General features: G+C 45.1%; 2 protein-coding genes across 3 annotated transcripts; both read right to left on the bottom strand.

Annotated features, from left to right (window-relative positions):
* Positions 1 to 2,683: 2,683 nt before the first annotated feature.
* Positions 2,684 to 20,606, bottom strand: LOC119463438 (uncharacterized). The gene is made up of 4 exons (XM_037724283.2): positions 19,966 to 20,606; positions 12,459 to 12,474; positions 11,043 to 11,342; positions 2,684 to 5,273 (listed from the first exon to the last, which is right to left on the bottom strand). The coding sequence occupies exons 1-4, from the start codon at positions 20,239 to 20,241 to the stop codon at positions 5,104 to 5,106; spliced, it is 762 nt and encodes a 253-aa protein (XP_037580211.1). The 5' UTR covers positions 20,242 to 20,606; the 3' UTR covers positions 2,684 to 5,103.
* Positions 20,607 to 25,154: 4,548 nt separating this feature from the next.
* Positions 25,155 to 68,920, bottom strand: LOC119463437 (uncharacterized). Of its 2 annotated transcripts, none has more exons than XM_049656537.1 (6): positions 68,259 to 68,920; positions 44,533 to 44,548; positions 37,166 to 37,495; positions 32,211 to 32,522; positions 27,891 to 28,181; positions 25,155 to 26,501 (listed from the first exon to the last, which is right to left on the bottom strand). In XM_049656537.1, the coding sequence occupies exons 1-6, from the start codon at positions 68,277 to 68,279 to the stop codon at positions 26,341 to 26,343; spliced, it is 1,131 nt and encodes a 376-aa protein (XP_049512494.1). In that variant the 5' UTR covers positions 68,280 to 68,920; the 3' UTR covers positions 25,155 to 26,340. The 2 variants fall into 2 exon arrangements, with proteins under 2 accessions (XP_049512494.1, XP_037580210.1); XM_037724282.2 differs by lacking the exon at positions 68,259 to 68,920 and adding an exon at positions 58,466 to 59,336.
* Positions 68,921 to 72,089: the final 3,169 nt, after the last annotated feature.

The raw sequence follows: 72,089 nt of genomic DNA, 5'->3' as shown, positions 1-72,089 counted from the left end.
TACGCGGAATGCCAAAATAATTGGAGTGTCTACAAGCGACTGGAAACAACATTACCTCGGTTCTGTCCAGCTACGTGGCATTTGCATATTTCTAAGAAATGATAGTTTAAAATTATGTTTAATGAAATGTTTGCTTTGTTAAGTGCACACACGCACACAAACATATATATACATAGAAAGAGAGGGCGAGGTCAAACTTTCTGCGGATACCCCCCGCCTTTCCAGAAATAGTGGGTGCATCACTGGCGACAGTGAGGCGGCGGTGTGGATTAAATAGCCATGGCCGCTGGATAAAAAAAAGGTCCTTTTTTATCCAGCGGCCGTGAAATAGCAAACGGGCGCAGCCGATATTCTGGTTGACCATAAGTTGAAGGCAAAAATGGAGCTGGTTTGTCCTTGTAGAACCGGCACCCTTTACAGTTACAAAGTTCGCGTCGGGGTACTCCGACAAGCACACCAATTCAAAACACTACCTAAGCCCGTCTTCAGTTTGGTATCTTTGCATACGTTTGGAAATTGTGAAAGTACGTATTCTTCACCTGAAAAAGAATGAGCCCGGCGAGAAGTCCTTTTACTAAAATAAGTTGCTTCCTGAGCTTCCCCAGCAAAACCGCTGAAAAAGAGCAGGACTGTACCACACGCCGAAGCCAGTGCCTGCTGTGAACCATTCGTGACGGAAACACATGTAATGTGTCTTCTGCGCTTCCACGGATGGCACCGCGCTCGGAACATCCTTTGGTGCACCACAAACCAACAAAAACTCGTGACACATACGGAATATCAAATTCAGTATACGCCATTTACTTTCTAGGACAATAATTCAGAAGTTAACTTCTTCAACGCCCTGCGCGCCCATATTGCACAATTCGCATTGTTTTTGACATCTAAGAAGCGGGGATTCGAGAAACCGTTTTTCATTCTGCTTTAGAACTCATACAGTCGTTCTCCCGAGTGTCACGGCAAGAGAGCGAGAAGTTTCGACGTGCAGCAGGATGATCCTTATGCGTGGATTGGCAGAACAGCAATGCCAGCTGCGGTTTCGTTTTGGTCGGATCAAGTAGCAGAGATCAGATCGGGCCTCTGTTGGCTATGTGAAATCAAAATGATGAAGCAGTTGTAGGACTTATCCAATCGTCTGCGTGAACGTGTTACGCCACAAACGATATCCTGCAGCTATAGTACGCATTACATGTACGTATTCACTACCGTTAGCGTATTGTTCATACGCCAACAACGTGGATTTCTGTAGCTGCCTTGAGGATGCTTCGGAGACGTCACGACTATGCCTTCGCTATCGTGAGGGAGTAGTTGAAACATTTATTACAATTCGTGCAAGAAGTTTCCATCCTCAGGAAGTCGATCCATCAAGGCGCGGTAAAGGAAGAAAGAGGAAGCCAGTTCACCACTTTTGCTTCGCTTAAAGAAAGGATTAATCACTGGAATACAAAGCACCTTCTCTCAGATTGACCCGAGGGAGGCGCTAGGAGTCCGAGTCCCAAGGCCTCGGCGTGGGAGGGAGAGTGGAAATTACCTAGAGTACGTAGATCGTGAGTGTTTTGTTGGATTTTTCTTGTTATTGTGCTTGTTAGCCCAACACCTTAATCACATTGTTGACCATCTGTAAAAGCCGCCGTGGTGGCTCAGTCAGCTAAGCGCTGCGCTGCTGAGCACGAGGTCGCGGGATCGAATCGCGACCACGGCGGCCGTATTTCGATGGAGGCGAATTACAAAGAAAAAACGCCCGTGTGCTTGCGTTGTAGTGCACGTTAAAGAACCCCAGGTGGTCAAAATTATCTGGAGCCCTCCACTACGGCGTGCCTCATAATCAGAACTGGTATTGGCACGTAAAACCCCAGGAAGAAAAAGACCACCTGTAAAATCACTCACATCTTTTTTTATTACTTCGTCACCCCGCAAAAAAAAACCTTTCTTCTTGGGCCATAGTGACACACCTACAGTACTGCGTAAATAAACGAATAAAAACAAATAAAAAATTGCCCTTCTCTGGTGTTTAACGAGTACTGAGCCGTCCCAGGATATGTGCTGCGGATCGAGCAGCTGGCTTGGAAGACAGCAGTGGCAGCGAGTTGATTTTCAGGTATGAATGCGCATCCTCGCTAGGCAGGCCGGTGTAAATTCTGTGCCCACTGCATTGCTACACGTTGTATGCGCTTGCGTTCAAGAAGAGCTGACCTGCCCGAGTTTTCTGGGGAAAATCGCCGGAGCGTGGCCCTTTGAAAGAAAATGTAATACACCAGAGTTCACCAAGCAGCACTTAACTGGCATAGACCGAGATATGAGATTACAACTTTTACCTGGTTTTACTTGACGAGAAGAAATGTTACTGTGCCACCTGCGACTAGTAGTTTCTTTCCCGAATGCCTAGTCATTCCTAACTGGAATGATATACAGTGCCTATTACAGCACATGTGGTGTTGAAGAAACCATCAAACATCTCCTTTGTGACTGCCCAATATACGAAGAAGAAAGGATGGCTCTCCTGACAGCTTAGGACACTTAGATGACAGGGCTTTCACAGAATAGAAGATATTGGGAACATGGCCTCGTGCGTCTTCTATGTAAAAACCCACACAATCGCTACTGTGTTTCTTGAAATGTACCAGCCTAACTTATTTATTTGTACACACTGCAGCTCCAGGTGTGCAATTGTAAGAGTGGGTTAATACAGCGGTGAACAAATAATGAAGTGGTATGAACAATGGCTATTATAACATTGGCAGCACTAAATATTGGTACAAAATCCAGAGCCCTGGACAATTGTTTTATTCAATACTAAAAGCGGCGAAAGAGTGAAATACATACAGAAAAGCATAAACCGAACAATATTTAAGCAGTTATGCACACTGGTTTTTAATAAGAGGACATTCAAATTTGCTTATCTGGAGTGAACGAAGGCAGCCAGGTAAGGGATTCCATACTTCTATAATGAGGATAAAGACGATGTACTTGAAAGTATGTGTACGGGTATAAAAGGGGATACGATTTAACACGTGGAAGTTAAGCGTGGCAGAAGGCTTGGCGAAAAATGAGCAAGCTGTCTGGGAAGCATGATGGGACATGTTAATTATATTATGCAAAACTTTTCATGATTCCATGTCATGACGTACGCAAAGTGTTGTTAGGTTCAGCGTAGGGAAGGAAGAAAAGGGAGGGGGCAGGATAGCGGTCATGCCACTGAAAAATGAACCGGATGGCTTCGTTTTGAACTGCTTGTGGTTTGATTATGTTAGTTCGGTTATGGGGTGACGACACAGTGGCCGCACAATCGATAATGAGGCGAACAAGAGTTACATACGTTAAGAGTTTCGTAGTCATTGGAGCCTTCTGTATAGTACGACGTAGGTGTCTAAGTTATTTTAAGGCCTTAGAGCACAATTGGCCAATCTGTGCAGATCATGAGAGATTGTAAGTGAATGTTGCTTCAAAGCATTTATATTGTCGAACTCGGGTTAAATATGATTCATTGAAGGAATATATCGCAATTACTGGGGCCGATCTTTTTGTGAAGCACAAAACAACCGGTATTTTTTATTAGTGTTCATTTTCCATGTCTCACACCGAGCACGGAAAGAGGCAAGAGAATTGTTCGTTTGCTTATGACAAGTCACAGAATCAGCCGGGTCGCATAAGACGCAATCGTGCGCATAAAGACGAATGCTGGAAGAAAAAAATTTTTGGAAGGTCATTCACATAAATTAAAGACAATAAAGGACCCTGAACTGATACTTCGGGAACCCCAGAAACTACTTGGTGACATTGCGCAACTGAACTCGGCGTATTGGGACCGGTTAGAAAAAAAAAACTAGCAATCCAATCCATTAAATATGTGCGACCGTTTTTGACTGACTCAGCGATGAACGCTTGATTGTGTGTATGTAAAATTGGAAACTTCTCTCTTCCTTCTCATCTTTCGATCCTCATTCTCTTTTCACCAGTGCATGGTAGCCTACCGAACTCAGCAGGGCTAACTTCCCTGCTTTTCCCTTATGATTTATCTCTGTTTCTCATCGCATTGCGTATGTGATAATGAATGTGCCCATTTGTGGTCCTTCCACCAGAACGTATCAGCCAAAGGGACACGAGAGGTATGTAGTCTTGAATATAGTAAGTGATAACGCCCCATCCGAAACTGACACTTCCGCGTCGAACACGCCCGCTTGATTTATTGTCATTAGAACAAAGCTGCAGCAAGGGAAAAAAGTGATAGTGGAGTTGGCTACGGAGTTTCAATTGGGGTGCAGTTATTACAACATTATATGCTGTGTCTTGCTATAATTTGTCATGGCGGTTGGCATAGAGATCGTCAATACATGGGTCTGATGATGTGGCCATAAGATTTCGCGATTTACGGAGGAGATACGGATATGGCACGGGTATAAAATTATCAAAATAATCATCCTAGTATATAAGAAATAACCAGTCACAAATTACACATCATAAGATTACTCATTGCGTTACCGTCGCCAAAGCTTAGCGAAGAATGGTGGCGCTGCTAATTCAGTCACAATTTAGCTTGGAACCCCAAGCAAGATGATTAGATGCATTCATGTGCATTCGCGAGGAAATGGGCAAACTGAAGAATGAAAACCATTCACCTATGCGCTCAGGAATTCGCGGCAACTGTACACACTGGTTGCGGGATACCGACCGTCCGTCCTCTGTTTCATTTCTGTGTTTGTTCTAGTTTTTGGCAGTGCATGTTTCACATATGTTTAGCAATGAGTCCGTTGACAAGTTCTTTTAGTCAAGCAAGTTGCTTGCTTGGCTTGCTACGCACAACCCATGAAAAGAAGGTGGAAGCGCTACACACTTATTCGTGTACCTGCTGAGATCCATAAATGAAGCATCGAAACACGTGAAATGTGTTTTCTGTGCTTCCACTTCAGGCGGATCATCTTTGGGCACCGCACAACTAAACACTCCGAACAAGTACTGAGTGTACGATACATTGTAGGCCACTTCTTTTTTAACACAATGAACCTTCTTGTTACCTAATTGCCTTCTTGAAGGTCTTGCACATCCAGAGTGTGCTGTTTGCTTATTTTTCAACCTATGATGGGTGTGAATTTCAGAAACCACTTTTTAATCTGATCCTCGAATTATACAATAGTTGTTTAAGTGTCGCTGTCCCAGAGCGAGAAGTGTTGACACGCAGAAAATGATCCCTATAGGAGTCGGTAAAGAAACCATGGCCGCAGCGGCTTCAGTTGGGTTGGGCCCAGTGGTGGCGCTCGGATCCGGTTCCGTTGGTTCTGGAAAAAGAAAACGTCTAAAGTATTGTTTTCAAACATCAGAAGTAAACATCGAAAGTGAGTAAGTAACGCTCCTATCCTGGAAATCGCCAGCTGATACAGCAGGTGATCACCAGGATAGGAGCAGCAAGTGGCCGATTCCCAGTTATGAAGGCAAATCCTGGCGCGGCAGGCTGGTGTAAGTGAGCGTGACGACGAGTCGCTTGCGCGGGGCTTCGGCACGGGTGAACGCGCCTCTAGAGGTGCAGGATTCTCTGGGATCCAGCTTGATTGATTGGACTGACGCTTATCACATATTATATTTTGTATCAACACTACTTGTCCTCCTCTACATTCCCGTTCCTCCCCTTCCCATTTGTACCAGTGTGAAACAGCAGGCAAGAAATACGCGCCTGCGGCCAAGCTCTCCGTTTTTCATTTCATTAATTATTATTTTCTCTCCCTCTCTCTCTCTCGAGGAGATGGTTCCGGAGCGTTGCCTGTTGAGTTACTTTCGCTTCCACCAGGACAGTGTCCGGGTCGACGGGGTCGTCGACCCGGATAGCGAAATAGGCAAACTAGCAATAAATGATAGAAACGTTAATAAAATAAAGATACAAATTCACCATTAGTCACAACGGGTACATGAAAAAAAAGTTACCATTTAGTTCTGCTCAGATGTGCGTTCACGTATTGGAAATAGTTCAACACACGAGTACCGTACTTCACCGGACGGATGATGGAAGCTAAATTTTTGATAAAGTAGAGCTCAAGCAATTTCCATTTAGGACGCAAAATTTCATTCATGTATTTTATTAGTCTTTCTAATAATGCGACCGAAATTAAGCAATATTTAGAAGTCTGGTTCTACTTTTGCCCATTTTTGCGGGAAGGTACTAAAGCTACGAAGCTGCGGTTTAAAACTAATAAAAGTACATGAATGAAATTTTGCGTCCTAAATGGAAATTCCTTGAACTCTAATTTTTCCAAAATTGATCTCTCTTGAGCGTGTAGTTGCCGGGCTGTTTACAACAGAAGATTGCAATATTTGGCAATCTTCAAAAGCAAATTCTCCAAAAAGTAAAATTCAACAATATTTTGCTGCGTCTAGGAAATAGATAAATATGTGCTAAAGCTGCAGAGCAAGGCACAATGCAGTAAATGCAGTAGTTTCTTCTAAATTTGGTCACAACTGAGACACAGTTCGCAAAAACCATGTATCTCATGCTTGTTCTTGAACATTTATTTCTAAATGACAATAATAATTTTTTTATATTATATATAGTTGAAATCTACAAGAATTAGGCTTTGTTATGGCAACTTTGTCTCCTAAGTAGAAGAGCCGCCACGGTTGCTCCAAAAGTACGGCGGTCCCACTCCGGCGCTCATGGCGCCGGAGTGGGACCACCAGCTTAAGCGCCGGAGTGGGACCGCCAGCTTAAGCACGTCGTATTCGACGAACGTTTCCTTTGTGTCTTGATCGCCTTCAGAATCGGTTATTGCGCACTCTCGACTATGCTGACTGAAAAATTCCGTAAAGGTGCAGCATTCGCTTGCATACTCTCACAGTGTTTCAGAGATTATGGTGTATATTTCATACATCATAACAATATGCCGAGCTGCCAGAATGAGCTGGAAATATTGCTCGTGCGTACCGATCACCATTGCTGAGCTCAATTTGCTATGTGATTTAGTACGGGACAAGTTCTCCGGCGCAGTCTGGCCTCGTTATCCCCAAGCGCCTCGGATTTTAAGAAAAATATCAGGTGTAGTCCAAACCCCCATTGATAGTCCACAAACCACCAAATATCTCTCAAACATGTATAGTCCACGGACTATAGTCCAGAAAATACGGTACACGTTTGCGCGGGCTTTATGCGCAAGTCGGTGGAAATGCAGTACGGGAGCCCGACCAGACAAGCTGTACGAGCTGATAGTGCACGCCAGTAAACAGCTTTTATTCGCCCTGTCGCTTTGCGACGGTGTGCTGATATGTCGGTATCATTTGCTTCGCATGGATAACGTCTTTCGCCACGGTCATGGCACGCCAAGCAGAAGCAGTTAGGCACGCTTTGCCTTGAAGCATATCGCATGCGTTATTCTTTTACAACCAATTTAAGGGTATTGACACAATTTTCAGGCACTGTACACGATATCCATGGTAATGATTGCATTTGAACTCTACAATTAAATCACATATCGTATGTTTCTAAAAAAAGGGTGAATAAAAAAGTATACATTTTATTAGTTAGTCATTTCCTTGTTACAATGATAGTGCTTATTATTGTGCACAAACAATATACCAGCTGATCATTTTAGATTCTCAGGAATTTTTAAAAATTGCTGGTGGCAGCTTATTTCTCGTCCCTTAGCTGGATTATTAAAGCGAAGATTTCTATGTCTCATTTATTCTTCCGTGAGCGCCCAAAACGCACTGCAGGAAAGCCAAATTACACAATGGAGCTATCTGCGTATCTGCGCACAGAATAGAACAACAGTGCACGACATACGTATCGTAGAATATTACATTTACATTCGCAGCTGTACCGATAGGAACAATGCAAACTGCAACGCCACGCCACCCAGACGAACTGTATATATCTGCATTGCATTACGCGCGTCACGCAATGCATTCCCAGCCATTAGCCATGAGTGGGCCGCGGGTGCAGCGCACGGCAGAAAAGTCTGCCGTACGCGAACGTAAGTGCGAGCGCAATCTTGCCCATAAGGCCGATCCCGTGTATCGGCAATGACAGAGCCTTTGACCGTCTACCACAGCGATCACAAGGCAATACTGTGCAAGTCTAGAGTCGTCCGTGAAAGTGTAAGTGTGTGCGTGTAATCAACGGCTACATGATCTAAAATAAAGGCTATGCAACTTAACGAAATCTGTCTTCATTCAACTTCAACGTTCCAAAAATACAATCCTAAACAAGCAATCAAATCACATATGCATCGCATCGGGTCGCTAGGCATTTTTTGGGTTCGGTGCGTGGTCGTTGGCTTTGGACTTCGACTGGAAATCAGTTTGCATGGGAGAAAGCTTCGTGTTCAACCATCGTTTTTTTTAAGAAAGGGGCTTTGATTTTCTTGAATAGGTGGACCTTACTAAAGCGAGAAATCGTGACACATATTCAATGAATTACCAAAGATTCACTAATTGACTTCCTAATTACTAACTTTACGGCCCATATTTTAGGCGATGAGAGTTTGCAACACGTATCCACTTGAATTCAATCTCGAGGATGACACCAGTTTTGAGATATTATTTCCCAAAGTGTCACACAAAATATATGGGCGTTCAAGTTACATTTGTACTTCAACCGAGAAAAGAGCCTTTTGGTAAAAAATAAAGTTGTACAACAGTGAACTTTTACGGCGAGTTTGATGGCGCATATCTCTAAACTGATGCTATTGTGGAAAATAATTCAAAGTGGATGTGCCGTGCAAGTTCACCAGTTACAATTCGTAAATTGCAATATGTGCGGTAATGTAAACAATTGGGAAGGTAATTAGTGGCTGTGTTATATTACTTGAATATGTGTTCCGATTTCTCGTGGAAGTAATCTGCACCTCTCTGGATAATCAAGCTCAAGGACTAGAATAATGTTATCTGCAATAGGCGATTTTCAAAATTCCCGCGAACCTTAAATAGGACCACCCCGTATAGAGCCTCGGTGCGGACGTGTAATCCATGTAACAATCAAGAAATAAGAATATAAAATCTAACTTCCAACGAAGAGAGCACCACTAATAGAGCCGCTTAGAGTGATAGCACAATATTTCAGTGCAATTTCATTTTGACGTCTAGGTACAGCCGCAGCGGAAAATGATTAGCACAACTGGCGGATGACCGGAGGAGGGATATTGCGGTACGCGGTGTTCTTGTTCCCGTCCACACTGGTAGTTGCTTGGCACTCTCGTTTTCGGCATGCTTCGGAACAACAGCGTCGCGCGCCGCAATTTATCTGCTCGGGTGATCGGTCACTTGTGCTAATCCTTTTCCGCTGCTGTTGTACTTCAATAGTTACCTTGTCTAGCTTGTTGATGTATACGCTGTGCAGCAATATGTAAGAGAAGACATTTAGCACTCAACGCAGATTCCTGTGAAATTAAAACTACGCACGTTAATTATTTCTAGGTCGCTATAATGTAAGAGCTCCTTTTCCTAGATGCAATTCACTTCGCATCATCCACGGTTGACGGCAGGCCGACGTGGACGCAGCGCCATTCGTACCACTGATAGAAGGCCGAAAAGTAATGTAAGAGAATCGTTGGAGTAGCCGGCCCATGTTTCCTATTTGAAACGCGTGTTATAGCATGCCCATGATTGAAGGATTTTATGTAAATTTCAAAGCAGATTTAGAAGAACGGGAGCCGAGGGACCCGATTATTATTAATCATACCATAAGAAGCCAACAAACCAGGACACCAAGGAAAATATAGGGGAAATTACTTGTACTTACTAAGCGAATTAAAGAAATGGTAGATTATTGGAAATGAAAGTGAACGAAAAAACAAACAAATTGCCACAGGTGGGGAACGATCCCATGTCTTCGCATTACGCGTGCGACGCTCTTACCAGTTGTGCTACCGCGGCGCCACTTTCCTTTCGACTTCCTCGGGTATTTATGTTTTACTACTTGAACTAGCCCTGGGAGTGTTAGCCAGTGTCATTACTCCCAAAACTTGGCGGCGGATGGGGAACATCTTTTCTGGCGCAGGCTTCACGCGAGTACGTGATCTTTATGGGTGAAGGCAACTGGTCAATAAACCCAGAACATACTTAGGTTAGGATGAATTATGTACTTCAAAAGCAAATTTTGCTCCACGCATTATGCTGCGCCTATTTTCAATTCGAAATTTTAAAGAAATAACAAAGCTCGCAAACATTACTCGAATCACCGCTGTACACAATAATTATCTGCCTAGACGGACATAATTTGCAAGAAACGCCAATGATATACATTCATTATTGCAGTGTTTACAATATTTACCTTCTCAGTTGCAAACTTTACGACAGACGTTTATATTGGAAAGTTGAAGGGAATCGTCATGAAAGTCTTGTTCCCCGTTTCTACGTTTTAAAGCAGCATTGCAAACCAAAATAATTACCCTCAAATTATTCGTTCAATTTACCTAACTATGCACGCAGAATTGCGAAGCCCGGCTCGCGGCGTAACCCCCTGTGACGTAGTAAAACGGCGTAAAGCGAAGCAGCTTGACCATGTGGCGCGGCACAAGGTCCATCTCGTCCCTGTTGCTGAGCTGACTATGCGTTCAAGCTGGAGTCGCGCAAAGTGCCGATCGTAGTGAGACCGCGGAAAAGGGTAAATGCGACTGCAACTTAATTGTACACGTAGCTTTTACGCCAAATCAGGGTTGCACAAACAGCCGCGTTTCGTGGTGCCGAGTGCGCAATCAGGCAAATTGAGCGAATCATTCGACGCCAGTTATTTCAGTCGACATACACATTTCGAAATGTAGAAACACGGAAGTAGACTTTAATTGTGAATACCATCAACTTTCCAGTATAATCAAGTGCAAAAGGTAATTGCAAAGTGCAAAGTGGGTAATTCGGAAGTTATACAATGCAATTAGTTTACTCGGTAATTAGATTACTTTGGATTTTCTTGCAAAGCATGGGCAGATAATTCACAGGCTGTGAAATTTCGCGTAACATCTGCAGGCTACTTTAAAGAACGTTTGGGAAAGTAAAACAAAACCTACTGCATAATTGAACCGGATACATGCTCCAGGAATAAGGGAATCTGCCAGCAGCACACTCACCAGCCTGCGTCGTTATCAAGATAGACCTTGTTGTGGCCGCTTCGTCACAGTCACAGTCGTCCAGCAGGTTGGCGAATGTGACGGTGCAGTTGTACTCCGTCTCCGGCTGCAGTCCTTTCAAGGTGATCGTGGATGACTTCCCTCCGTGGTCATCGCAACTGAAGTGGCGTTCTTCGTCTGGACCCGACAGTGTGCCGTAGCACAAGTCCAGCGGCCCATTCTTCTTCTCTGGTACAAAGACCACGACTTCGACTGACTTAGCACCCGTAGCGGTGCCCCAGAGCTCGAAATCTCCAGGTGCTGCGTCCCAGACAACAATTACAACAAAATATGGTCAAAGGCAATGCATGAAGCCACGTATGCCAGTTATAGTCATGCCGTGTTTAACGTTATACAAACAGCGCTGAAGACAGGACAAGGCCGAGTGATGTAGACGGCAGGTGCGGGGTGAGGTGTCGTGCTTTTGTCCAGTCTTCCGCGTTCCTTATTAAAATGTTAGACGTAGAGAACTTGTAATAAATCCCAATCGGCTTGGCTTTTCTATCTTAAAAGAGCTGTTTAGGGAGAAAAGCGTAAGGACGTGTCTCGATGGCGGGTCTATCAACAACTCGCACGAGTACAAAGCCGAATTGGATCTTTAACCGTTGCTGCTAAACATGTACACTGAGCCGCCAATGTTTATGGACTGTGGGATCCCAGGAAAGTTGAATAGTTCAGCAGCCTGGTAACGGAGCTTCGTATTCGGTGGCCGTATTCACAAAAACATTTAACGCCAGAATTGTTCATTGGAGTGAATACCATGAAATTTTGATGCGGGTCATTTTATTAGTGAATGCAACCAGGCAAACGCCAACATCACTTACGAAAGAAAATGTTGGTGAATTCCGCCTCAAATTTTGAGCCTGTACCAGTATACGCTAGGAACATTGCATTAGGCGGATCTACTACCTGTCGTAACAAACTGCTGAGCAATTTTACGTTTCCTGCGCTCCACCGTGTGTACCCCGTTTCGGACGACTCCATTTGAATAAGGTAGCCTAAGCGGAAACCACTGTCAGCTGTAAAATTTACTCGCAAGCGCTATTGAATGACGTTTCGCAAAAGAACGGCGGGTCATTGTAGCAGGTTGGTAATATTGCACTCTCTGCACATTTTATTCAGACGCTTTTCATTTTAACGTGTAACATGTACCGCACATGTCAGAAAAACTTTTAGCTTGGGTAAAAAATCAAATAAAATAAATGTTTATGCATCACCAAAGATGATGGGAGCACAGAGAAAAAAAAATTGAATAGGTTGATGCGGCCTTAAGCCCATTGTATTGTGGAAGAAGCATGCTCCAATGTTTAAAATGCATCTTCTGTGCTATGAAATACTAAGGTAAATACGCCATTAAGCCAAGAAAAAATTACTTACCAGCCTGAGCCTGGATCTGAAAGAAAAGAACACAATGATTTCATCAAGAATCCTGAAGGTTAACCACTGCGTATGCAACTGAACAAACTCTCCGTGTATAACTTAATTGTGCGGGGTATTCTTGGCACGACAGTTGCCAGTTTTTTTTTAAATCGCCTGTTTCAGATAGCATTGTAGTCGGCGAGTTTGATTACGCGAAGAGGGGTCATTAATTATTTGAGAAATCAAAATGAATGTTGAGCCATTTAATAAAAAATACATTAAAAAATAATAAGTTTTCAACTATTTACTTTACGGTACTATATTGCAAGTTACTAAAAGTAGCTAGTGAGTTGAAGGCCTATCTACTACGAACAAACTTCCAAAATTGACTCCACTTTCAAAATATTCCTACTAGAGTGTGTTACGTAGTAAATTGGGCGTTCCTGCTATATTTGTTCTTCAGAGTGGAAAATGGCATTTTGTTAAGAATGTATTTTCACAATTTATTTCTTCTTCTTCTTCTTTTTGGGGCTTTACGCGCCAAAACAAGTCCTGATTATGACGCACGCCGTAGTGGAGGGCTTCGGCATTAATTTTGACCACCTGACACAATGTATTTTACGGCACATAACTCGAAGTAAAGTGCGCCTCATCAGTAATCCAGATAAATATTTAGAGGTGTGCTATCGACCACAGGCGATCTCAAAAACAAAAGCTGGCAGTCTTTCAAGAATGTCCGATATATTTCTCCGATCAATGCTTAGTGAGACGCTGTTTTCCAATGAGGAGACAAAAATAGTTTCCAATCGGCACACATCACCAAAGAACAAGACTCTCTCTATTCAGATCATAACCGCCGTATATGAAGTTCTGCAGCTCTGATTACAGTTTATTGCACTCAAAAGCACAAATGAATTGGCTCTAAGGCCTCATTCACACAGCCGTCAAACGCTCCCTCACGTCACCGTCACGTCAAAAACACGCACAGCAGGCGCGACGGAGCAGTGTACGAATAGGCGAGTTTCGCAATGCCGAGTGGTTTTCTGCTGCTGTTCTTGATTTGCAAGCGGAGACCGCAACAAGGGCGCAAAGCTCAGCGACGAACGAGTACGTGGGGGCGAAAAATGTGCAGGAATCGCAAGTTCGGCCATCGGCGTGGTCCATGTCGCACATTTGAGCACCCCCGAAACGCACAGCTGAGTTTTCGACGTGCCGCACGTGGAACCAATGCTGGCACGCATGTAAACAAACCAGCCGCCGCTGCTGTTGCCAGCTTCAGCTTTGTAATATGGCTCTATTTAGCGTCGGCTTCTTAATTTCTGATTGGTCGATATTTGAGGGGCGGGGATCCGTCACCGTGCTGGCGACGGAAACGTAGAGCACCGCTCTGCGTCGCCGGCGAGCCGTTTTTGAGGGGAAAACGACTCGGAAACCCTCTCCCCTGACGAAAACGGATGCCGTGACGGTGACGTGACGGAGCGTTTGACGGCTGTGTGAATGAGGCCTAATATATATTTGAGGCAGAGTTACCGTGCGGGACCGTGCCATAAAGCGTCAGTTAAAATTAGATTAAACGAAGAGAGAGAGAGCGAGACAGAATACATTTATTGGACCATCGAGGTCGTTGCTCTTGAGGTCGCGTGGGTGGTGTCCTCATTCCAGGACTCCACTCGCCATGGCTGCTCGACGAACTTGCTGGACGAGAGCATCTTGTCCTGCCAGGGTATCACCGGTCAGCTGTACCTCCCACCGCTCAAATGACGTGCTAGGCACGTCATTTGAGGTTGAGGTTTGCCCCCCACCCCCTCGAGATGTGGAAGAGTGTAGGGCGTGTGTCGCCGCACCAGGGCAGATGCCTCGATATGTTTGTGGGTGCATTTGCTGTATCTGTGTAGGCTTGGGAAAGTGTTAGTCTGGATAAGTCTGAGAGCTACTGCCTCTTTAGTGCTGAGCGTTTTGTGAGGGGGAAGGATAAATCTGGCGGTTGAGCCGCTGGATCTCGAGGCGGTCGCAGTAATTGGATGGCAGGGGCACGAAGGTGATTGCCATTGATGGGACAGTCGCCCATTGATGGTACGATTGGTTTTGCCCCGCTCGGTTGATTAGCGCTCGAGCTAACGCGTTCGCCCTTTCGTTCCCCTCCAATCCCGAGTGGGCCGGTGTCCACCTGATTTGATGGGATTCTTGCAGCCTCGGGCCCAGAATATGAGGTCTGTCGACGAGAAGATTATGTCCGAGGGAGCGTCACATGCTCGACACAAATACATGCAAAGCTTTTTTAACACGAAACTGTTTTATCCCGGCTTTCACGACTGATTTCCGGTAACGGAGGTAGCGGATGTGATAGTCGCCATCTAGGAGCGGTGAAGCGAAGCACTGCATTGTGACACCAAAGAGCGCCGACAGAGAGTGCTTCGATAGTCACAGCACAGCCGAGGGTCCAATGCGGTGTAGCCATAGAATAGACAACCAAGTATAACCTCGTGCACAGTTTCATGCAATTATACAATAAATAATCATACAATAAAAACATTAATAATATTGTCTGACCGCAGGAGTCGAACACAGGAACTCTGGAAAAGAAGCCCCGACACGCGACATAAAACGCCCTTACGAATTTATCGTGGGCAAGCCAGTGCGTTAAGGCGCATGGCGCGTTTTGATTTGGCTGCCTCGACAAGCTGAGCCGTTGTAATTAGTAGCGATTGAGATTATTCGCCGTGTCTACTCCACTTCGAAAAGCATAGATTCCTCTGAAATTTACGGACAATGAAGGCATATAAAGTGCAATAAACAAAGCCACGTGAACGTCTCAATCCACAAGCACGGAGATCAGAGAAATTCATGTACTTTTGTGGCCTCGTGTAGGCAGTTAGCTTCGGATTAGCCTGTGGCGCCTCTTCGCCTATGGATTGTGGCTTCTACGTGCATCAGCAGTGCATCGCCTACTGTTTCGCTTCCTATGGCACCAACTACGACAACTGCTGCGCTAAAAGGCGCAGAAAGGCAAAGACGTCTCCGGGCCAATCTCGCTTTGCTTCGGCGAGAGACACGCCAGCGTGAAGCAGAATGCCTTCGCGCGTTCGCGGCGCACGGTGCGAACTCTGGCATTCCTGCAGCTGGTGCGCGTCACAGCTCGACTGGCTGCCGTAGCCTCGACGGAGCCGGATCAGAATGCTCACACCTTCGCCGAAGCCACTCGATAGCAGGACGGCGCGCGCCAACAAACCTGCAACGTGGTCGCCGGCCCGCAAATCGTGCGTCTTTCGCTGCAGCGGACCGTGATTTCACGAAGCAAACATGTAACAGCTTCTGTGAAGACACGTTCCACTTTCGTGTTCTACTGATCCCTATGAAAGAGGGATCAACCATAATTTTTTAACTGTAATGACATGCGCTTAAGAGGCATGCATCACATATGCTTTGAAAGCATGTTTCGTTACCTGTCCGGTCCCTATATAGGCATGCAATACGTATACTCGTATAAACGTTTCACATTGAGTAGTTTGCGCCCCGCGCTCCAGGGGGCGCCACAGGCACGCCGCCATTAAACGCTTTCTGAATCGCGAGCAAGCATGGAGTCAGCCGTCACCATCCACGCCATGTAACGTTCCGCCGAGAGGCCGGGAATTGTGTATTATTATGTAATTGTTTATTTATAAATGTAAAAGAGCCGAAGGAAGACGTGCTCTGACGTGAACTGCAAAAACTGCGACAGAGACTAGAAGGCGTGGGATGAGACTGTGCGTCAGCTTTATCCACACGTCTCAACTGAACAAGGAGTGCCCGTGTTTAAGACCGTACGTATATAAGGCACACTTTCTGCAACACGAGCTGAACAAGCTACACCGCCAGCGCCAAGTAGCCAATGGTCAGCAATGAGCGGTGGCCGTTGCCGGCAATGATATCAGATATCAATGCTAACACCACCAGCAGCAACAACACAGTCTTACTGCCACCGCGCCCGGCGCAGCATATTGGGTATGTTGAACTTCGATAAGCATGCAATTCAGCGGTATACGGGCTCCCCATACAAGCGCGACTTATTTACTCAAGTAACTTCACTTTCCATAACAGCTAATTCAAACTTAAAAGAAAAGACGCAAACCGTGAATTTTCTATGTGCGCCATGAATCAAACAGCAGGCCAGAGATCACTGCGCCACTTGCGACATTCTTGTAGACGCGTTCACGAATACATTTTAATATGTCCTGTAAATAATCAGATAACTTTTCCCAATTTAAGTTGTCTGACCAACGCTCGCAAAACGAATGACGCGGTTGGTGCCAACCAACGTGGTCAGTGTAGGTCTCGAAGAAGCGTTTTCTGCGCGCACACGTGGGTGGGTCTATTCCCGAACGAAGTTGTCGCACAGTTATTGACGACAACAGGTGCACGAACGTAACAGCCTTACAAATCTACCGCTGTAAATACTAGAATACGAAGGGCAAAAATAAACAACATCAGACTGCTGCATTTGTTGCCTGCAGCCGCTTAGCTTGCCAACCGTAAGGTGCAATGCTGACGGAACCGATACGCAAAGGCACACTTACACTGCCTCTGCAGCTTTACCCAAAATTTCGTGTCGTCACTGATTTTCACCCACTCCCTTATCATCGTGACGGTCGTAATAGCGGCTGTCCGAGTCGCCCGAGCCGTGCCTGTGGACGCCGTTCCCATTGTAAACATGCGAGCAAACGCCGATGCGAAGGCGCTCAATGGTGGGCACTGGCACGTGACCAAATATGGCGGTGCCAATGAATATGGTGCTCTAAAAGGTCTTCACTTTCGCAAAGACATGGGTGCATCACATGCGAAACTAATGAACACATTAAATGCCAGCTCCTACATGCAGTCTATTACGAACCATGAGTAACGGTGTTGCGACCGGGGGTCCGAACATTTGTGGTATAAATTCCGCGTGGAGGAGTAAGGGTACGTAGGGCTGGGCTCGATGTGCAAGACGTTTAAAAACACATGTTTATATTACATTATGTAGAAGAGTCTTGCAAGAAGTACAGAAGATAATAAGTTATGATCAAGTTCCAGTTGCCGATCTCACTCATCCAGCGTCCGTATCCTCATTTTAACACCTCTGTCGTCATTGTCCAGCCTGACACCGTCTTCCCGCAATCCGGTGTCAGGAGACGGATTACATCATGTCCCACCAATCCGAAGGGTGATAACCATTTTCCTCCGAAGAGAGCTATATTCCAAACACACGTACATCACAGGGACGAACAGGGGAGGAGGGAAGCACAGTGACCCCGCCTCCGGCGCGCACATGGCAGTTTGGGTGGTTGACAGGTGACATGAAGGAATGTCCCCATCAGCAGAGTTCAAATGCTTGTGATGAGTCGTCAGGTTTGGCGTTGGATCGGACGGGGTCGTCGGTTCGTTATCTGTGAGAGATTGTTTTCGCAGGGAAAACGGTTGATCACAACAACGGTTCGAAGAGAGGTCACTACCGGAATATTGATAAAAAGAAACTCGGCGCTACAGCGAGCAAATTGTTTATTTGAAATAGTTCACAAATGTAATACAAATGTTTGTGCACGCTGTATTGATCCATAGCCACTGGCTATAGTAGTGAGTCTGCTCACAAAAAATGCAATTCGCAGCAAGGTAACTGATAAACAAATAGTGGGTATAGATGCTCAATTAGGAACAAAGCAACACTCATGCATAAAATACAGTAAAAAGTTATAACAATCATTGACAGTTAATTCTCAAAGTAAAGCTTGCTTTCAATTCTACCTGGAGTATAAAGAATAAGAACGCATACCGGGTGTTCCGGCGAACACTTAAAAAAATGTCGCAGTTTCACTCGAAAGGCGAAGCATCAATTGCGATAGCAAATTAGTAGGGAGCTATACGTCGAAAGTCTTTACCACCTTCTCGCCTCGCAACGTTTTTATATAATTACGCATTTGGTGCCGCAACTAAACATCGCCTGCCTCCCTCCCTCCCGTCTCCCCACGGCCTTTCGCGCGACGGAAGAAGTCGCGTTTGCTCTCTCTCTCTCTCTATATATATATATATATACATATATATTATATATATATGGTGATTGTAAAGGAGGAAAGAGACGCTTAATTGTGCCGCTCTTCAGGGAGCACGGCGCAGAACGCGCGTTTGCTCTCCGTTGTGCGTTCACTCCCCGTGAAATCGCGCGAGGGCTTTCACTCGCACATACACCATACGGCGCGCGGGGATTTCATCGCCGTTGACGTCATACGGAACCTCATGGCGACGGCGACGGTGAAAACGACGCCGACGGTAGAAATCCGCTTTGAGTGTCCGTATAATTGCTATCGAATAAAAAAAATTAAAGGTTGCCTGCGGCAGATAGCTCGGTCTACTCGTAGAGGCGGCGTAATTAAGCTACCATATGGCCCCGACCGTGCGTTTTGGCGGTACCCTCCCGCAGTCGATACCAAGGCGAGTTGCATGTAACATCGCGACACACTCCGAGGGCTTTCACATCGCACAATGAAATCACGCGCAAGAGGCCTGCCGGAGGACTCGCTGGGGTTTCACACGCCTTCACGTTGACGCGGACTCGGTCCTACAAAATTTCATCGCCAGGTTGACGACGGCGGAGCGGACATGCAGGACGCCGACGGTAGAAAAAGGGCGCGCTCTGAGTGCATCCGTATAATTCGCTATCCGCGAATAGTGACGTCCGGAAGCAAATTGCCTAGGAATACAAGCTTGCCATGCGTAGACAGAGCAGCTATTTGCATGAGTCATACTGCGAGAGTGGCCCGAGAGCATTACTTGCAGAAGAAGGATATGACAACTTGCATATACATGAGCCTAATGTAACCCTAACCACATTAAGTGCATTACCATTAACTGCTGTTTTAGCTATTACCATATGGCCCATATTGCGATTTACAAATTCTGGAAGTGGATTTTGCAAGGCGGATCCACTTGGAATGAATTTTCAGGATGACACCAGTTTCGAGATATCAATTCCCGAACTTTTTTGAGAAATGCATTGGCGTTCCAGTTAAGTTTGTGCTTCAATGCATAAAACGACGTTTTGTTAGGAAAGCCATAAAACACTAACTGCGGAGCAATAAAACGTCTTAGCAAGTTCTGTGTGTCGTTTTTAGCTCCTCGATGTAGATACCAATAATTCGCATTGCAGTATCATCGGTATGCATCAGCCGGCTAAGAAAGTGAAAAATGCCAGGGGCCAAGTACGATTCCTTGCGCTGGTCCTGTGCGCACACAATGAGGGAATCGTTTGCGAAACCCGCAACTGCCTGACCGTAGGTAGAACATTATGATGACAATAATCGCGGTTCACTAATATAAAAGTACCTTTGTTTGTGGATGCGGCTTACGTACGCTAATTTCCCGTTGCTCGAGTTGAACAATGATTCGCCACAATGTGCCTCCTGCTCTAGTTTAGCTTTGCTTGATGTATTGAGGGAGAAAACATATGACTGACGGGCTCAGTTATTTCTGTTTAACTATTACCACTATAAGCTAAATAAGCGGAGTAGAAACTTACTTGTGAAATAGCAGAAAACGCCGCCAATGCAGTCACAATGACCCTCCGCGCAGTCCATCGGCACTTAGGTGTGTCTCGCTGGAAAGCTGCCATGGCCAAGCAAGACATCCGTACAGAGAGAAATGCGATAGCTGTGCTGCTTCCTTGTCGCAAATAGAGAGCTTGGGTCGTTGAAACGACCAATCTTGTGGCGATGAATAGCGTGCGCACACGCCGGTTGCTTGTATATTTCTGCCGACAACCGTCCCACGCGCGTGTGACGAGGGCCTTGCTCATGTCTTGCGCAGCGTGCGTCCCGGAAAATACAGCCGCCGCCAACTTTTACTGCTGCTTTTCGTTTTGACATATCTAATCGCCGCGCGAACGGAAAAGGAACTCTCCGCAGTTTTTAAGTAGTGGCGCTGCGGTTGCTATTTCTATTCGATGGATCGTATTGTATAATTACCCGGGCTTTGTACGTGCATACAGCGCTCTCCTATCATTTTGAGCACTACACTTTGTAATTAGTGTTCCCGCTCAAGCACTTATCTGTTTCAAAGCTGGAGCTTGGGCTTCTTTTGAGTATTGCCATCCAACTTGTAATACGTTGGAGCTATTGTGTCAAGGACAGTGCTTCACGGCTATACATTTGCCAGACATTTCGATTGTCATATGATGCGCTCATACTTTTTTCTGTGACCAACCACTTTAAATGACTTTAAATAAAGTGCTTTTTTCGTTCTTTGTTTCGATACAGGCAGACATCGATATAACGCGGCTGAGTGATACAAAGGGAGATCCACTCGCTAAACATTCTGTAACGCTAGCGCCAACGCAATGACTCAGTGGAAGTTGCGACCTGAATCGCAAGCTATGTGTGGTGATAGTCCTGTCGAATTCGCAAGGTCTTTAGCTTTGTCATACAGGCCCAAGGAGATGTGTCAGCATAGAAAAGGCGCACTGAGTGATGTAATATGCTGAGTCGGTTTAGGAAATGTTACACAACAGGCACCTGATAGTGCCGCGTCCACTCATACGTTCTTTAGGTTTGCGATACTGGCACTGTGCAAATTGGCTGCACCCTTGTCTCAATATCATTCGTTTCCAACTTACGTAAGACACAGTACATACGCGTACGTTCAGCGAAATATAAAAATATAGCCTGATGAAATATTTCCCCTGTGTAGACTTGTCAGCTGCGAAGACGTCGTGCGTTCTTATTTGGAGCATGAACGCCTTTGTAGCGAACAATTACGTATGATATAAATGAGCCGACTCTGTTATTACTTCTTGATGTAAATATTTCATCAGTACTAAAGCGTACGATCTAAAAGGTATTTCGTAAAATGTGGTCGTTCGTTCTCACATTAAGACGTCAAGATCGCCACTGAGATATAAAGGGCGAACACTAAAGCGATTCTGATCATGCAGAAGCTTCTCCTTGGAACAACTTGCAAGTTTCCGAAGTATTCAAAATGGAGCTAACTTGCTTTGTTGGCGACCAGAAAATCAATAAATGACAAATCACGCGACGCACCAGTATGAAAGGCAGGATCTGTAATCGTTGAGAGTGTAGGAGGACGATACGGCGGCCGTGCGAGCCGTGCCGTCGTCCCTACTTTACAGAAGGGCAAAGGCGGCGAGCGGCGGCTGCGACGACCAGCGTGACTAAGCTTGTAGAACGACATTGCGCGTGTCGAGCTTGCGCCTCGAGCACGCGCTGCGCTTCTTCGTTTTATTGCGATAGCAATTATATGGACACTTCAGCCGGATTTCTGCCGTCGCCGTCGTCGTCGCCGTGAGGTTCTGTATAGATAAAATCTTCGCCGCGCGCCGTATGCCCGAGCGGAAGCGTGCGGGGGACGCGCGCTGTCACGGAGAGCGGACGCCGCAAGGGTATGGGAGGGAGGGAGGGAGGGAGGGAGGCGGGGCGACGCTGCGCTCCGGCACCAAAGGCCTATCTTGCAACCGGGCGCAAGGGGAACTTCCCACTCAATCTTCCACGTGCAAACAAGGAAGCGGGAAGGCAACGCCGGAGGTAGCGGGGGGGGGGGGGGGGGCACTTCTACTTTGCCAACAACCGCGCTCTTCGCTTGCCCGCACCGTCTCTTATCTCCACACGGCTCTTACCTTTGTATGCGCTGTCCATTCGCCGCTCAGTTTCCGTCGAAGCGATAGACCGCACGTACCTCGGCCCGCTACGGCGTATGCGCTTGCGGCCAGCGTTTTGACAGTCGTTGTCTGCCGTCATTCAGTGTGGTCTATTCATGTTTGCTTGTGCGCGCTGACACCATGCTCGTTCATTCAGTTAGTAATAGTCGGGTCACATTTTCCAACGCACGCTGCACATGCAATGCTGCCCGGATCGGCAGTGCAGCGCTACAGGTGTGTCCCTTCGCACGCGCTGCCCACGGGAAGCCCTTCTCATCAACACCACCGTTTCACACGCGCCTTCTCGTGGTCATCGAGTAACGGTCTACTTACGCCGCAGCACACCTGCTTACTTAATCAGCTCATGTTTACTACAACTCATATTGCTACCAAAGGCGCTCACCTTACTTCGTATGACATTGCTGTGTTGCTATCGCATTCATTGCTTCGCCCTTAGGGTGAAACAGTGACATTTCTTTTTCTATTTCTTTACAGCCGGCACCAAGGCGCCGGCTGAGGGCGCCGAACAAAGCGCCCTGCGTTGTGGCGTCGGCGGGCGCTACAAGAAGACGAGAATTTTTTATTGGTCTGGATTCCAAATTTACTTACCTTGCATTGCGGGACGCTGCAGATTAGCATGCGCACATATCTTACATCGCGTAGTCTAGTGTCACAATAGGCCACAGTAGACTTACGCTGAGAGAAAGAAAACAGCGTGAATTTTAAAACTTTATCTGCACCAATTATACTAGGTGGAGTCATGCGGTTGCACGGTTCCTCCTTACTAAACTCTTTCTCGAAATTGTCCAGCGCCACTGTAGTTCAGAGCGTAGTTGTTCAGAATACGTTTAGTTGATGCAAAGGCATACGCAGACACGTTTAGCAAGAGTGGAATCTTTCTTATTCAAACACTGCGCAAGATATCCATGGCCAGGTGAATTTATTTTCAAAAGCAGCTCTTTTGAGAACTCAACGTTTCACCCAAAACGGTCTCGCTATTTGGCATAGATCTCTACCGCTACATTTCATGGTGCATTTCCGTGGTCTAACAGGGGCGCTAAAAACATTTCATAAGGGATCTGTTGAAGACTGGCGCCATCTAGTGGACGAACCGTATAGTATGAATGCTTCCATCTAAGTACAGAACAGTTCTTTCGTGGCGCCTGGGCACTCGGCAGCATTTCGCACTGCTTTCGCATAAAAAATCGCAGCCTAATGTCACGTGACTGCAATACGCCACCTACTCCTTATTTGTTAACACTTTAGTCTAGTTCGGATGTGGACACCATGGTGGCAATAAAGTGCAATCAATTTGTATTAATGTAGAGACGAGTGAGGCTTGTGACAACTCTGATCACGTCAATAGGAGTAGCCTATATCTTTGGCAATCTAGAATGTTCCCCCGTCCGCTCAACAAGTGGTTGACAACGCCGCCCTTCAAGCGAAGGATTGACTGCGCATCCGTGGTATGCTGCGACGATCGATGAGTGAAAATGTAACGATCAGTTACCCTGATCTACACCAGCGCATTAGAATAAATATGCGTTACGCAATTAATTACCCATCGAAGGAATCACAGTGTACCATTATTGCAACGTGGTGGGTTCAGCACTATTTGGTACCGCTAACAAAGAATTTTGAGTTGATGCCCATTTGAGACCCAGAGTAGATCTTGCTTGCTATAGGCACCCTGTGCTAAAGCTTTGCAGAGTAGACGGCAGCGCCAGAACACACAGCCTAGCGAGTGGCCAAAGCAAAACTGGAGAGAGGCTGTATACAGTAGCCGTGACACTTGCGATTGCTTATCACGAGTCAAGGCGGTCCGAGTAGTGAAAACGGCGAAAGCGCGCATGCGCAGCGCATAACACTTAGACTAGCGACAAAAAGTGATCGCTATCGTTTGGAATGGCCTATCATTTTGATCACCTCTCTACGGCCGGTGTCGGCGACGATGGGGTGAAAAATGTAAACGCCGTAGCGCCCTCTGAACAGTGCAAGGTGCCCATAAAGAGCACGGGCAAGCCACCCATCGCGTATGCATCTGATGGTCCACAAGAATGCACCATAAGCTCACCACCGCACTGCAGGTGCATTACACAGCGCGTATGATGCCCCCGGCATTCTACCGGTGCTAACATATTGGGCAGAAACTAGGAGGTTAACAAAGAAGCTTGAGAACAAGTTAAGGACCACACAAAGAGCGATGGAACGAAAAATGTTAGGCCTAACGTTAAGAGACAGGAAGAGAATCGTGTGGACCAGAGAGCAAACGGGGATTGCCGATATTCTAGTTAACATTAAGAGCGGAAAATGGGCTGGGCAGGACATTTAATGCATAGGATGGATAACCGGTAGACCATTAGAGTTACAGAATGGATACCAAGAGAAGGGAAGCACAGTCTACGGACGGCAGAAAACTAGGTGGGGTGACGAAAGTGAGAAACCTTGCAGGCGTAGGTTGAACTCAGCTAGCGCAATACAGGGGTAAATGGCGATCGCATGGAGAAGCGTTCGTGCTGCAGTGGACATAAATATAGGCTGATATTGACGATGTCACCGCAGGGCTGAGTCATCAGCTCCGGCCAAGATTATAATGGCTAGCAGCTTCTGCAACCGCCTGGCAGCACCTTCTTGAAGTGTTCACTTTCGCGGTCACTAATGCATTGTAGTTATGTCATTGCGTTAAAGAGGAGCGAGAAGAATTAGCTTCAAATCAATGACTGGCTTTTGGTGGGTGTCATCGCTCAAATTATTGCCATCATTAAGCGACACCACACACAAAGCTTCAGCAAGATAGAACCGCATATGGTGTTTTTTGGACATGTATTTTTTTGCACTGATTCAAAGACAGTGCTTAGTATCCTCATTTAATAACCACACACTTCTTTACAGAGAAAAGCGTAAGTACACCCTGAAAAACACGGTTCGTTCTACATCATTCAGCTCTATACACTTTACGCAAGGGCAAACTTGAGGATGCAAGCCTCTTTGACATAGTTGGCACATCTGATTTTTGCAATGCGTGCCATTTCTACAACAAACGGAGCAGCGCTTTAGAGAAAAAAATCATTTTTATTAAACATTCACAACACACTCTCCCATCAGTCATTGGTGAAATAGAAAAGAAGGTAGATTGGACCCTAACAAAAGTGCCCTCGGTTAATATGACGTCATTGACGCAATTTTTGCCATGTTTATTCAGCGCCTAGAAAGTATGTGTCCAAAAAGCACAATTCCTTGAAGTTAGAGGCACCAATTGTTCCTATCGCACTTCAATGAATGTGGAAAGGGATAAGTACACAAATTTTGGGAATATATATTTGTCATTCACCACAATAAGTTTCACATAATAGAAGTTGTACATCTGGGCAGCGCCTAGAGGCGTACAGAAAAAAAAATTGGTTGTCACAGTAGAAAGACCTAAACCAAATATGACTCCAAAAGTGACACTCCTATGTGTTATCTGTCAACATCGGCTATGGATGTATCACTTAACATGCTCTGTAGCCAATTAATAGTGACAGATACATTGTGCAAGGTCAATTCATTCTTCTCAGGAGGAAACCTCAAGAAAAGTCATACAGTACAGCCCCGCCGAAATTACCAGCAGAGAGTCGGCGAGCTGCAGAGATTTAATACTCTTTCAGAATGAACACACCCTTAAACGAAATAGAAATGGGCTCCAACAAAAGAAATATAAAAGTTGTGACGCTATTTGTCTTTCCTTTTGAATTTTGAAACCTGCTTCGACGGAAGATTGCAGAAGGCTGTGCAATCTTCAGTTACTTCCATGTATGAAAACCGAAGGGTGTCGTGTGAACAAGAAATGAGAGCCGTCAAAGTAGTTATAAAGTCGGAAGAAAAATCAACATATCGAAGAAAACAAACGAGAACGTAAGGAGATCACGCCAGTGACCCGACACCCCTGAACAAGGTCGAGGTTTTCTGGGTTTCTTGATCCTCCCATTGTTGCGGCATCGCGTCACTGATGTCGATTATATTTTTGTCTTTGGCAGCGTATTATATCACCATTGTACTTGTCCACAATAAGAAGTGGTGCCTGCTCCTATTTACAATGAAATCGCTAACGCAGTGGTGCCACATTCTTTCACAAGATACCTTCGTCACCCTAAGCTTTGTAGCTAGCATCACTTTTAAGACATCCTGCGCACTCAGCGATGCGTAGCCTGAATGACAATGTATTCTCGTCATGTACGCGTCAGCCTATTATGTTCGGATGCGCGTTCAGTGGCGCTGTAACTGTAGCTCCCACAGCGGTAGAAAAGCTGCTACACAGGCAAAGAGCACTGCAGGCACCGGGAGTAAAGCCACGCCGGCGGCCATGTAGGGTCGATCATGCGACAGCGGCTCCAAAGTGTCTTGGTTCCAGTCGCGCTCTACCGGTTCTGTGAACAAAAAAGGGTAAAAAAAGAATGGGATAAGTTACTTGAAATGAGCTATAACTGCTCCATCATTTTGCAGCATGCCGGTAAGACGTGCATCCAGACACACACAGAATATCAAGGCATTCAGAGTGCCCACACTGTTGTCATGCCGTATTCTCTGCATAGAGTCTGCAACTTGCACAGAAACATTAAACTAAAATGTTCACACTTGCTATTATTTTCCTACATGGGAGCGCTTGCAATAATGGTGAGATAATGGATTTCGTGCGAAACGGCGCGTCTCTAACAACGATGTCGAAGAGGAATACTAGTGGGACAGGCGATAAGAACTAATAGAGAGAGACTGTGCTGCAATACGGACAGTTATGTGCAGCTGTGGCCACAGTATCGCTGGCAACATTGCAGTCATTTAAAGGAGTGTTTAAGGGCACACTTTACCAAAGGATGGATTCTTAGAACCGAAATATCGACCAGCACTTTCAATAACTGCTTTGAAATTGAAGTGCTCGACGAGCTGGTGCATTATCAAGCAATAGCAAAAAAAAAATAATTTAGAGCGCCGGAGGTAGATGCATAAACGTGGCTCTAGCTTGTTATTCCGTTAACTTGTATTTTTCTTTAAATATGTCAACTCATCCATTCTGAGGGACACGCCAAAGACAGGATGTTGCCAGTTAAAGAATTAACACGCTGATAATACTTTTTCCTACACTTCCTTTATTCCTAACTTCCGCTTGCTAATGAATGACATATTTAATCCTCAATGTTCTTTCGAGTTCCTTCTTCGGGATGACCAATTGATTTCTTTATAATGTTAACCAAATCAGAATTCAAGTTCACCACTACTTTTTCACTGCTGCATGCGGACGCTGACCATTGAGTTTCTCGGTACAGTTTGTTAAGAGTTATTCTCAGTCTGGTGCGGTCGTCCGACGTTAATGAAAAAAATTGCTTTTCTGTAAAACCTGACACCCGAAAAAGGAACTTTTATGCAATAGCTCGGCCCTTTATGATCGACAGCAACTGCCTTTGTACTAGTTCATTACTTTCTTGTCCAGGCAAGCAAGTATCCAAAGCATAAATAAAGAAGTTTGTGCACAGATATTGCGGTCTCGTCATTTGGTGGATTCAACATGCTTCACGATTGCTAGTGCTTACATACGGCTTTTTTTCTCTGCTATGGGACGGTAGAGAAATGCACGGCGCCATATGTGCCGCATTACGAAGCAGACCTCGCCATGCAGTCACCGCATTATATTTTACCTCCGGGATTCTGATCGCATATGAGCTGATCTTAGTTTTTCGTTAGTCAGGAAAAGTACGCCTGCTAGCCCACAATACTGGGTGTACAGCAGAATATTCTCTCGCGCTCACATCTCATACACTCACCGTAGGGAGTTCTGACAGAGATCGATTTTCGTGTGGCCATCTCCCGGCCGTCGTAGATGTTTGCAAAGGTGACGGTGCAGTTGTACTCAGTTCCGGGTACCAGTCCATAAAGAGTAATCGTGGAAGATTTGTCGCCGTATTCGTTGCAAATAAAGTTTCTTTCACTTCCTGGGCCGCGCATCGTGCCATAACATTTGTCCAAGGCGCCGTTCTTGACTTCAGGCGCAAGCACCTCGATTTCCACAGTCGTGGGTCCGGTGGCAGTGGCAGAGATCATGAAGTCTCCTGGTGCTGTGAAGAAGAGCGAAAATCGGAAGGCAAATTGGGGTACCCTCCAAGTTTGCGTGAGCTCTCTTCATATGCATATTTGCGAAATACTTAGCTGCACCTAAAAATCTAGTAGCACTAGTATGAATCTCAAATGCTGCTCATTCTCAGTTCGCATTATGAAGCTTTTTTTGTCAGGCAATGAGGCTTCCACATTTTTAGCATGTTAAAAGCATGTTCATAACTTTCAATTGACCAACGATGCAGACAAAGAAAGACTGTATCCACACGAGCGCTGTCTTTAAAAAAATGTCCTTAATTTTCCTTCCGAGTGTGTTTTCTGCGCTGTTAATTAGCAAAGTTTTCAAACGAGCCAATCTTGTTAAAAAGTATGAAGCTAAGCAAACTGTGTAATGCATACCTGTGATACTACAATTCTGCACCGAAAAATAATATTCGAAAGCTGGAGTGCAAATAAAACAGAACAAACCACGGGCGATAATATTTTTTACTGGAGACAATTATTTTTGCTGCGTGACTTCCCGCTCTAAAATAGTAGCGATCATGCTCGCCTTGAAAACTATGGAAGGTATATGCGATTTGTGTTTGGAACAAATTTTCGTAGTCCGACATTCATGCCACGTATCTGTACAGTTAGAGTCACCGCCACTGACAGCGCTTTTTGTGAGGGTAATTATGAATATGCTTCGTCAATGCGGTTATCTGAACCAACAAAGGTACGACCTCACCCATCTGATAATTGGTATGCTATATCGGCAGCGGCTAACCTCCACGAGCTTAGTTGTACCTAGATAAATTATAATCATATCATCAGCTGCATCAATGAGTTGACTGTGCCTTAGCAGAAAACGTAAGCCTGAAATACTTTTGTAGATTTTGTTCGCATTGCAAGCGATAACATCCTTAGATCGTACTCAATGACTTCATAATCGAAATCAGGTAGGTTTTCACATTTTCGTGTCAGAGGTAATAGGTGAATGTAACCTGCATAGACCTGGGCAGCGTAATTGAGGTGTACAGTGGTCATACTAGGTATACGTTTATTCGAACTCAATAATGGTGGAAGGAGCATGCAATTTCAAGTCATCTACAAGGGGAGTTTAAGGAGTTATCTACCTGACCACGAAAGAATTTAGTCACAAAGATGAGACATGTCTAAATATATTGCGAATTGTGTTAAGGCTACACATCCAAAGTATCACCTCGTTGCACACATCTAGCTTCGAAGATACGGAATTTCGGGTGAACCCTTGCGCACAGCAAATAAGCATATGCTCAATCTGGAGCCGTAATAATATTTCTGACACAAAAAGGCAGAAGTGAGAAAGCAACCTATGCACGAATGACTGCAGTTTATGGTGAGTCTTCCCCGGCTGCCAAAACTGTACCGAAATAATTGTACAAGCCTGGATAAAACTGGACATTAACTGCATTTGTTTAGTCTAGGGTATACAGCTATGCATGAAATTCTTCTCTTCACTGGCGCGCCGTCGCTTAAGGGCTGTTGCCAGGGGCTCAGTGTCCGGGATTCTTCCTCGCCGTTGCCCTCCTCCTCGCCGGTATTCGAGCTGCGTGCCGGGTCAAAGTGCATGGCGGGGCGCGAGGCACGGACGTTGTGTATGTCTACTCTCTTGCGCACTTTCTTTTTTCTTTCCTTCGCTTGTGTTTAGACATCACAGTTTAATTGAACACAGTATCTTCCACCTTGAAGCAAAACACGGACGTGTTTTAAAGTCTAAATCTCTACGGAGGCTTTCAAATTTATGCTGATCGGCGGATCTCGACTAGCGGAGACGCCACTGATGTATACATTTCGGGGCTTGCGTTCCGCAGTAGCTTTCCTCTTGCGGTGCGATCGCTTCCAGAAGAGGCCCGCTATATTGCTTTTTTTGCATGACTGTTGTTGTTTTATTAAATTTCTGTTCACGAACTTTGCTTCTTCGGTTCTTGATTCTTGTTGCTTAGACTGCTGTCAGCCCGCAGCTGTTCTATGTGGAGTTTCCCCATGCTACCGCCTTGCCCCCAGACGTACCTCATAGGATCTTTTCCCAAGTGATTACTCATAGCGCCTTTTGTTTATTTTTTGTTGCTTCTGTTGCCCGAGGTGGCGGCATCGAATCCCGGCGACGGCGTCCGCACTTCAGTGAGGGCGAAATGCGAAAACACCCTTGTATTTATTTAGGTGCACGTTAAAGAACCTCAGGTGGTCCAAATTATTGCACAGTCCCCCACTACGGCGTGCTTCATAATCAGATCGTGCTTTTGGCACATAAAAGCCCTGATTTTTTTTAAATGCTGTCTTCAAATTGAATAGTCACTAATGGTAAATACCAGTATTTTTGAAATCCTTTTCGAATATTTCAAAACGTCAACTGTGCCCAAACAAACATAAGGTTGGAGCAAAAGCACGCTAATTTTTCACCCCCGCGGGCATATTATAGACATAAAACATAAGCATTTGCGTAGTGGAGCAGGCTAACGTCAGTTAGGTAGCCACACTTTACAGACTGCAAAGCGATCATTCACACTCTCTGAGAAGCTCTGGCGATGGGAACAAACTACTTGTTTGCTTCTAATGGTCCATTTGTGACTTTAATAAAGAACGCTTCATAACGTACTATGTAATGACAGAAACTTGCCAACTTTACCAATACTGGGATGTGAACATCGTTTTATGTTTATTTTGAAAATGGCTGTTCGTTATTCAAAAACTATTCAAAAGTATTCGATACTCGATTAGATGCGATTCGCTTAAGGCACTATCTGATTATTATTGGATTGTGTCTCAAAAATACCTATTCGCACACCCCTATGAATGTTCCGTGGCCTGGTCCCGCGAAATCAGCATGAAGGCGTTGCCCTCTCTTTTTAGGATATTCGCAAGGAGGAATTGTCACTTAGCAGCTTCAGTTTTCTGCTCTTGTCATGTGCCAAAAGCTTTAACCTAATTTCCGATAAACGGGTATTTATCCGCCTTCAATGCATGGTTGAGGATTGCTGAATAGACAGGCATATCCGCAGGTGCACTTCCAGAAATTATTCGCGCCAGAGGTATTCGCGCTACTGTCCAAATTTAATGCAAGATAGGTCACGCGAATTTTCACACCATCCCAGAAGGCCCCTATGCTTAACTTCTGTCAGGAGAACCTGGAGCTGCTTCTCAATGAGCCAGTGATCTTTTTATTCATTGCTTCGTAACTGGCGACGAGACGTGGGTTGATCACAAGGACATTGAGTTCAAAACAGCGACAACAAAGTGATATCCCAAGCCTTTGCCCACACCCCAAAAATTCAAGACAAAGAAATCTGCAGACGCAGTCATGCTAACTATATTCTTTAAACCAGAAGGCTTGTTGCTTCAAGAATTTATGTTCCATAAGATAAACATAACATTCCGTAAGATAAACATGAAGTTATGATTATCATGGAAACAGCGCGAGAAAGGAGGACTTCGACAGTTGCCATACGAGCGCTGACACAGGCACCACAGCACACGAGCGCTCGTGTGTTGTTGGCCTCAGTCCCCACTTTCCACGCGTAGATGCATAAACTACCCAATGTAGAATCCTTTGGTAATTATGCAACCCGGTCGCACGCTCTTATGACGACTAGACAAAATTGTTCCGTAGCTCATGCTTCCTAAATATTGCGCGCTCGATCTCCTTACTTAGACGTCTTTCAAGGTGCCTTACGTGCGTTAACTTAGTTTTTTTCCTCGAAAAGTATCACGCGATGGTGGCAAGGATACTAGAACATTATATCACTGTGTCCGCCCACCACTTGCGCCTGAAAAGGCGATAACGTAATTCGACTTACATGCGTCGCTAGCTTCATGGTTTCAGTGGAGCTTGTTCAGCATCTGCCTTAGAATCAGTGATCTTTAATTCAATCCACACACGTGCACGAGATAAAATCCACTTGGTGGCTTCGCTTGCGACATAAACGCCGGTGCACAGGAAGTGTGTTCCGAAACACAGTTTAAACAACACACCATAAATCTCGGAAGATGAAATAGACAAAGCATAGACTCACCGAAAGACGGCGTGCGAATTTCGGCAGCCTCTGGCGAACTTCTCAGGGTGTCGCTGCCGCAGCGGGTGGTAGTCGTGACAAGGACGCAGTAGGGCGTGTCCACGGTGCTCTCGAAGTGTAGGGAAGTATCAGCTGTGTTAAACTCCCGGCAGGTGGAGACATCGGCTCCAACGTCGCAGGAATCGAACGTGTAGCACACTTTCACTGCGTATTTGTCGAGCACGCCCGTGTAAGTAGTTGGCGGATCCCACGAAATGCGGCTCTGTGAAGGCGATTCAGGAGCCACGGTGATGTTCTTCGGCGGATCCGGATCTACAGGAAGTAGAAACGCGACATGGCTGTGTCTGTTAGGCGTCATTCTTTTTTTGCTGCATACCTTTGCTATCGGGTGCAACTAGTGTAGTATTTTGTGCACCCGTTAAAAAAAGCGTAAGTTCGATGCGTGTACAGTAGCGCTCACTCTTAAATGAAACACCAAATAAGTATTCCTTCATCGATTACAGATTAGATATAGCACGAAAATCCGCATATAATTTTTTGAATACTTGCATAGCACATCACATTAGTCACTTTTGCCTGATGTCTTTGACGAAATGACACAATGGCGTTCATGAATAACCACTTTTGTGTTTCGTTTAAGAGTTCACCATAGCGTATATTTGTTAAGAAAAATAGGCATCAACTTAGTATGGCTCCTTGCACGCAATGTGATTTTTGACATTAGTACAGTAAATTTCTTTAGAATAGGTGAGTAGTTGATTGGTTCTGTATAGCATTTTACTTTTGGTGATTCATTGGGATGCCATCAACGAAATCAGGAAATAATAAATGTAAGAGCCTATGTGGAACCTCACTATGAGCTCTATATGGTATAATGAAAAGGGGCAGTTAGAACTAAAACTGTTCGACATGTGGGAAAGATAGCACATCACATAAGTTAATAAAAGAATATTTATTGTAATCAGAAACAGACATTGTTATATGCGACTTTCTGAAGTAATTATGAATGATTGCGCTGCCACACCGAGATTGTTACAAAACTGAATCCACGGGAAGTATTTTTTCCATTTGACGTCCAATCGCCTGGCACACACTGAGAAGTTTCACAGCATGATGTTCCCGTATTATATTCGTTACTATAGAACCACAACGGCGCAGTGTCTTGTATATAGTCTTCGATATTTGCAAATAAATGTTTGAAAGTATCTGTAAGGGGTGAAATATTATCACTATCTATGTACATGGAGATAAAACCCTAAATAAATACAACAGTTTAAGTTCCTAATGCACAAGAAACTAACAAATAGTTTAGATGCTGTACGCAGAGCTGCGATATTAAGGAAGGTCACTTCACATCAACAGTTGCCCTCTCATTCTCAATGAACTGAGTCACACTAAAGTGCTAACATTGTCGCTATATCATAGCCGCACAAAAGCATGCAGTACTAGTTTGGTCCTATAATTACTTGGCATAGAAAGAAGCGCTAAACATCCGTTTAATATTGTCGTTCAATAGAAGGTGAGGGAGAACTTTAATAAACGCCAGAGAGTTTCGTTTGAAGTTAACTGCTCTAGATTGCTACTCTGCACCTGCAAAAAGGAAAGGGGAGAGAAAGAGTGTTCTCTATAGACTCACGGGAAGCAAGACAAGTGAAACGCTGTCAGAAAACAGAAATACGAAATGGAAGATGGCAAGCAATGGTCAGAATGAAGCGGCGAGGGATGCGCAAAGTTCCAAGTCTGCGCATGTATGTGTGGCTGCGCCCTCTCTATCTGTTTCTCAGGCACAATCATTAAATCGAACATACCCCCTTCTGCATAAGCGTGTGGTGTTTTACCAATCAAGTAACCGTGGAGACCATCCTGCAGTTTAATTTCTTGTTTAATTACATATATGTAACATATTAGCCCTTAGTGTGCTAGCTAGCGCAACTAACGGCCAAAGCGGCGGATATTTAACCGCAGACGTCACGTAATTAGTAAGCCCGGAAGGAGGCAACTTGAAAACAAACGCTGATTTGATATCTCATGACAACAAAGTGGTAAAATTCAATCCCTTGCCTATGTAATGATAGAGAAGATAACAAGATCCGTGGAGCTAGATTTTTTTTGTGAGTCACAACTGTAAGAAGAAACAGATAACAAACCCAGAGAAAGCAATAGGAAAACTAATTGTAATGTTTAACTGTAACGTAGGGCTAATATGTTAAAGGGAAGTAAGAGCAGTTCACAAGATAACTTGCCGTAGGTGGGAGATCTCACCTGCGACAAGAAATATTTTCGTTCATTAATTTCATTTTCCTTTCCCCGATGTAAGTCGTCTTTCTAAGTATAAACTGTGCGGCTTTCCTGGGAAAATAATTTAGCTCTTCTGAATTAGGAATCATTCCTACTCTATAAAGTTTTTCAATCAATCAATTAATAACGATCTACGTATCGCACGAAAAAGCCAGGGAGTTTCTGTGATTGCTTGATTTCAACGGAGAAATAGCTATTCTGGAGACAGTGAAATACAGCCTTGTTTCAGTTTTAAGCCAATCAGACAGGACGTAGCCAAGATGTGAGCAGTCAGAACTGACAAATTGCCCTATCGGACAGTAAAGTGGAAAGACACAGCAGGTAGAACTAATTCAAACTGTTGCTATTTGAAAGACCGGCAATCCAGGGATCACATGATGTAAATATTCTATACCATTTCCGTTTCTTCTCCTGCATACTGTTCCTGTCATGTGATATTTGTGTCCTAAGAAGAAATTATCACCAGGATCGACCTGTCGTGAGCCGTGGTTGATAAGAAAGGAACACAAAAGAGCGAAAATAATTGCTACGTTATACCGGTCCACCTCGCCTTCGAGGCCCCACTGCGATATCGGTCGGCCTTGCGTTATATTTCGCTTAGTCGTGCGCTTTCAGCTCACGCATGACTGACTCACACATTCATTTCCACATCAGTTACGCTGTTTCAGTGACCTTAAAAAGAAAAAAAGGAACGTGTTACCACACGCAAGCCCCTGCTGGCACGCAGGAGGTGTACAGTGGTATGGACACAGACACCTGCTTCGTTCCAATCGCGCCTCTTTTAAAACCAAGCTTTCGTCGCGAACTCTCTCGATTTTGCTCACTGAAACTGCTGCCTTGTCGAATAGCTGGAGACAGCACTCACACAACGAACCGGCTTTATGTCAAGCCTAATCAGCACTACCGCACATATGTGTCTATGACCGCATCAGTTCTCTACGTAATCAAGTATTCAAAGAACAAAGGGTACCTAAATATCCTCACTGCAACAAATAACGCATCTTCAAGAGCCAGAGTGCTCCTACTAAAGCGAACCAATCTATGCCTAATTTCCTGGGATTTGGTGCTTCTTCGCGGTCGGTATCTGGCCGACTAAATTGGGCCGATCCTGTAAATAGGGCATCGGTACAGTGGGCCGACCCTAGAGACAGTGCCATTGCAAAGTCGGCTGACCCCGAAGACATGGTAATATGTGGTCACGTGAGGCGCGTGGTCCCACGTCTTCGCGGTCTCGCCGAGCAGACGCGTAACCGCTATGCTAAACACGGTGTAAGCAGTTTTATCATGCTAAGCAAGAGCTCGCGGGATCAAATCCTGGCCTCGGCGACCGCATTTATATGGATGGCAAATGCAAAAACACCCATCTACCGTGCATTGGGTGCACGGAGTCACCTAATGCGGCGTGCCTCATAATCAGATTGTGATTTCGGCACGTAAAGCCCCATATTGTTTTTTAGGTTTTATCATCTGATCCCAGGATCAGTTTTAGAACACTGAACTAACCTGTGCACGAAAACTTCACGTGTATTCTAAGATGCCCGTTGGATCTGTACATTTTCTTTTTCTTGACACCAACTGATTGGGGTAATACGCCGACGATCGAGGCCACCACATCGAGTTCCCGTTTTTTTTTTTTTTTTACTCGGAAACCCACTGCAGTGACATCGAGCACTCGCTGAGTGCGCCTTCTCTAGTTCAAAGTTGGGACGGCTCTCGTTACATATTCAACCAGTCTGGAGTTTTTTATCGTACAGTCGCGCTCTTCACGATCTTGTCGCCGAGATATGCTTAACGCAATACGCGATATGCTTAACCGAAATGTGCGCTCAAGCTTCCCTAAAGCAAATGTCTAGAACTGACTGACACATGTGCTTCAGCGCTTGCTCTATCTGACTTGGACTTTGTTTTTATTTGTTAGAAGGCGAAGGAAACATGAGTTAATTGCCAAAACGCTCAGATACACAGCATTCTTGAAGGTGCTACACACTGTTCTCCACGCGAAGCGTGAAGAAAATTCTGTAGAGGCCAGAATTATCTGCAGAGCTGTGACACATGGTAAAGTCCATAGTAGTGCTCACCCTGCCACAATTATACCGCTCTGTCTGGCACTGTTTTTCGTCTAACGCCTAGAAAGCAGCCTGTACGAGACAATTAATCGAGAGCCTAACTTCTCACGGTATACGCGTACACAAATGCGTTTTATCCTTCGGAAATTCTAATTGTGCTGTGCATTAGCTGATATCCACAATCCTTTTATAAAGAATAAATTTCTCGGTGGGATATGTGGGTATCCTCGGTGATGGCGGCGAGTCCGTCCCACTTAGGCCGTACAATACATAGCAAATATCGACCGGTTCGCACAGACGAGCCAAGGAAACACACACCGGAATAACATCTTTATTGTAGCCACTCTGGAATATGCGAGAGTCATCCGATATATCAGTTGCACGCAATAAACTTCGCATCCGGTGTTGCTAACTGCATTTGAAATTAATAGCTGAGACCCACTAGTAACCTAAATTAGTTAATATAACTAACTCTACCTTAACCAATTGCATGTATATGAAGGTAGTAAAGAGTGAGGCAACTAAGTAGTAATTACCACGACCTTATCTTTTTTTAGGCGTGTAATACTGACTTGGAACAATCACACTCGCCTTTTCCTGGGATGAAGATGCCCTGCAGGACGACCGCTGGTGAAGTGCGTTCCGGTGGACCAGTGACGTGAGTACGCACGTTCAGGCTCACGTTGGAGCAGGCATCGATGTGTCCACATGTGACCTGCGTCTGGTCCGGATGTATGATGGTGCCGTTGCTGCACGATCCGACACGGTGTGGTGTTGCGACCCCACCAGCAGCTGCACCGCTACCATCGTCGATCACCTCGACCCAGTAGTAGTCGAAGCGGCCCACTGGTCGCTCCCACGTCGCGGTGAACGAGTCACCCGCCACTGCTACCAGGCTCAGGTTGGCCACTACAGGAGGCACTGCAATCACGCACGCGAAGGTTCAACTGAAGCGATACGCGAGCGGATCACCGTCCTTCATGTATACCGGTTGGTTCGCGAAATTAGTTCGAAATGGCCTAAAAATAAGGAAGATCAGAGGATAATACGATTTCCTCTTGATCACTTTTATCACAGAGGCATACATTTCAAAATGATTGTATGTTGTAATTGCTCAAGTAGTTATGCAATAAAGAATATTTAACATTTTTACCAAGTGAGCCTTGAAATTTATTGCAATGAAAGGCTTCAAGCGTACTATCTGAGGAGCTCCTAACCCTTTCCAGAATGACAAGAACGTGACGCTGCTAATTTTTACAGCGTAATGAATGCCGACCAATTTCATGCAGAAAGTCAAACAAGCCGCCGTGGGGGCGCAGTGCTCTTGACGTTGCGCTGCTAAGCACGAGGGCGCGAGATCAAATCCCGGCCGCGACAGCCGCATTTCAATGGGGTCGAAATGTAAAAACACCATTATATCGTGCACTGGGTGCAGGTTAAAGAACCCGACGTGGACAAAATAATGCCGAGTTCCCCACTGCACTGCCGTGCCTCATAATCGTATTGTGGTCTTGGCAGGTAAAACCAGAGAAATCAGTTGTAACTGCTAAACTGAACTGCAGCATAGCGCAACTGTCACGCACTTATGAGGTGCCCTTGAGTGACGTCACTACTTGTGCTTCACCGTTGGGCCAGTGTCAAGCGAGCATCATTTTCAAGCTGCGATCTCGATTCCTTGATGCTTGCCCAACGGTGACGGTGCAAGCAATCATGTCATACATGGGCTCCTACTGAGAGCATGACCACTGGGTTCTTGAGCTGTTTAGATTCGTTTTCTGCCCGAAATTGGCCGAATTCGGTACGCTGTAAAAATCTGAAGAGTCAACTTTGTGAAAGTCTTCAAGCGGTTATGAGCTTCTCGGATGGCACACTTCATGTCTCGCATTGGGATCAGTCGCGTGGCTGTGTTGGTTTAAAAGGTAATTAGCCTAGTTGCTTAAGTACTACACCGATACATATTCGTTGTATGCCTCTGTGGTGAAAGCAATGCAAAGTAAATAACTTAAACATCTAATATTTCGTATTTTAACAAACTTCAAACCCATTTTGTGAAACCCCCGGTACATCCTAATTAGTGAGTACACAAACGGAGTGAAGAGATCACACGTCTTCGAACATTATGTGAGCCTGTCAACAGAAAAAAAACAGAATATTTAAAATAAACAACTCGTTAATTTCAGCAAGGATACCGCGGGCGCCCTATATGACCCAGATATACGGGGAAAATTGAGTGTTTAGCAATTCTTTGCAACGATCATAATTATTCCAGAAGCATTAAACTTTCTTTCCCCGCATATAATCCATGACAATGCTCCAATTTTCGCTCAAGGTAAACTGGGTGCAACGTGTACTTCTCAAAGGACATTGCAAAACATAGCAGATAACAACGGCGCAAAACTTTTGGGCACTTGCTAATAAGTTTTTTACAAATTTCGTATTTACGTGATATTGTAGAAACTTCGTCCACACATCGAACGCAAGATTTCTCTTGTGTCCTTAAAATGTTAAGTTTGTGGCATTTAATCTTTTTTTTTTTCATGACATTGAGGAAATTTCCAATAGAGCACGTAAAATATGCTTATTATGCACTGCACGCAACGCATGCGTATGCAGTTCACTGCAAGGGTTGTGAATACCCTAATACACTTCCATTCTTTTAACGCGATATCGTTAAGGGCTCCGTGTCGCGTCGGCGTCGGTGTCGGCGTAAGCATCGGCGTGTCTCGGAAATAATCATGCCGAACTGCATCATCGCGAAACACCCCGACTGGGTGGGCCTTTCGCATGGCGCACGGCGTTAGTGAACAAAAATTGAATTTCTCTTAGAAAAATCCGTCAGAAAAATCGTGAAGTACGACTTGGCTACAACCTACAGACGTGACAGCATCGGATTGTAATTTGAATATACGTGAAAAAAGTCTCATAAGCCGCAAGGGATCCTTGAATTCTATCGCGTTCTACTCTTAAAGGCGAAGCTGAAGCGTCCTCAAATTCTGATGGTGTTTCGCTGTGCTTTGGTTGCAGGGCAACACTGAGGGGAATATTGAACACCGAGCATTTCTAAATTTTGATCGGGTCCCATGTCGCAGACTTCGGTGTCGGTGTCGGCGTCAACGCCGTCCAATAACGCTATCGTGTTCCATTCTTAAAGGTGACGCTTAAGCGTACTCCGAATTTTTTTGTGTGCGTCGTCCATATCCATCGCCATTATGTTCCACAAATATAAAATTGCTGCTGTTGTTAGATGTCTCATATAAGCGGGGAAATTTTGCAAGCGTCTGTCATAAAGGCTTTAAACACTCAGAAATGAAGAGTTTGGCAATTTCATTTAGTTCCTAATTAACACACACAGTTCGCAATCTGCCTATGCATTTCCACCAAAATGACACATACTTTCTTCAAATATGAACTCGGTGAATAAGAGTCTTTTTGGGGGCATCGTAAACACTTGCACACGTTTCTGAGAGCTTCTAGTGACACAAACGGCTGCGCTATAAAAATCCGCGTTAGAGTCGGGAGAATCGCATGTAATTCTTGGGTTATACGTGCCAAAACCGCTAATTATGCGGCACGCCGTAGTGGGGGACTCCCGATTAATTTTAACCATCAGAGTTTCTTCAACGTGCACCCACGGTACACGGGTGTTTTTGCAATTCGGCCCCATCGTAATGCGGCTATACCGCGGCCGGGATTTGATCCCGCGACCTCCTGCTTAGCACTGCAGCACCATAGCCGCTAAGCCACCGCGGCGGGTTAGAGTCAGGAGACGTTGACGTTTTCCTTGGAATGCAAGAAACCCTTTCAAATTCGGTGCAGAGGTTACCCAGGAAATTTTAACAGCACGAGTGTCCCCATAATTGCTAGCGCAATAAATTGCATTACGATTCCATCATCGTCGATATTACAAGATCGTCGACAGCAGCCGCCAAATGTATTATTTGTTTTTTTTATCCATCGTTTTTTTTTCTTTATCCATCGTTCTGAACCACCAAGGTTGCTCCAGAAAGCCAGTGAGTATCTGTTAAAATGTTTCCTGACTGTACGCAAGAAACTCAAAATCCTTGATCCTCTGCCATGTAATATCTACATTCAAGTGTACCTTTTAGCGCGAATAAACTTCTGCATTGCAACATCAACCGTGTGTGGTCCGAGGCCTTAGTTGCAAAGACGCTACAATTTCATATCGCACTAGAACTGGCTCCGCACAAGCATGGACTGCACGATCCGCATCTATGCCCTCTTTTTATCTTATGTCGTGAGATCACGGAAGTAGAACACTTTATGCAGAGCGATGTGATGCCATCATCGACATTGCGTGACCGTAATACTGCAATCGCCAGGCATTCTGTGTCATACCGTACTCGTGATGTCGCCATGGTAGTTTCATCGTAATCTCTCCAGCTTCCTCGTCCGACTCTTGTCACGCCGTCGTCGTCATCCCTTTGGTGTCTCGCAGTCGTCGCCACGCTCTGTCCAATCATTGTCGTCATACCACAATCGCCATTTAATTAACGTCATGTCGTCATCGTACCACCTTCCTCGTTCCATCGACGTCATTTTTTCTTATTTGTCATTTCATCATAATTTTACTATCGTCAATTAGTCGTGATTATGCCACCTTTCTTACATGGCGTTGTCGTCATCGCGATTGCGCCGTCGTAATGCATTCGTTCCGATATACCATTGTCGTGATGCATTCGTGGACGTTCCGTCCTCGTTATTCAATCTTCGAACTCCGGTACTCATCGTACGATGGTTATCACGTTATCGTCGTCATAGATTCGTTATGGCGCCATGGTCGTCATGAGCTCGTTATCAGCCATTGTCCTCATGCCATAGTCGCCACGCTCTCGTCGTTATACCTATCGTCATCACTTTATAATCGCAATCCCATTGTAGCCACGTTGTCGTCTTCATACCTCCTTCATTGTTCAGTAACGTCCCTCCTTTTTCGTCGTTTATGGTCGTCTCTGCGTCGTCTTCATGCACTCATCGCCATGCCATCATGGTCATGGGTGACCCTTTCGAGCGAGTGTCACGTTTGCCCGATCCCGGAAACAATACCTCTCGCATACGCCCGAAGCAATGAAAATCTCTGAGTCATCATCGCCGGTCCATCTTTATGTCCACTGCAGGACGAAGGTCTCTCCCTGTGATCTCCAATTACCGCTGTCTTGCGCTAGCTGATTCCGATTTGCGCCTGCTAGTTTCCTAATTTCATCACGCCACTTAGTTTTCAGTCATCCTCGACTGCCCATCCCGTCCTTTGGAACCCATTCTGTAACTATTGTGGTCTAGCGTTTATGTACCCTACGCATTACGTGGCCTGCCCAGTTCCATTTTTCTATCTTAATGTCAACTAGAATATCGGCTATCCCCGTTTGCTCTCTGATCATAACCGCTCTCTTCCGGTGTCTTTAAGTCACACCTCACATTTTTTTCGTTCCATCGCTCTTTGAACTGTCCTTAATTTGTTCTCGAGCTTTTTGTTAACTTCCAAGTTTCTGCGCGATATGTTAGCACCGGTAGAATGCCATGATTGTACACTTTCCTTTTCAATGACAGTGGTAATCTCCCTGTCAGGATTTGGTAATGTCTGCCGTATGCACTCCAACCCAATTTTATTCTTCTGTAAATTTCTTTCTCATGATCAAGGTCCCCTGTGAGTAATTGACCTAGATAAAGGTACTCCTTTACAGACTCGAGAAGCTGACTGGCGATTCTGAATTCTTGTTCCCTTGCCAGGCTATTCAACATTATCTTTGTTTTCTGCGTATGGATCTTCAACCCCACTCTTACACTTTCTCGGTTAAGGTCCTCAGTCACTTATAATTCGTCCCCAGTGTTGCTGAACAGGACAATGTCATCTGCAAACCAAAGGTTGCTGAGATATGCGTCGTTGATCCTCACTCCTAAGCCTTTTCAGTATAATAGCTTGAATACTTCTCTAAGCATGCAGTGAATAGCATTGGAGAGATTCTGTCTCCTTGCCGGCCCGCTTTCTTGATAGGTGTCTTTCTGTTTTTCTTGTGGAGAACCAAGGTTGATGTGCAATCCTTGTAGATATTTCCGAAGATATTCACGTATGCCACCTGTACTCCTTGGTTACGCAATGCCTCTATGATTGATGCTATCTCAACTGAATCATAGGACTTCATAATCTATGACAGCCATATAGAGAGGTTCAGTGTACTCCGCAGATTTCTCGATTACCTTATTGATGACATGGATGGCATCCATAGTAGCATGTCCCTTCCTGAAGCCAGCCTGTTCTCTTGGTTGATTGAAGTGTTGCCCTGACTCTATTGGAAATTCTCTCGGTGAATGGATATTTTATACAAAAGTGAAAGCAAGCGAATGGGCCTATAAGTTCTTTAACATCTTCCTTCTTATGGATTCGTATAATGTAGGCATTCTTCCAGCTCTCTGGTATGCATGAAGTCATGTGGCATTCTGTATAAAGGGTCGCAAGCTTTTCAAGCCTGATATACCCTCCGTATTTACACTGTAATTCCACCTTCACCTGCCCCCTTTCCCCGGGTCATGTCTTGCAAGGCCCTTCTAACTTAATCGCTAATTATAAAAGGAGCATCTGTACCCTGTTCATCACTACTTCGTATGAAGGTAGCTTGGCTGGTTTAGAATACTGTACAGGTCAGTAAAGAATTGTTCTGCTGCTTTTACTATATCATCGAAATTACTGATGACATTACCGTGCTTAACTTTCAGTGCATGCACCTTCCCTTGTCCTATACCAAGTTTTCATCTCACTTATTTCACGTGCGGTCATTTTTTACTGCTTCCTAAATTTTTCCCACGTTATAATTTCGAATATTCCTTGCTTAGACATTACTTACTTAAACCTTACTTGATCACTACACTCTGATGATCACTACACTTTGAAAAATGAATGTGGCTTCAGCAATACGGTTTTCGCTACATTGCTTGAATGCTAATTGCATTAACGTTAAGTGTCATCTTGAGATCTATTCTGCTGGGACTTGTTTCCCCAGTATTACACGTATAATGCCGGAACCTACCACTGATTGCAAAAAAAAAATTATGATCAAGGTACCGAAAAAAATTAAGTTGCTCATAGGTAGCGCATGCTCACGTTTAAATATAAAAATATACTTGACATATTTATTCGTCCGGCCACCCACACTGCTCTCTCAAACTTTAAGAAGAATGAAGACCTGCCGCCGAAGCTCAGTGGATATGACGTTGCGCTGCTGAGTTGGAGGTCGCGAATTTGATCCCGGCCGCGGCGGCTGCATTCTGATGGGAGCCTAATGCAAAAACGCGCATGAACCGTGCGTTGAATGCACGCTAAAGAAACCCAGGTGGTCAAAATTACAGCGTGCCTCATAATTTGGTCGTTGCTTTGACACGTAAAGTAGCAGAATTTTTAATCTCGAGCAAGTTTAGCTTTCGCAAGAGCTCCATGGTTGCAAAACTCATGCAGTCGAATACACATAATATTACAAAGTTTTAGCGTGTCGGGTATTACGCTAAACGCAGGAAGACAAGGCATTTCGCCGGATGGGCGAAGGCTAAAAAGAGAGTGGCCTACCCGGCACCAGCCACCTGGTGGCGCAAAGCTCAACCAGGCAAACAGAGAAGTAATATATAAAGAAGTGTGTTCTACATCGCTGCTGGTGTGCAGTTTCAGAAGCGGCGTAATCGTGTTCATGATTACGTCGCTGCCGAAATTTTACACCACCAAAAAAGTAGAATACGCTTGGTAACTCCAGTTAGAGCTCTGTGTTTGGTTGTGCTAAGCACTACCAGGTGGCTGCACAGTGCAGGCCACACACGTTTGCCCCCCACCCTATCTCCTCCTCACGTGCTTTCCCCCCTACCTGCCTGCGTTCGGCTGAATACCGAACAGGCTAAAACATTATTACAGTCATCAGTTTCACCGGAAGTCCGCAAAGGGAAATGAAAAATGGACTTACCTGCGTATTCTTTCTCCTGAAAACAGATTAAATAAAAGTGAGTATCAGGATATGTTTCGTGGTATTTAAACGCATCTCCGAGCAGTACCATATATAAAATAAGAAATGGCTTGCGTTTCACTTCGTGGAAGCGCCCATTTAAGAGAAAGTAGAGATAAACCCAATCTTGCTGTTCCCCTTGATCTGCGTCAATCGATATTTTTATTTTGCAGCAAGTTTGTTGTGTGTGTTAATTAAAGTTCTTTTACGTTTTTAGTGTATACCGTATATGATGGCTTATATTGATTGCACTTACTGGTATTCAAAAGTTCGTAACAGAAATTGCAAGAATTATAACAATTCAACGAGGTAACAGTTCCCACAGAAATCGCTTTCAGTATTATTGAAACATACCAAAAGCATCTGCACGGTTTCCCAAGAATCTGCTAATCAGTTAACAGGTGAAGTACAACACAGAAAAACAGTGGCCCTCTCCTCTGAACGATGTCATTCAAATAAGATCAAACGATTTTATTCCAATGGACCGCGTCCTAAATGGAAAGTTTTTTATTGAGGCATGCAAATAGAAAACGGCGAGTAAATAAAGCCAACCAACTACGGACGCGTGAAAGCAGCAGTAACTTATGTCTACGCTGCATCTCACAAGTCGTTTTCAGTGCTGGCGAAGCTACGATGCGCACACAGGCGCATTATCTTAGCGCAGTGGAATATAGTTCCAGGGCGTAATTCTCTAGTTTTGTCTAGATAGTTTTGCTTTTGCTTGGTACATGATACCTTAAAAGATACGTGACATATTAAGACCTTTGCGCAAGCACGTCGTATCGCGCACTTTCTGCAGCCGCTGAGCAGACAGCGCAACGTGCATGCACGTTTCTCAAGGGGCATTCGGCTTTCCTATTGGCTAAGGAGTCCCGCAGGTACCGCAGTGCTGCGAACGACTTGTCAGATGGAGTATAGTAACTCGGGGCAGAATTCACAAAGCTCTTCTTTCGTAAGTGCTCTTTGCCATTGGTTGGCCATCTTTGGTAATGATATGCCCAGCATCAGGATTGGCTAGAATTTGCTTTTGCTAACAGTTCTGGGGTAAGATGTTATGAATACAAGCCCCGAATCTTTCCTTATACAACGAGCCTTCACGGACACTTTGCTCTAAACTTTGAGAGCAGCAAGCAAGCACCCTTTACGATCTTAATTTGGCGACGTCACTTCAGTCTTCGTTGTAATGACTTATTTGCACAAAGATTTAAATGTGTGTCTGCTCATGTAAAAATGAGTTCGTGCCCGCCTCGACTCTAGAAGATTATATAGTTCGCTTGATATCCACTCTTTGGACTTATACACGTATTACGTATATTTAGCTGAGCCTCAATGTTTTTTTTATCTTTGTTGAGTGAGGCACTGCCAATTTGCTTACTAGCTTGCCTCTTGTAATTTGCGTACGTGTATATCGCTTAGTAAGTCACTTTCAAAGAACGAGACCTATTTCAGTTAGTATAAAATACGATATACCTCAGAAATTACAACCTCCTGCAAAAGTATAGTTTGCACGTGCCTTTCACATTGCGTCACGCATACAGTGATAAGTAAAATTCTTTAGGTAAATTTCTTTAACTGGTAACGTTTTGTTGTGTACGCCATGCGTGAGCTACTGTGAGAGCATACAGAAATTATTTGTAACTGCATTCGTAAGCCGTACATGTAACCTCCTAACTGCATTGTTTAATGTTTAAGCAATATGAGTAAAATCTGAATAATGTATTGTGCTAATGGTTTACACATTTTGAGGGCCGCTACCAGGCGTTGGTGTGCAAATATTTTGCCAACTGAGCAATCACGTAGGTATTAAAAACAGGAAAAATATCTACTGGGAAATTTAAAACTTGTGAAGGGTAAAACGCGCACGGAGGAAAGACAAGTGATCCCAAAAATAGATAAAAGCATATATATATATATATATATATATATATATATATTCACGTATCGCGACTACAATATTGTAAGCGATATTTGCTGCCAACTCCAATCCCAGTTGTTTATCCCTTCGCGCGTCTATCGGGCCAGCGCTATATCGGCGCCAACACCCACCGGAGGTGAAGCAGCAGCGACCGTGTGATCCGCTTTAATTAGCCAAGATACGGCAGTCGCCACAATCGACAAGCGTATCACGCGAGTACAAGCCCCTGCACGAAATAAACGACATCCTCCGCCAACACTATGAAAGAGATGCGTCTCGATACGGAAGATGAAATCTACGTGTAAGTTCGTGAAAGAGACATTTACGCCGCCGCGCGATCGCGGCTAGTGCGTATGCTGCACACGTTTTGACTTCAGTGTACCGGCGTTATCGGGGCGGACATCGTTCGAAGAAACGTGACCTCACGCGAGTTGGAAAAGGGTTGTAGAGTGCAGCAGGGGCCCGGTACGTTCTTTTGGCTGCAGCGGCGTGAGATCGACACATATGCGTGACAACAGCACGGTAGCAATGTATGTTCCCAAGGGCCCGAGAAAGAATGAGATCGCCACATGGTGCTAGCAAGAAGAAAAAAGAAACTGATGCGGGAGGTCTAGCGCACATGTAGGAATCTATGTGGAGTGGAAACTTTTGTTTCATTTACTGCCAATTCACATAAGAATTCCCTAAGAGCGGACTACTTATACAATGTTTCGAAACCAACACTGCACTCTTTTTACATAAAACTGAACAAAATATGTTGGGTTTAGGAAAATGCAATACGAATAAAAAAATTAGGAACAAAATGAAGTTATCTCACCGGCATGTCATCATAGGAAAAGAAAAGCAAAACAAAGAAAACAGCGAAAAAGAATTTACACACGGTGCTACCATTGTAATTATCCTCGCCTGATAACATTCACTAAAAGCTTGAAGGCTCGATGCAAGGTAATTGTCATTCTGAGCTTATTACTAGCGCTAATGAGTCGTGTAGCAATGGCTAGAGATCCGTACAGCTACACCTATGATAGATAAACATGTCCATGATCAATGACGCAGAAAAAGCTCGTTGATAGTGCAAGCTGAACTTTCCTCAGAAACACACCCTCCCATTTATCACTCCCAATAATGTGATTCACTCCCAATAATGTGATTCCTCATCGGGATACCCCATCAGGCGAGCAAATTATTTAACATTATCATCTTTCAATCGTAAAAATACTAGCTTTGAATATGCGTTCTTTCCACGAACTGTTACTGACCAGTACTGCAGTGGTGGCATCTACACAAACATACGAGTAGTTTGTATCTCAATTTGTCTAATCACTCTCGTAGTTGTGAACAGGAAGTGTGAATAAGCCGAGGGACCCGATTTTTGTTAGTCACAACAATATGAAGTGAGCAGATAATGTGCAGCCGAGGAAAGCAAAGAGGGAATCATATGTTGTTTCGTTGAGATGTAGAAATGATAAGGTAAAGGGACATGAGAGTGGACGAAAAAAACAAGTTGCCGCCAGTGCGATTCGAAACCAGATCCTCCACATTACACGCCTGCGATACCCTACCACCGAGCTACGGCGACGGCTGTCCTCACGTACACATATCTGGGTATTCACTGCTGTTTATGTAGGTATGTGTGCAATATTTGACCCAGGTAAGTCGTGTTATGCGTCATTCTTACTGCAACTCGTATTGTTTTTCATGCAAATATTGTTTATTATTGTATTTACGGCAGCCGCCCTGCTAAGATCCTCATCGAAGGAATTAAACTGTATATAAATAAACAATAAATAAATAAATAAATAAATAAATAGTGAAAAGAAATAGAATAACCCGTTGCATGCTGGAAGCGTTGCTCAGACCTATTACTATGTCGACTACCCCGCGTAAATAAGAAACCTCATCGTTTGCTCGTGATGTGAAGGAAGTAAAGCAAATCCATTTCTTTGCGCCGGCAGGACGGTGGCTACTGAACGAGCGCAGCCCCTGCCGCGACGAGTATACGGCTGCTCGGCATAAGCAGATTCCCAGTTGGCTGCAATTCAATGCCACAATGGCACAAGGAAGTCAATATTCAATGCCACAATGCCACAAGGAAGTCAAGAAAGCCTCTCTGTTGCAGTGGAATGCCCGGGGCCTCAAATCAAGAATTTCAGATTTTAGACACTTTGTCTTCGAAAACCGTTTTCCCATCCTCGTAATTTGTGAACCGAACGTTCAAAATGCCATCCGCATTTCTGGATATGAAGCATTCATGTCCTCTACCTGTGGTGATGTGAGCAAGGTGATTGTATATATAAGATGTGAACTGACGTACGTGTTGCACCTAATCCCACCTCACGACACCAACCAGTACGTTTGTTTAATCGTAAAGACGAAGAAACTTACGTTCACTCTCGTCGCTGCCTACATTGCTCCTTCAAGTCGCTTCGACTCTAAACGACTGCACGACGTGTTATCCACGACACCCGGCCCTACGATCCTCACTGGAGATTTTAATGCTCACCATCCGCTTTGGGGGAGTTTGAAGATGGACTCTAGGGGAAAGAGGCTTGTATCTTTTGCAACACAGCACGACCTTTATTGCCTCAACGATGGTAGTCCAACATATTTACGAGGGATTACATACAGCAGCTGCCTAGATTTGACCCTGGTCTCTCGGCGTCTTGAACGAAAAGTGCAATGGTTCTCAGATATCGAATCACATGGCAGCGACCATATTCCCACGTATCTGAAGATCAAGGGACTATTGAAATACTCCTCCACGACTCTCCAACGAATTGACTGGCCAGCGTTTCGGTCACACATGGAGGAAGTATGTCAGGAAGGAAACCATTCTAGTCTGGAACACGAAATTCAAACAGCCATGAAAGAGACTACGCGCGGTTTTCAGCCGTTCCCGAAATATGAAGAATTCGAAGCCGAATTGCAGCGACTACGAGCGATTCGCCGGCGGGCGGAAAGAAGATACAGGAGAACAAAATCCATCCACGATCTCAGAGAGGAAAGGCGAATACAAAAGAAGATTCAGCGGCGCATCGATGCGCTCCAATCTCAAAAATGGAAACGATTCTGTGAGTCGTTGGATCCACGTCAGCGCTTATCTCAGATATGGAGGACCGTGCGTGGACTTCGCGTATCACCGCAACAGCGTGTTCCTTTCAAATCTCTCGCTTTGCACCAAGGTTGCAGAGAGATTCAGATTGCTGAAGAATTTTGTTCAAGACTTGCTGGCTTGCAGCCCCAATGTGCACTTACACCATGTGTCACTCCTGCGTCCCGGGACTCCCGTATGGATGTCATGTTTTCGATGGAGGAGCTTGATGCGGCCCTGGCGACTTGCAGGCGCTCTTCGTCACCTGGGCCAGACGGCGTTACCTATACGGCGCTCGGCAATCTTGGCCAGAAGGCGCAACTCGTGCTGCTAAACCATTACAACGAGTCTTGGCGCAATGGTGTGGTTCCACGTGAATGGAAATGCAGCCGCTTGGTACCACTTCTCAAACCAGGTAAATCACCGTTAGATTTGTCATCGTACCGCCCCATCGCTCTGGCCAGCTGCATCGGAAAAATAATGGAAAGAATGGTTTTGACGCGCCTGGAATGGTACCTGGAGAAATACAATGTGTACCCAGATGCTATGGCTGGCTTCCGGCGTGGGCGCTCATCCATAGACAATGTCATCGATTTGGTCACATTTGTTCAACATCAAAAACGTCTGAAACGACTCACTGCGGCATTGTTCCTTGACATAAAAGGCGCCTACGATAACGTAGCACATTATGCCATTATAGAGGCTCTGATTGAAGCCGGAATTGGTGGCCGCACTTTTCAGTGGCTATGCAGCTATCTGACCGACAGACATTTCTTCGTGATGACCGAGGATGGCGCCACGACTCACTACCAAACATTCCGTGGAGTACCACAAGGTGGGGTGTTGAGCCCGACACTATTCAACTTAGTGCTCGTTGGCCTAGTCAGATGCTTGCCCAACACCGTTGGAATATCAATCTATGCTGACGATATCTGCATCTGGGCGTCTGCTGTAACACGACTGCAGGTACGAGCAAGGCTACAAAAGGCAGCTACGTTAACATCACTGTACTTACGAAAACAGAACTTGGAGCTGTCTTCAGAGAAATGCTGCCTTGTTACATTCACTCGGAAGGCAATGAGGCCTTACTCTGTAAGTGTCAATGGGCAAACAATTGCAAACGCACGGAAACACCGCTTTTTAGGGGTAATTATCGACCGCGACCTTTCATGGAGCCCGCACGTTTCATACCTAAAGAAGAGGTTAACGACCATAACACACCTCCTTAAATTCCTCGGTGGAAAATCATGGGGCACATCGGTGCGGTCAATGCTGCAGCTTTATTGTGCCTTATTCCTCGGTTTCGCAAGATACAGCCTCCCGGTGCTAGGCAACACCTGCAAAACAAACCTGCGTGTACTCCAGGGACTACAAGCTCAAGCCCTAAGGACGTGTCTCGGTCTTCCGAAGTGTGCGTCTACGGCGGCAACGATTGTCATTGCGCGAGACCACCCAATAACAACGTACTTAGCCACCGACGCCCTCAGGGCGCATATTCGGCACGTTGCCCGACTACCTTCCCACCATCTTGCATCTTTACTTACAGAAAGGCCAGACACAACTTTCAATCGTATAATTGCAGCCAATCATACCTCGTTGCCATCGAACTACATGCCTGCAGCAAGACCATCCTCACCGTTATGGTGCCTGCACAAACCTGACATACGCCTCACCATCCCAGGAATCACAAAGAAAGCTCACATGCCGTCATCTGCCCTGAAACAGGCCACGTTAGGACTTTTACATGAGGTTCACAGTGCCCGCGTACATGTTTATGTCGATGGCTCAGTCACACCTACAAGTTCAGCTGCCGCAGTGGTGATTCCAGCAAGATCCGTCAAGATGCAGCTAAAGACGTCACATGTCTCATCAACAACAGCTGCTGAACTGGTAGCCCTCCGTGCGGCTCTTCATTTCATTCTGGAGGAACCACCCCATCCATGGTCAATCTTCTGTGACTCCAAGGCCGCCCTACAGAGTTTACTCTCAGTACTGCGCCATGGATCACATGAGCAGCTCGTCGCAGAGATAAGACAAGTACACCATCGCATAATTGATGAAGGGCACAATATAATATATCAGTGGTTGCCTAGTCACTGTGGCATACATGGCAATGATCGAGCGGACGCAGCGGCCCGATCTGCTCATGACGGTGTCAACTGCGTTGCCATTCCTCTTTCGAGAGCCGACGCAGCGAAAAAACTTTCCGCGCTTGCACGTGAACTAACATTGATGCAATGGAATTCCTCCGATTTCACAAGTGCACGCCTTCATGCCCTAGACCCTAATTTACAGCTTCGTATTCCATTCGACCTTCCACGACGGGACTGCACACTTCTAATCCGTCTATGGCTTGGAGTAGCATTTTCAAATGCGTACTCCTTTCGTATCGGAATGGCCAATAGCCCACTTTGTGAATCCTGCGGGTGTAACGAAACAATCGCACACCTTCTTTGTGAGTGCCCTCGTTTCAACCCACAGAGAGCAGCTCTCTCAGCGACAATAGATCAACTGGACAAACGCCCAATAACAGAAAAGAACATCCTTGGAAACTGGCCTACACAAACAACGGCGCGAGCCGCCCTGAAGGCACTGCTGCGTTACTTGAAAGACACCGGACTCAGTGACAAATTGTGACTCTGCATTGTGTTACTTAGGACGGAACGTTCAGACAATGCAACACGAGAACGCCTTCGCGGACTTCATGACAGTGCCCACAGAAACAGTTCTGTTTTGTGTGCGTGTGTGATTTTCTTGTTTCCTTCCTTTTTGTTTATTCTTTATTTTCACTTATTTTTTTTCTCTCTCTCCTTTCGCATCCCTTTACCCCTCCCCCGGTACAGGGTAGCCAACCGGAGATAACCTCTGGTTAACCTCCCTGTCTTTCCTTTACCTTTTTCTCTCTCTCTCTCTCTCAATGCCACAAGTCAGTTATTTATTCAGGGCGGCTTTAATAAGAACGCACTGCTGCTCTTGGTCAGTCGTCCACGATAAAATCTCGGTGGCCATGGCTGGCCTGCGTGTGGGCGCACAGCCTTCGATTTCTTATCGCGCGCATAGCAACGAATGCAGTCAAAAGTGAGACAGTCTTGTGGAAAAGAACGCCGGGCAGTTCTGGATATCATTCGGGCCAAACACACTTGATCATTATCCGTGTATCTCGAAAAGGAAGCCTAGATTATTAGATTATAGTAAGTACAACACAGCACCACTCACCGAAAAACAAAAACAAAAACAAAAACGTTTCAGCTCTCTCCCTGGAATCTAATTCATAATGGCGGTTAAGCTGCTGTCGGGCAGGTGAGAAATCCTTTTAAAATGTTTACTTTCGTGTGCCTCAGAATTAGCTCTAATCGGTGCCGACCTGACGAAATTCCACCAGGCCTTCAAAGGATGGAAATAGAAGAAGCTCGTGTGCATCCAAGAGATAAGCCGGTTGCGATGTTGAATAAAAATATAAAGTCGTTCGTCGTGTCATAATAGCAATGCCCTCCCAAGGACAATATACCCTTCGGTGGGACCTAGCTTCAGAACGAACGTACATTTTTTTTAAATGTTGAAATCGATGTTCTACAGCGATTAAAAACATTTTTCAACGCATTTTTGCTCACAGGGCGGCGCTGTATCAGAAAACTTCGCTGAAATCTCATTTACTCGACGGGTGCAGTAGATGTAGCCAGGGTTCCGTACCCAGTTATTGCCTTCATTCGTCCATTCGAAATGTTTCGAGTGTTCACCTATCTTTCATGCATAAGTGTTCCATTCCAAGAAACGCGGTAACTCTCAAGTGCAGAGCGCTGGAATTCATCGCAGCGACACAAATACTGCCCCGCCCTTACTGGTTGTGACTTCTGCTCAGAATGAAGACGCGGATTCCATTCCCGCTCATGTCAGTCACATTTCGCAATGAAGCTCAATGCAAGAACACACGTGTACCCTGCTTTGCGTACTCGTTTAACTCAACACCACGTTATTGAAATTAATCCGCACACCCAACTTTAGTGTCTCTCTTAGCCCGCCAGCTGTTTTAGGACGTTTAGATACTAAATTTTTAGCAATGTTTAGCTACTAAATGTAAATCATAACGATCGAAACTCTTGCTAGGTGTTACTCTCGGGCTTATTTCATCTCATCGGCGCTTACACGCGCTTTGAGTTTTGTTTACTCTCTTCCTGCTAATTGCATTCTGCAAAAGTTTTGTTGTTTATGAAGCGGTGAAATACTCGGCAAGGTACACCATAACAATTGTCTAATTATTTTTTGTATGCAAGACTGCTCGTCCTCTGTTACCTTTAGTTGCTGTGTTCACGGGATTAACGTTGTTCTCTACGAATGTACATGCAGTGCGGGCCGTCGCAGCTGACACTTTTTTGCTCCCCAAAGCCAGATGCATTGTTCGCTTGACTCAGCTAGCATGTTGAATTTATGGCTACCATAATGGGGGTCGGAGGGAGAGTATTTCTGACGTGTGCTTGGTTTCGGCACGCCAGCTGCAACGTCACCAGATCTGCTTCCATGCAAAAACAGAACATGAATGTCCGCAGTGAGCCTAAGTGAAGCCTTTGATAAAACAGCAATGACTGGAAACACGTACGCTCCGGCTGCGGCTTAGCGGTATCTGCTATGTTTGGATGCTCACCACTGTAGCTTCATATATCTAGCGTACGTTTTCTACGTGAATGAAAGAAGTCGAGATGCATTTCACATCGATTCCGCATGATCGCTGCAAAAACTGTCAGGGACAATATATGTAGTCAATAGGCTGAATAAGAAGCGTTTTCTTGCGGTAACACAGAGATTAACACGACAGTAATAATAAAGTCAAGTTCACATTGTCTGGCGGCTTATACTTCCCTAGTAAAAAAAAATGTGTATCTCACCAAGTATCACGGCTTTTCGCAAGCCAAGCAAAGAGCAAAACAAAATACTGGTGGCGACGCCTACCGTAACGTTACGCTATTTACTTTCTGTGACGTTCCTGAGTTTGACAGTATTGCTGGGAGCGATTTACGAGATTATGAGTTATGAATATTGCATTCGAAAAGGTGCAACATGGCAACAATAAGAGTCTTTCATCTGTACACCTCCCCCAGGCGCATAATAAACCAACAACAACACGAAAACAAACTACACGACGCAGCACCGGCGTCCGTGCGGACACTTCGGCGCCAAATTATGTTGTGAAGTTTGATCTTCGTCTACTCCGCCAATAATTAAACCAATTTCCGCGCAAGAAAATAACAGCAAATGAATCTTTGCTAGAATGCTCCACAAGTAGATATTAATTAGACATTCCTCTTAGTGCTTCTACAATGCACATCCACATTCTGCATTTTTGTGCCACGAACCCGCACTATGCACTACATTTGCACGTCCTAAACTACGTGGCATGTCCTTTCTTTCGGCGTTTTGCTTTCCCTTACATGTAGCAACCAAGGTAAGAAAGGAGCACGTGAAACAGTGAACTGAGCACGTTGGCCGGTGTACCAACGGCTATATAGCGATGCTCTTATCACGGTCACTGGAGATATCGCGATGAAGAATTCTGCTCACGTGAGGTGGTCGCCTTTATCTCACTTTTCCGGCCGTCGACGATGCGGGCCGCTACGAGAGGCCGTTTTCTCTGATAGCTGTAGCGTATCGCGAACAAACAACTAAACGTGCCATAGTTGCATTTTGTGCAGGCGATACAAGATGCGACCTACGAAGATGCTAAAGGTCGCAGGTGTCTACTGATATAAACCTTCATATCAACACCGGCTCCGTAACGATCCCGGATGTATGTTTAGTTGCAAAGGGATTTACAGTTGTAATGTGTTGTAGCATTTGGGTAACTATTTCGCGACTATCATTATATATCGACACTCTAACAACCAGATGAACGAATCACGATACTAGAGATAAATTTTTTAAGCTCTTTACTTTCTGCAGCTGTCACCTTCCCCGGAATCTGGATATCCACCAGTGCTAGTCCACGGTAAGATGCACTATAAGCACAAACGAGGGAGAGCGCAAAAATAGAAATCACCACTAATATTGCTACACTTGGGCCCAGCGAAGGCATTCAACCGATCTTGATAGCGTGTAGCCTCGTAAATATGCGCAACTCTGTTTCATTGGAAAAGAAAACCTACAAGAGCAAAACCTTCACGCTTGACGATCTCTATAGCAAGACAACCGCGAAGCAGCCTTCACGCTACTTGAATTGATTGCTTGTGCATTGTGTCGCATGACCTTTAAGAGCAGACGTGAATGGCTGCAGTGTTTGGACACGTGTTGTGGTCGGCTGATAGTGACTTTCGTTCGTAGTACATTGAAAGTGTGAAAATAGATCTACCGGCTCTTCGGTATTTATGATACAACGTGCTCAATAGCTTGCGCCTTTCCTGTAACTCATCGCATTCCGGTCCGTAGCAATATAATACACAGACAATGAATCAATACTAGAGTAAAATTTGGCGCCGCTACTTTTCAACCTCGGAAATAACCCCGTGTAGTAGTGTATGAACGTTTCAGCAAGTTGCTGCTAATTCGTTGCGAACATAGTATGCGTTTTTTTATATAGTTCTTTTGTGTCCAGTTTTGCTTCAATCCTTCTTTGAAATATTTTGCTAGAGCAATTATTTCTTTTAGGAAGTCTGCTAGTTCATTTTACCACGTAATTTACTGCCTACAAAGTGATAAGAGCTCATTGGAGCAATATAATTGCTTGATGTTTCCCCGGAATTATGCACTCATTTTATTTTTGTTCGCATAGGCTACTAACACGGCATATTATAGTACAATAAATACGCATAAACTTGTATAAACAAGACGCACAAGTGGATTGTGGAACTTGTTTAACGAAATTTAGCGCTCGTACTCTTTAGGCGGGTATTTAGGTACTGCAGCCTCTGCAAACACTTTCTCTCCTATGGCCTTTGTTCTGCATAGATACAGCCACAGCAGATGGCTGGCGTCCGCTTCATACGTGAGGGCAGAGCTCTTTGAGCCCTACACAGGGTCCTCAGGCAAACGTTAAGGAATCTGTAAGTACCACCGTACGATGATTTCTCCATATAGTTACACATGGTACACATTTTGTCATTTTAAGTACTTAAGTTTTGGTGGGGAAATAAACCAAGGCACCAAGTTTAGGTTCGTTGAAAATAATTCGAGGTGGCAGAAAACATTCAAGGTTGCTAACGTAAGAAACAACACATAAGCCCGTTTGAATACTAAAGGGACAAAAAATGGAAAAAAAAAGATCGGGGTGTTCTGTATAAATTTTCATCTTGGCAAAGCTACAATAGTGGCGACACACGTAACAAGTAGCACCAATATTCCGTTTCACATTGCTTAGTACGATTCACGCATGCCGCAGAATAGGAGCATTTGCCGACGGCTTTCCCATTTAATATCAAGTGCTTCACGTCATGCTTTACGAAGGGGTAAAGGGTCAGTGTATAGGTGCACGTGTATAGGTACTGCCTCAGGCCAGCAGGATCACATAACACAAAGTCAACGAGATCAAGAAGCCGCGCAATGCATTTACTGATTATTGGACAGCAACTAAGCCCCTTGGTCAGCGATATTATGGTGCGGCATGTACGAGTACACTGCGTAGTGCTTCTGTTGCCGAGAATCTACAGTAAACGTCGACAAAGGCCGCTTCGGTGTGCTTGTGTACCCTTATACGGTGTGCTGTAGCAGCCTGCGAACGTTTGATGCCTGCATGGTATCAACATAAGCCACACATTACAGTACATCTAATGCGAAGGAAACGTGTGAACAAAAGTGATAAATGTAGATGGACACACGTTGAACTTAAAAATATTCTTTTATACATGCCATCTTTTTACTGAAAAAAAAAAACGATGCAAAATAAATACGTTCTAAATAGTTGCGGCAAAGAATACAAATTCATGCATATATTTGAGGTCTGCGTTAACAGCTAGTTTGGAGCTTTTTAACCTGGTTTAACCTTTTAACCCTGCTTTGATGCGAAACTATAAAATCGGAGCGTCCATAGCAAGCATGGTGCCAAACTTCAGCAAAAATGACAGGATTTCTAAAAAGAAAGAGGTCAGGGGGGTATGTTGCAACTTGATTTGGCCTTGGTGCATGTTCTCACGTAGGGTGGACTTTCATCCGTCGACTGACGTGTTAAAACTTTCACAAAGCAAGACCGACTTACTACTACTATAGTAGAACAAGTCTACACTCATGAAGTATAACAGCGAAGTTTGCGTGGTCGTGCTGTTTTTGCGTTAGGGTGGGGCTTGCGCATCAAAATCTATTTTTCTTCGTGCTCGGTAAAGGCAAGATACGCGCAGCGTCTAATGACTTGGAAACTCGTGTCTAATATTTTAAAGCATTATTACATTAGTATAATATTATGTTATGTTCTTATTAAACTAACGGCACTGGTACAGAGCAAACACCGAAAAAACTTAAGCACTTTTTGTTTCTTGCTCATTTATTCTGGCACGCCATTTCAAAGCGGCTGGCTCTTTGCTAGAGGTCGTTTTCCGGCTGTCCGCCAAATATGTATACGTCCACCGTTCCTCTGCGCTAAGCTGTTCAATTTAATAGTTCGAAGTTGCCTGCAGCCACGAAGCAGGAAAATGTTTATATGACCTGCGCGTGGCCAATCTCCCGCTTGTATTTAACAAGGAAACACACATCCACCTTACGAGCAATGGCTATTCCAACTTTGAATGCAAGTACAGGCAGCGTCACTAACCATCGGCGAGCTAATAAAAACACGTTCACCTTGCCGCTAATGTTTCCGCCAGTTGCAGCCGGCTCATTTCTTGTCTGTTTTTTTTTCCTTCTGGTAATAGCATAAAGATACACGTTTCTGCAAACGGCAACATAAGAAGCTACACGGAATAAAGCACACTCACCTTAACAAGTCGCAGAAGAAGCAATATAGCGACAACTGCAATCGCAACAAAAAGCGACGCGAACACAGCAGATTTCACAATCGTCCTTTTCGTCAGTCGGGGTGTTTTCTGTGGTGATCCTTCCTGCAGCACTACTGATGACGCAGGGTTCAAACCACCGAACCTATTAACCGATGGTCCCGTAGGCACATACTGAACATACGGCGGCGGCGTTTCCTTCAAGTCTGGATACGGCGGCGGCATTTCTGGGTAAAGTGGTGGTATCTCCGTCCCCATTGCCAGCTCCCGTTCTTTAGAGGTAGCCATGGTCTTTTCTGTGTGTCGATGGAGCTTTCACTTCAATACCAGGTAACGGACAATTTCGAAGGTGAGTCAAAGATGGTCTTAATTATAGAAAAGGTACACCCACGAAACGCGCGATCAGGACCGGATAAAACTTAAACAGGCGCCTATCAAGAAACTGCACTGACGCCCACTCGCCAGGATGTGGTAGAAATCCGAAACTATGGCACTTCCGACAATTCGGCTGCTACGTTGGCAACACCGCTGGAAGGCTTCAGTGAGAAGTACTGGCGATACAGGAAATGTGGCCACAAGTGACAACTGGCGACGAAGCAACACACACTGTCGTGTCCCGAGAGGATCGTCGAGCTCCGGTGTTAACACTACGCGTGGCTCGCCAAGCAACAAGGCTTAGATCAGCGCGCGACACGAAACGAGAGCAGACGAGCGATCAAAACAACGCGTCTGTTGCGTCTGCGCCGGCCCGCGCAAGCGGTTGCTGCTGCTGCTGCTGCTGCTGTTGCGGCGCCTGGCGTAGGCAGGGGCAGGCACGCCGGCCTCGCAACGCGAGCGGATTCCGCGCTGGTTGGGAGAGAAGGAAACTCGTATGGTAAAGAGTGCAAGCAAGGTTTCGTGATAGCGGAACGGCCCGGGCTAAGCGCTACACCGTCGGCTCTGTCGCCTTCCGCCGCCGCCGCCGCTCGACGGCGCCTGCGCCCACTGTGGCAAAAGCGGCCGTTGCGTCACGTCGCGCCGGTAGTTGCTTGGCGGCAAAACGAGAATCAGTGCGGATGACGGCGGACGGCTGTGAGGGATGTAACCTGGTTTTCCGGTCGGCTCTATTTATTTGCGCACCAAGGTGCGGGGGTCAATTCTGGAGAGCGCTTTTGCAGCTTTTTAACCCTGTGTAAAATGCCTTGAGGAGTAAACATGAATAACTGAGTTGAAAGGGGGGGGGGGGGGGGGACGCACATCAAAACAAGGCACACAAGGAAGCATATACAAGCTGAGAGCCTATACATTTATTCCAGAGCATATTTTTTTCGAATGAGCAAAAAGAAAGAAAGCTTCCAGCAAATTATTGAGTGTTTTAACAATCATCGCCATGATTAATAGTAATATTAATCATGGCGATGATTGTCACACTTCTCCTATATTCAAAAACTTGAACGTGAAATCTCGCTGCTTACGTCACTTAGAAAAATATGTTGTTCCTCGTGTGTACACAAACTATGGCAAGAGGACCCGTGCTTTCTACGTGCCGGCTAATTTTAACAATCTGAATGATAATGAGACCACAGGGTCATTTAAAGAAATAAAAGCATTCTTAAGGTCATGGGCGATACATGAAGCCCAAAACTGTTAAAATTTCCTGCAGGATTTGTAAGCACGCTACAATCACAGTTCACATGCAGAAGAAGGCATCATATAATGTACTTTCTTTTTGTACCTGTCAGAACCTGTTGAGCGTACTGTTTTAAACGTCTGATGTCACTGTTTTCTCTTTATTTATTCTTCTACCTGGTAGGCATAAATGGTATATGTTTTCAATATTATAGTACCCAGTGTTTTCCCCCTATCTTTTCAACATTATTTTTGTGCTTTGTAATCCGTTTAGTATACACGTATTAGTACTACCTGCCGACTGCCCAGCCCTGCACACAAGCAATGTTGCTTATGCGGGCTGGATCTGTAACTAGGATGTAAATGAATGCAATAAATATTATTATTATTATTATTATTATTATTATTATTATAACATCTATGCTTACTGGCAGTTGGGCAAAACTTCTTTTGGCAGAATGTAAATTTACGGACAGATCAAATGCTTCAATTGGTACTGAGTGACAGCAGTCATATAAGTGCCTGTTTTCATTAGTGAACAAAAAAGAATTGTGGCCTCCATCCGGGCCTCACAGGTAATATATATATATATATATATATTTAAATGCCATTAAAATACATTTTGAGACAAGAAACTGCCGTAAATTAGTGACAAAGCAATGTACAGTGGCTAGCTGGTAAGTCATATGCCCAAAAGTCAATTAATGCGGCTAGCTGGTTAGTCATTTATTAAGGCGATTAGCATCCTTTGGCTACTTCGGGCATTTTAAGCATGCCTAGTCTATCTATCTATTATCTATCTATCTATCTATCTATCTATCTATCTATCTATCTATCTATCTATCTAAGATCTTAGGCCTACCCAGTGTTCATGCTCTGGGCCGGACTTTGCAAGCGAGTGCTATAGCAACGTTGGTCGATACCCAGAACAACGCAAATCTTAGAATGACCACTGATTACAGAAAAACGTGTCTTCAGCAATACGTTGTGCTGCTACATTGCTTGAATGCTAACCGCACAACCGTGTGTGTCGGGAAGGTCATTTATAAATGTTGTAAAAAGCAATGGGCCCAACACTGAGCCCTGAGGGATACCAGACGTTACGCGAGCCACACCAGATTCTGTACCCTTTATCACCGCATGCTGAGACCACAAGAAAGGTGTTCCTGAATCCATATAATTACTTGTTCATTGATATCAAACCAGCGCCGTTTATGTACATGTAATTTGTGATCCACAAGGTCGAATGCTTTTCTAAAATCTACAAACACCGAATCATTCCACGAACACACCTACATTTCACCACAAACTTCATGAACAAATCCTGTTACTTGGGTTATAAGGGAAAGTCCTTGTCTAAAACCATGCTCTGTTGGAGCAAGGGGGTTGTGATTGGTTATGTGTGTCATTATATTACTGCACAAGACGTGCTCTGATATTCTGCAGACGATACGTGTTACACATATCGGTCTGTAATTGCTGATCTATTTCCGAGGCCCTGATTTGTACACAGGCACAATGAATGTCACCTTCGATTCGTTCGGTAAGCGCCCTGTGCTCAATGACTTCGAGTACAATACCCTTAGAAAGGGTGGGATGAACGGTACGCACAATTTAAGAAAACCACCTGTTATTCCATCCGGCCCTGCTGTTTGCAGAGATCTAAGCAGTTCGAGAAGAGACTGACTGCCACTTTAATTAATATCTATATCATTCGTGTGTTCAATACTTCCATTGGCAGGCGGAGGCGGAATTTCTCTCGACATACTCGATAAAATGGAATCTAGCTATCTATCTAACACTATATATATATATATAACCACATAAAGCCAACAGACAATGAAGCCAAGGAAAACATCGGGGAAATTAAGTGTAGTTGAAAGTGGAATGTAGAAAATAATGAAGAAAAGGGGAAATGAAAGTGGACGAACAGATAACTTGTCGCCGGCGGGAGCCGAACCCGCAATCTCCGCATTACGCGTGCGTTGCACTACCAATTGTGCTACGGCGACGGCCATCAATTCGTCCACTAACTTGGGTATTTATGTTTACTAGATCTAGCCCTAGGAGTGTTAGCCAGCGCCACCCAGAACCTTGGTGGGCGGATGTGGAACATCCTTATTAGGCCGATGACGTCACGATACACGTGATCTTGGGAGAGCAGGCACGTGGCTAATAAACCCTCGCATGCTACCTAATGACATCAAGGCTGCCAGATTCGAGACCCTCGTATTGAAATACGAAAGAACAGGAACCGAGGGGCTCGATTTTCCCCGATGCTTTCCTTGGATTCGTTGTCTGTTGGCTTTATGTGGTTATGACTGATAAAATCGAGCCCCTCGGTTCCCATTCTTCTTTCATATATATATATATATTTTTTTTTTTTTCATGACACAGAAGTGATGAAGGCCGGACCCCGGCCGAAACGTCAGTAAAGTCTTGTTATGTTTATCCTACGTGCTTCTATTTTTTGAACTACTTCTGTGCCGGCTCCTGTGACTCTTTACTTGACTGATTTCTATATATATATATATATATATATATATACATTATAATGACGAAGTTAGCACAAGCGTCGCTGTGGTCGCATGGCTCCTGAAGTGAGGAAGAGAAAAACAAAAGGATCGGGGTCGCTGGTTTTGCCTCGCGCTGGCCTTTGGCTGGAACTGCTCGGGTGCTCTTTGCGCTGGACCAAACGGGATTAAACCCCAACAAACCCCATATCATTTGGTGGAGGTGCTGGGTATCCTAACGACTCGCCCTGGAACTCCGGAGCCACACTCTGCCCTCCGCTACCCCCACGACCATGCCAGACGACGCCGTTGAGCGACCCACTTCGTCAACTGGGCCAGTCACCTGCGGTGCCGTTCGTGAACGAGGCCCAGCTGTGTTCAGTGGCACAGCTGATACCGACGTCGACGACTGGCTTTCGTCGTACGAACGGGTGAGCAACCACAACAAATGGGACGATCGGACAAAGCTCACCAATTTTTTATCTTGCGGGTGTCGCCCACCTCTGGATTCCGCCTCACGCTCCCGGTCTTTCGTCTAAGCTGCTGGCTCAATACCACGGACCCTACCGGATCGTCGCCTGTACATCTGCTGTAAACTATGTGGTCGAACCTCACGCTGTCTGACGATCTGCGGCGTCGTGGTCGCGAGACCGTGCACGTCAGCCGGCTTAAACCGTATTACGATCCCTCTATCGTGTCGTCACCGTGAGTCGCCAGGATGGCTAGTCTTCTCTCGTGGGGCCATTGTAATGACGAAGTTAGCACAAGCGTCGCTGTGGTCGCATGGCTCCTGAAGTGAGGAAGCGAAAGACAAAAGGATCGGTGTCGCTGGTTTTGCCTCGCGCTGGCGTTTGGCTGGAACTGCTGGATTGCTCTTTGCGCTGGACCTAACGGGATCAAACGCCAATAAACCCCATATATATATATATATATATATATATATATATATATATATATAACATTTTACACCGACCCAGTGCTCATGCTCCGGGCCGACCTTTGCAAGCGAGCGCCATGGCAATGTTGGTCGATACCCGTAGCAACGCACGTCTTAGAATAATCACTGATTGTAGCAAAACGTGTCTTCAGCAACACGTTGTGTTGCCACATTGCTTGAATGCTAATCGCATAACCGCCAACCAACAGCCATCGTGAGATACGTTCGGCCGGAATTTATTTATTTATTCATTTCAGCATGTTAAATCAGAACAGCCCAACCCAAGGCAGCGCTGTGGTAAGGCAAAGCTCATAATGCATACAATAGGCGCTGAATAGAACTGTGAGTCTGTACTTCGTGTAGTGTCTACAAATTGCTGTCGGAAGTCAGTGCTCTTAGTTTTAAGTTGGTGCCATATATTTCTCTGCTATTTATTGTGCACAATGTCTAACAGGCTTTTGCACTGGCAGATAGGCTTCCGATCCCATCGGCTGAGTATTGACTTATGAAATTCAATGTGTAAACAGTCCGTTACTTGAACACTTTCATTAACCGGCTACTTCCGGGCCTTACACACTTAATCCTAACAGGCCCATTTGCAGCTATGGTCGGCTGAATTAACAGCATGGAACGAAACCATAATGGAATATTGAACAAGGGGATGCATTATAAAGAACGCCAGAGGTATTCGGGTACATTCATTTTGTTAGCACTGTACCACATCGGAAAGGCACGTATATGCAATACACTTGCTCAAATGCTGCCGTATTCGATTGTTTGAATTCCATTCGACTTATTTTGTCTATGAATCTATGAATCCAAAATGGGGTACGAGAACGAAACACATTTCACCAACGTAGGAGGATTACAATAAATTGTTTATATGGGTTTTTCTTAAACTCGTTGGCATCGACGATGGAAACGATAGAACATGGAACGCAATTCCCGTCCATGCTTGATGTGGTAACGAAATAATCTTAAATGAGGGTGTTATAACATTGTTTAACCTTATCACGCAGTGCAACATGGCACTACATTATTAAGTAAACACAACTGTTAAGGATTATGGGGTTTTACGTGCCAAAACCATCACCTGATTATGAGGCACGCCGTAGTCGGGGTCTCCGGATTAATTTGGACCATCAGGGGATCTTTAGCGTGCACCTAAATCTACGTACACGGGTCTTTATCTGCAGTTTGCTCCCATCGAAACGCGGCCTGTCTGGCTGGGCTTTGATCCTACGACCTCGTACTTACCAACCCAACACCATAACCACTAAGTAACAACGGCGGGTAAGCATAGCTCTTTAGGCAGCGCCACTGATGCAGCCCCATAACTTTAGCTGCTCATTTATGCCACATGATTTCGGGTGCATTCATAGTTTTTGTGGTTTATATGTGTTTCATAAGCGGAAACAAGGGATATGGTGGATTTCTACACAATCTAAATGATAAAGTAACGATTTGAATTCGTGGTGACATTTGACGACTCATAAGTTCTTTGAAGAAATTAGAGCCCAACTCGTAGTTTAGGACGCCTGCAAGTGTCCCCAATTTACTTCAAGTGGCTACTTAGCTACGCTGATTTTGATTGGACATCTGTTTAACCCCTCGCCAAAGCGGTCCATACGTGTCCCTTCCACATTGAGATGTCGGTAACGAGAAATAAGTAGCATCATATTGGAATGACGACGATTACTTAAAAGTCGCCATCGCAACTGGTAAGACATTCGTCAGGGTATGACAAAGACAAGGTGCACTGTGGAGAGCTTTGCTTCAAAAGGCTTCTTTGGTACGTTACACTTGATGCCTTTAAATCGACATCTTCCTGCGAACCCTTTGTGTTATGTGGCAACTTCGTGGCCCTTGAGCGAAGAACTTGAAGTCGGTGCCCCTTATCTCTTATGATTTAGCCAGGGGTAAAAGGGTTTATTCAAACTACCCTCGGCAACAAGCGCTCCTTTATTGTGTTAGATACAGACAATTACCTAGCATCAATGAAGTTCTTTGCACGCAACCACTCGCTGGTGCACGGTAACTATGGTGCAAAGGTGCGCGTCGACCATGCTATCGGACCCGTCAAATAGGCTGGCAATCCCACACTCGCTTGCCGCGGGTGGACCTTTTGTCTCCCCCTGCATGGCACTTCCCGAAATTGCAAATGGAAACCCGCACGGTTCGAGGTCATTTACTCTCGGCCCGGGAACGGCTGCCTTGTAGAACTGGAACGTCGTTCAAGAACGACTCGTCCCATCCAGCTGAGCGCCTTCGGGCGGGGAGGCAATGCCGGACGCAGGTCAGCCATCGGAGAATAGGGCCCGTGGTGTGTCCCCATTGGCCGAACATGACGACACCTGCGCCTGCGCGACGATTGGCTTAAAATGATGTGACCTCGATAGACAGAAGGGGTTATAAGCCAGAGAAAGACCGAGAAGAGAGACAAATCCTTGTTTCCGCGGGCCGCATCGTCCGATTTGCGGACTGCCTGAACGATGGCTTTTACTGTTATTTTGTCTTTCTTTTTGTTCCTGTACTTAATATAAATGAACCGTAATTATTCTAAGTCCTCTCAACGTCGGCCACCTCCCTTACCCAAACGCAACATTAAATAATTGGTGGACTCAGCTCAGCCACAGACACAGGACCGAGCCCCAGCGAGGATGGGTCAACAAAGTATTCGCACAGATTTCCATTGGAAGCCTTTTACATTGTGCAAAGAGGGCGCCTGAATTGTCGAATCATGCGTTGAACTTCAGGCCTCGAGAAAATAGCACAAAGCCCGCGCGGTGCAATACCGTGCTCTGCAAGGCTTGAGGGTCGCATTTTACTATTCACGTAACTTAATTTTATTTCGCAATAATGCAACGCGCCGAGCTATTCATTACGGCAGTAGCACAAACGTGGCTGCATCACATCTAGTCGTGATGGGTGACAATAATCGATAAAGGTGATGCTTCTGTACATAGTGCTGCTGCAGAAGCGCATGCACCCAATGCATTTCTCTGCAAAGGCAATGTCGATAACGAAGCTGAAACTGAAGTGGGAATGATGCAAGAATACCGCTGTGTGAGTCATTCTATGCTGCGCTGGCACTGCGCGATAAGTTTCCCGCGTGGATGATGTGGAAACGCGTAAGGAAGCATAAATGTGATAATGCGCTACGGCGCTTGCTTAACCACCACAGATGAAAAATAAAAAAAGCGGGGACGCAACTAGTGCAATGGTAGAGCATATTTGCGCTATAACAACGCATCTTGAAGGTCACGACTAGATGACAGTGCAGCATTAAAGAGAAGTTTGCTGTGCGATTCATCCGGGAGAATCTTGGCCACGGCTGTTCCCTGCTGTTGCTGTTTTGTCCGAATAGCTCACGCTTAAGGAAATCAATTGCGTACTCGATGGTTGAATCGAATGAATCTCTGTCCTTCCAGTGCAGCAGCGCGAACCCGTAACCATTAGGCCACAATCGCATGTATACATCTTTCATGTCAATACCAAATAGCTCTTGCAGATGATCACCGCATGTTTCCCATTGCGTGACGTCGGGTGCGCGAGAGAACATGCGCGCACGCAAGTTTCCTTAACGCCAAAGACGCCGCAATGAAACGGGCAATTTTGTAGCGTTTGATTACCCGCTTCACGAAATCTTTCCTTCTAAGAATAGGAAAATCAATATAAACCTCTAAAACATCCAATAATGAAAAAGGTTCACCCGCTGAGCTTTATTCCACATTAAAACGACATTTATTCGACATTAAAACAACAATAAACTTTCACAGCAACGATAGGTCATATCGACGACAACGTACAGTATAACGAAAGTATAACGACAACAACGTGACGACAACGACATGAGGACATTGCGATGACGACGACTGTATGACAACGATGACGTGACCACGACGGTATAACGACAACCGGATGAAGCTGGAATGACGAAAACGGCATCACAACGTACGCATGATAGCGTCGGTTTGACGACGACGCAATGACGACGATTGCATGACATATGCGGAGTAATCATGATTGACAACAGGAGCCATTCCACTCACGTGCGAAAGAAATGTTCAGTCGTTTTGCGCCGGCGCCGGTCACCGCGACGAAAGGCTGACACACACACACACACACACACACACACACACACACACACACACACACACACACACACACACACACACACACACACACACACACACACACACACACACACACACACACACACACACACACACACACACACACACACACACACACACACACACACACAGTCATTGCAGAGTGCGAGAAAATGAGATTGGTGGCCTTAACAAACATGGCACATGGAAGTTTTTTAATCAGCTGTCACGAGGTTGTTTCATGTGGTGTCAATAGCGTCGCTGGAGCAGCCCTCGACGTAGAACAAAACTGACAGTGATGAACGCGCAGTAGATGTTCTGCAGTGCTCAGTATTATGAATAAACATGAACTACTACTGAAATACTGAAATACTAATGAACTAGTACCGATTCGATCGGCTTTCTGGTCTCTTGTAGTAGGCACACACATGATCCGTGCGTTGATTAAAGTTCGTCTAAGCTTTCTATTACCGGTATCTAAATTAAACTACAAGAGTAAAATAGAGAAGTCTATAGAAACATAAATATCTCAACAGCTTTTAAGCTTGAAACAATCTAAGGCTGAAAATTTTTATAATTAAAGACATTAAAATAAAACTCACCTTCAGATTAGGTATGATCATTAGCACCGCTACCACAGTTGCCGCGGTGAGAAAAGCTGCTGGCAGAATCACTTTCACAGTCTTCACACGAAAGTATCGCCGAACATCGACTTTTGCTGGTGTAGTTCCCTGGAGGCCGCGTCTCGTCGAGTTCAAGATCTCCGAACGTATCGGAAGAGGTGTTCACTGGCGCGTATTGAACATATGGTGCGGGCCGTTTATCCTCCATCCTTTTGCGCGGATACATAGGAAGTGTTCTTAGAGAACTGATTCGTGTGAATCAAAAGTAGCAATGTCTGGCAACCTCCTTTCTCGTCATTGGGCGCACGTCTATCAACGCACGAAATTCCCCATTTAGAGCTCAGTCTACCAAAGGCTTTACCTGCTCACTGAATCCGCGACTGATCTTCAAACGCCCGCTTCGCAGCACTGCATCACTGTAGGATGATAGACGTCTGGTGAGCGCGCCACGCACCACAGCTTGCAAATTCTCTTTTCAGCCTCTGCTAGAGGAGCTTCAGACTGCTTCACACTCACATTTCATTTACATGTGGATGTAGACAGAGAATGCAAGGAAATGGCGGTTGAAACGCTCACGCGAGTTAGTCTGACAAATAGGACCGCAGCGTTGGAAACTGCAACCTATCTTCATCTCAATGTGAAAAACATGTGCGAGCAAGCGCTGTTACGAGAGTCCTGTACGCTGGAGGAGGAAAGGAGAGAGAGAAAGAGAGAGAGAAAGATAGGAGAGGCAGGAAGAGAGGAGGGGCAGGAAGAGAGTAGGGGGAGTAATAGATTATGTAATCAGTTGAGAGAAAACACCCTAGCAACGATAGACGGATGTGCCTGTTTGCATGTTGCGGCGGAATACTCTGAGTTATCACATTACACGCCGCCGTGCGCTCAGCTCATACCAGTCGCGAACGGTTCGTCCGGTTTCGGACTTTTCTTGCGTCAAGGATTGTGGTCTATTCGTCATGTTAACGAACTTACAATATATTTAAACACAGACCCCTTCCTCTAACTTTGACCTTGGCCGACGTCAATAAATTCGCGAGAGGGATGCTGTTCAGCGAATATAAAAAATTGATGCAACATGGTATTTCGATTTGAAGCATGAAATTAAGCTGTGAGATCAGACACAGAACGGCTTAAAGCATTGCGAAGGGTGGTCTACGTGCACGTGTAATTTAGAAGACGCTTTATTTCTCAAAATGTGGCTGGAGGTGGGGCGCTCACAGCATGAAAACTGAGGGCGCACTTCGTAGTTTTCCGCCCGGAATTATTAATTTTATTTTTAAAATGAGCCGCAATTTCAATATAATTGGAGCGGTATACAACACATGTGGTGTTTTTTTACAAAATGCTACGCAGAGAAAAGAAGCATTTGTCGTTCCTGAAAACAGGTGCAAGCACCGATAAGCGCCTTAGCGTGGACATAAAGATAATAGCCCCATACTCAAATCCCCCGGTCAGAAGTGGTCGCAGCCCTTTCCCGTTTCTCATATTTCCGTCTTCTAATACGATCCGCGCAGACACTTGCAAAAACAAAGCAACGAACTGTTTCACACAGCATTCCGAAGTGTGTCGACTGCAAAATATCACTGTGTTTATTTTTAAACGATGTCTATCCTTGCCTGAATCGAGGATAAAATTCTGGAATGAAATAGCTATGACATGCTATAAGATATGATAGCGACATATTTAACGTGGATACAGGGTGAGTTGGCAATCTCTCATACTATACGACATCGCTCTCATTATATTACTATAGGACAGACTGTGTAAGTGATTAGCAATATTGTTCCGGTAAATGGAGTGTCACGTGTAAATTGCAGAGATAGGCGGGACAAGCAGATGAGTGCTATTGTTTCCGGAGAGTAATCAGCTGCTGTCATATTGAGCAGCTGCGTCTCCACGGTTCTGTACTCAACAGACAAGTACACGCGAGCACATATACATGCATATGCATCGTGTATTCAGCGAAGATGACCATGTGTGAGCTTTATTGAAAGTCAATTTCAAAAAAGCTGCTAAACATACCAGGAAATCGGTTACGCCCAACAACATTTTTTGTCTTTGTAGACGTTTCGGCTCCTTTCTCTACTTCTCCTTCCAAATTGTCGGTCTTTCAATGCAGCATGGAAAGAATATGCATATATACAACTACTCACAATGAAGTAGAAAACTGAAAGCGGGTATTAAGCAGAACAGAGAGGTCAGCACGCACATTTTCGCGCCAATATGCGGTTGTGCAATGAAAATATTAAACCTCTGTTTCTTCAAGCGGCTAACTTGACGTAGCGCTTAATATAGAATTGTTGACCTAAAATATTTTTTCGGAAAAGTAAGCTGTGAAATTCGTCTTGATTTGTTATCTATAATGCCCTACGTGCTCAAGGCAATTTCATAAAAAAATGCTGATACACCTCAGGAAAAAAATGTACAGTGTTTCAACGCTCAACAGCTGGTTGCTTTCATCTTTCAATACTTTATTGGAACACCATAACGGCATGTGTAAGTGTGGTTCCTGCCCGTGGACTTGGACTTTTTATTTCATTGCGTAATATGAAGGTCCTATACTTCTAAACACCAGAAAAAAAGTAGCAAGCTTTAGAGAACCCTAAATAATTTATCATAAGAGCGCATCTACAGCCAGTTTCGATTTTGTTTTTCAAGAAGTTACTCTGTCGTGGCGTTGTGACAAACAAGCTGATCACGTGGGAATAGTACATTGACACGTATTCACACCGACTGCGGCTCGCTCGGTGGCCTTTTATGCTGCTGCTCGTTTTACCGGCGGATGTAGCAGCATAGCAGACGACCGAGGGTGTCGGAACGGCTCAAAGTCCGACTCCCACGTGACCAGCTTCTATGTCATCCCGCCAGCTAGGACACATACCAATTGAAACCGATACTGGCTCTAGCAGAGCTATTGTAATTGATTATTCAGGCGCTTTGTGTCCTGCGACTCCTTTTTTTTAAGGTTGAGAGGCCCCGAGCCTTAATTTAATTAAAAATATGGTCAATCAACGATATCATGCCAGTACGCCTCATCATTGATTTAGTTTTGCACTGTTATAACATTGTTATCTGAATCGCATTACCTGCCTCCACCATGCTGCTCCGTTTGTGCTGATTGCCAGCAAAAATACGCTTGTATTGAGTATATTGTGAGAGTCATATTTTTTTTTTGTTTACGGTTATTACATGACCGGGGAGTCTGTCATGTCTCGAATATTATTTCGCTTGCGACTTATCTAGAGTGACTGGTAGCGTATATGTTTATGATAAAGCCGCACTTATTAACAAGCAATATTTATTTTAAAGGACTGCCACCGCATGTAATATTTTACCTCATGAAGTCCCAGCATTTAAACGTGAAGTTTTGCAGTGGTATTCATGGTGTTGAAGGAAGGAAGGAAGCAAGAGAAAGGCAGAAGGCAGGGAGGTTAACCAGAATAACGTCCGGTTGGCTACCCTACACCGGGGGAATGGGAAGAGGGAACACAAAGATGACAGGGAGAGAGAGGAGGGAAGGAAAGAAGAGAACTTAGCGGTTAGTTCGCTGACGCGTGTGTTATTGCACTAATAGTCACAGACGTTAACACAAGCCCGTCTTCCTCAAGAAGCACAAAAGTGCCTTCACCGCTTTATGGGCGGACGAGCTTCATGGTGTTGATAGAAGAATTGTTACTGCGTGCTTGCCAGTCATGTTCACTTTTTCTTCAAATCAACGTGCTATCTACGTAATTCAAGGATGAAATTTTTCATTCCACTACGCCTTTGTGGCATACCTGCTTGGGATGTCGTCCACTCGTACAAGTACCT

Source organism: Dermacentor silvarum, chromosome 9 (assembly GCF_013339745.2).
Source record: "Dermacentor silvarum isolate Dsil-2018 chromosome 9, BIME_Dsil_1.4, whole genome shotgun sequence".
NCBI lineage: Eukaryota > Metazoa > Arthropoda > Arachnida > Ixodida > Ixodidae > Dermacentor > Dermacentor silvarum.
The sequence above is the reverse complement of the archived record's forward strand: the minus strand, read 5'-3'. Positions and strand labels throughout refer to the sequence as shown.

Coding starts and splice junctions, on each gene's coding strand:
- LOC119463438 (XM_037724283.2), bottom strand. CDS start 20,241: ATGAGCAAGGCCCTCGTCACACGCGCGTGGGACGGTTGTCGGCAGAAA. Junction 5,274..11,042: donor CTTGATAACGACGCAGGCTG/GTGAGTGTGCTG, acceptor TTCTTTTTCCAG/AACCAACGGAACCGGATCCG.
- LOC119463437 (XM_037724282.2), bottom strand. CDS start 58,771: ATGGCTACCTCTAAAGAACGGGAGCTGGCAATGGGGACGGAGATACCA. Junction 32,523..37,165: donor CATCTTCATCCCAGGAAAAG/GCGAGTGTGATT, acceptor TACTTCCTGTAG/ATCCGGATCCGCCGAAGAAC. Junction 28,182..32,210: donor AATTCGCACGCCGTCTTTCG/GTGAGTCTATGC, acceptor TCTTCTTCACAG/CACCAGGAGACTTCATGATC.